The 72,089-nt window shown below is 41.3% G+C and overlaps 2 long non-coding RNA genes across 2 annotated transcripts; both read right to left on the bottom strand.

The window, feature by feature from the left end:
* Nucleotides 1-33,227: 33,227 nt before the first annotated feature.
* LOC132762084 (uncharacterized) lies at nt 33,228-41,694 on the bottom strand. The gene is made up of 3 exons (XR_009630084.2): nt 41,578-41,694; nt 34,582-34,654; nt 33,228-33,514 (listed from the first exon to the last, which is right to left on the bottom strand). It is a non-coding gene; the product is annotated as an uncharacterized lncRNA (long non-coding RNA).
* A 7,712-nt stretch (nt 41,695-49,406) lies between these two features.
* LOC132762085 (uncharacterized) lies at nt 49,407-59,365 on the bottom strand. Its single transcript, XR_009630085.2, has 3 exons — nt 59,229-59,365; nt 58,299-58,450; nt 49,407-49,546 (listed from the first exon to the last, which is right to left on the bottom strand). It is a non-coding gene; the product is annotated as an uncharacterized lncRNA (long non-coding RNA).
* Between the last annotated feature and the right edge of the window lie 12,724 nt (nt 59,366-72,089).

The following is a 72,089-nucleotide window of genomic DNA, read 5'->3' as shown; positions in this document are numbered from 1 at the left end:
ACTGGTCTAGAGTCTATATGTATGCAAATATTTCTTAGCAATTAAATGTATTTTATGGCGTGTGTTAAGAGTTCAGTAGGGATAGGAATTGAGTGATAAGCATCCCCTTATGACAGATAAATCAATCAGTGGCTACTAGTCATGATGCCCATGCATTATCTCCCAAGTCAAAGACAGTATATCTCTTGACACCATTTCCTGAGGAAGTACGCCAATGTACTGACATTTTGTTTGTAAGCTTCCCATTGAGGCATCTGGTCTGGAAAGACTGTTGGTCTGATCCAGGCCACATGTAATATGTGTGGCAGTTCCATTCCTAGATCCGGGCCACGTCTGTTGGGATATCCAAGAAGATGGCTTTCTATTGACCTAGATAACCTAAGGCACCAGATCCTGTATGATCTTGGAAGCTAAGCAGACTCAATCCTGGTTAGTACCTGGATAGGAGACAACTACTGAATAAGAAGTGTTGTGGGATATATTTCAGAGGAAGGAACTTGCAAAATTATTTCTGATTACCCCTTGCCTTTGAGTCAACAGATGACTAGAAAGTACAGGCACACACAATGTTTTCTATTACATTTTGAGAAAGCTAGAACATAGAATCATAGAATCATAGAATCAAAGAGTTGGAAGAGACCTCATGGGCCATCCAGTCCAACCCCCTGCCAAGAAGCAGGAATATTGCATTCAAATCACTCCTGACAAATGGTCATCCAGCCTCTGCTTAAAAGCTTCCAAAGAAGGAGCCTCCACCACACTCCGGGGCAGAGAGTTCCACTGCTGAACGGCTCTCACAGTCAGGAAGTTCTTCCTAATGTTCAGATGGAATCTCCTCTCTTGTAGTTTGAAGCCATTGTTCCGCGTCCTAGTCTCCAAGGAAGCAGAAAACAAGCTTGCTCCCTCCTCCCTGTGGCTTCCTCTCACATATTTATACATGGCTATCATATCTCCTCTCAGCCTTCTCTTCTTCAGGCTAAACATGCCCAGTTCCCTAAGCCACTCCACAGTTAGCCTGTGGAGTTGCAGAACAATAAAGCATGCATCCTTTATGTCTCTGATTAGTTTGAATGACTGTTTCTGAGAACTCTAAGGCCCCATTTACACTGCCATATAATCCTGTTTCTGAATTAACTGAATTGAACTGGATTATATGGTAGTGTGGACTCATATCATCCAGTTCAAAATAGTTAATCTGCATCCTCAAACAGGATTATATGGAAGTGTAGATCAGCCTAAGTGCTTCTTGTGTATACAGTACTGTATATAGTACTGTAAGGCTTCTAAACATATTTTAATCTTCATAGTTTTTATATTCAGAATGGTATGCCAGTTGTTTCTTTTTACCTTGGTGAAGTGAAAACTGCAAGCAGATACACATTTTTGAATACTGCCAGGGAAGGTGAAGCGATTTAGAAAGGGGCCAGCCTTCAGGGAAATATTAATCCAGCTTCTCCTCTGAAGTTTCTCCCCCTCTTAAGCTTCAGCACTTCAGAACCCCTTCATTTGGGGTATTCCAACTGAAGGCAAGTTTAAGAAAATTAGATGTAGCTATGATAACAGAGCAATGAAAGATCTTGATCAATGTTCCTGAAGTGAGGCCAAAGGCGAATCCATGTGTGACAGAGGTTTCCAGATGCCAATTCCAAGCTCCAGACTATTGCTTTTTGCTCTGATCATGAGAACATTTATTTGGATGTATGTTCAAAACAATGAAGATTAAAGAATTGAGGATTAAGGTATACACTGGATCCCCTTTATACACCCTATAAAGGCACTTGGATGTAGCAAAATGCTACAAAATGCTGCTGATCTTTGAATTACTCAGAAATCTCATAACTATTTTGGAAGTGAACCAGTTTGAAGTGTGCATGACTTGTATTATTTTATTCTAGTTATTAATCAGGTGCTTTTTTTTTGTAAAGTAACAGAATGATTGATTCAAGCTCTCAGGTGTCTTTGTTTCTTTGTTCATGCAACAGATGGAGGCTTGTACAATTAAACACACATGCATTGAATAACAGCAACATTAATGTCTGGTGTAAGTTACGTTATAAAGAATAGGAAAGTTATCTCTACTCTCTTATCTCTTCTTCTGGCAGCAACTCAAGGCTGGATCTCACTTTACAGTTTGTATTTGGGAATGGAAACAGAGCCCTGACTACAAAACAAACTGAATATAAACATTTTTACCTATCGCTTCGAAGCTGGGGCTAACAGTGGGAGCTCACGCAACTCCCCTGATTCGAACCTGCAATCTAAAGCAGCTCAGTGCTTTAACACACTCCACCACCGGGGGCTCCCTTTTAAACACTATAGTTTTGCTGATGTTACTATATGGCATTCAACTGCTTATTTGGCACACTTTTCTGGGATCCCTGTGGATAAAGGACAATTTATAAAAGTTATAAATGAATATGTCTATGTGCACATATATGTTAAATACTTTGGCCTAAATCCTATAAGTACCAACTACACGAAACGTCAGGAGAAATGCCTCTAGAACATGGCCCTATAGCCCGAAAAAAACCCACAAGAACCTAGCAATATGTGGTATGTAATGATGGCCCCAATATGGGGAAATTAAGCATAAGGCTGATAGGCTGCACAACCCCCTTATATTATCTAAAATAATTTTTGGGATGCTTGTTGGCATTCCACTTGTGTTGCTCTGTAAGTGGAGAAGATCCTGGATTGGTGAATGCGCTTTTCAATTCAGAGTAAGATGTCAAACATCCAGCACAGCTCTAAACAGCCAATTATACACAGCAGAGGAGTTTAAAATGTCCTTTTATGAACAACAACAAAATGATGTGGCACAGCCCCTCTCATTTCACTCCTCTTATATGCATTGTATTACATAAAATGCTGTCCCTTTTTTTGGGAGGCAAACAAAAGAAAAAATGAGTCAAACCACCAAGAGAATTCCCTAGCTGAGAAAAATTGCAGCTAAACATTCCAGTGGCATTTTCCACAAGGATCTGCAGGGGAGGCTAAAGAAACACGACTGGCCAAGGAGGTGCGGGTGGCCTGGAAGATTTCCAGAAACTCCCAATTCTCATCCCCTCTGCCGCTTGTCACTTTGTTCCCCGCCCCCTCCTATACTCTGCACCATATGTTAAAAAGACTAACTTAGCTCCCACCCCAGTTCTGGAAAGACACCGGCTCAAAACTGCAGCAGAAAAGTGTGCAGATGGATTTCAATGCTCACAGGTCAACTGGCTCCTGAAAGTCCTTTCAAAAACAGATCTCGTGTGTTTAATGCAGAGATAAACTTGTCCTGGTCCATAAGCATCTGGGCCATCTTACTTCATCCCTGAGAGGGCCTGATGATGAGAGGGGTGTGCCCCACTGTATTTATCTGAGATCAACCAAACACTAGTCCTTCAAAAAAGGAGTAAGAGAAATGGTAAATGAAGTCATACACAGAAACCAACTGTTAGAGGTAAAGTGATGGTTGAAGGGAGTAGTGAGTGAAATCTTTCCCCAAAACTTCCACTTCTTCCAGAACTGAAACAATCTCCACCAAGGCCAAGAGTCCATCACTATTTTGAAATTAAGATTTGGATTTTTACTGCAACAATCTACAGAGCCATGGCATGTTTTGCCAACATTTATTTATTGGCTTGCTTGCCTGCCTGTTTATTTGTTTACTTATTTACTTACATATATCTTTCTCCTTTCATTCTACATAGGACCAATTTCTCTCTCTCTCTCTCTCTCTCTCTCTCTCTCTCTCTCTAATGCACACATAGGTACACATATGTCCCTTTATCCTTCAATCTGGCTATGACACACATATAGGCACACACTTGTGTTCATGCTCCCAAGGGATCTAATACTTTGCAAGGAAATGTTCTTGGCCCTGACATTTTTTTTTCCTCTTTCCTTTTGGAGGAAATAAAGTGCAAAAATAAGCTGCCTATGAGTCACTGGAAGCAGAATGCAGGCAGTTCTTTCAAAGAGAGAGAGAGAGTCCTATTAGAGGGGCCCCATTGGCTAAAGGCTATGGCACAGGCACTCTGAAGTGAGGGTTTAATGAAGTAGCCTGTGAGAGAATGGAGGGGATGGTCCTCGCTGTACAGATGGCTCTTTGTCACCACTGACACCTGCCATCTGCTTGTTTGTCTAAATGATGTTGGAGGGGGCATCGCAAACTCCCAATCTGCTACACTGCCTCCACCAGGCTCCGGTGACCCCCTGACCCCTGTGTCAGACAGGTCCAGAGAGTTTGTTCTTTCAGTTCAATGGCTTCTTCCTTCCCTCATGTTTACAGCCTCTTCCCAGCCTCTGAGATTCACAGCAGCGGCTCGGCCAGGAAGAACGGCAGCAGCTGCCTTTGGTCGAACCCGGCTGGGTTTCCTGGCCTCCCAGTTCCCAGCTCTCCGCCCCCCACATGACACAGGCACACATACACAACACCTCAGCCCAGGCTGTAGGTATAAATCTCATCTTCATACATATGAAAAGCTGGAGAACAGAGAGAAAGAGGGAGAGAACTCAAAATGCACAAAAGAGGTACCAAAGCATACATGACAAAGGAGGAATTTGCACCTTGAGTTCCGCATATTTTTCCCAATATTAAAAAAGGGAGAGAAAAGCATGGAAGGAAAATCCTGTTGTTTTTTAAATTCACTTGAAAGGGAGTGTGAGAAACTTTTGTTCCATGGCATAAAAGGAACTTGGGGAAAATGCGAACATCAGAGAAGCACTTAATGCTCCTACAATATCATTAAAGCAATCGTATTTGATGATTAAAACAACTCCTTTTAAGGGATTATATTATTTAACTAGATGTTTAACAAATAAAATACATTTAAACACAAATAAGGTGCAGCATATGATAGCGTTATATGTCATAGATTTTATTTGGTTTTCAACAAAATCCAGAAGATGTTTTCCAAAACAAAAATAACCCAAAGCCCAAAGGGTTCAAGAATTATTAATCATATTAACAGTCATAATCTGTGTTGTCATTTTCTGTGGCTGTGACAGAATTTAGAATGGCAAAGAATGATTATAAGACAGTTATAATCAAGAACTATATTTGCCTTTTATCCTTCTCCATCCCAACCCATTTTCGTTTCCTATCATGACATTTTGAACAATAAACCTGAGAATGAAGAGTGCCTTATTATTGATCTTGGAGCCCTTTTTTCAGCTAAAAAAGGGGAAAACATTTCAGACAACACCAAAGAAAAATAATTATGCCCACACATCTGAAACTAGAAAAAAAATACCACCTTGGCTGAGTTTAGTCAGCAGCTTAGAGCACTCTCTGTTCCTATTCAGAAAGAAATTCCACTGGTAAATACTAGGCCTGTCGGTTTTAGTTCGTTAATTCGTTTTTTCGTAATTTATTCGTTATTTTTAGCATATCCGACGCGATTTCAAAACATATTTTCAAACCCGGAAGGGTTTAAAAATATCGAAACAGCAGCCCCATTTTTTTTACGAGCTTCAGCTCGTCTCGTTAATGGGATGGAGGCTGCTGTGCTGCTGGTGCCTGGGAGCCAATCCGGCGCTCCCAAGCACCCCAGCAGTAAATGGGGCGGGCGGGGCGAAGGGGCGGCGCGAGCAGCAGCCGGAGCCAATCGGATGGCGCGCGCGCTCCTGCGCCCTCCTCCTCCTCCTCCCCCCCCCCTCCCGGCACTTCCTGCAACACAGCTGGGAGGAGGAGGAGGAGGAGGAGCGCGCAGGAGCGCGCGCGCCATCCGATCGGCTTCGGCTGCTGCGCCCTCCTCCTCCTCCCAGCTGTGTTGCAGGAAGTGCCGGGAGGGGGGGAGGAGGAGGAGGAGGGCGCAGCAGCCGGAGCCGATCGGATGGCGCGCGCGCTCCTGCGCCCTCCTCCTCCTCCTCCCCCCCCTCCCGGCACTTCCTGCAACACAGCTGGGAGGAGGAGGAGGAGGAGGAGCGCGCAGGAGCGCGCGCGCCATCCGATCGGCTCCGGCTGCTGCGCCCTCCTCCTCCTCCCAGCTGTGTTGCAGGAAGTGCCGGGAGGGGGGGGGAGGAGGAGGAGGAGGGCGCAGCAGCCGGAGCCGATCGGATGGCGCGCGCGCTCCTGCGCCCTCCTCCTCCTCCTCCCCCTCCCGGCACTTCTTAGGTGATGTACGAGCACTCTTTGGCAGAGGAGGCTGAAGACCTTGGGCGGAATTCAAGAGAGAGAAAAAGTATGTCTGAGACTAGATTAAGCAGTTACATACAAAACAAAAGCGTGTAGGTCTCTGGACTACATTTCCCACCGCGCCCTGCGGCCTCTCTGCATGGCTATTGGTTGCAGTCCTGCTATCATGTGACTCGCGGGACTCTGGCAAAGCACGTGTGAAGGCGGCCTGCAGGAGCTTCCGGGGCAGGATGCTGCAAAGGATAGCGGTGAGGGGCCAAAACATGTGGAAATGGGGTTGGAAAAATGGGGAGGAGGGGGATTAGCACCCTGCAGAGTCTGGAGGAGCATCTACACTGTAGAGTTGATGCAATTTGATACTGCTTTAACTCCTGTTTCAATGGTATGGAGCTGTGGTTATTAGGCCTGTTTGATCAAGAAAAAATTTGTTTCTAAAATGTTTTGTAAATATTTACGAAATTTCGTAAATAACAAAACATTTTTTTTGGAAAGTTTTGTAAATATTTTAAATATCGAAACAAAAAAACACCCCAATTACAAATCGATTTTAGAAACAAATTTTTTCTTGATCAAACAGGCCTAGTAAATACATTTAGAATTCAATCTAGGTAGCAATCATAAACTTTGACTTTCCTGGAGATGAGCTCCATGGAATTCAATGGGAGTCCCTTTTGAGTAGACAAATATAGGCTTGCGCTTTAAAAATGCGAAGCAGAGATGCTGATGCAGGGAGGAAATTCTGCCTCTTTGCCAACTAGGTAGCACATTTAAGACCACAGGAAATTATATCACATCACTTCCAGTTACAATTTTGGGTGTTTGGGCGAGGACTGTATATCAGAGGAAGGGATTAGCAAAATCATCTCTGAGTATTCCTTGTCCAAGAAAATGTGATTGTCATAATTCAACAGGCAACTTTAGGTCACATGAAAGCACACACATATTGTTGCAGGATATGTTTTGTAGCAGTTTCGAGATGCTTGGGGTTTGGTGATCAAATATATCAGACCCAAATTTATTTTAATTTGGGGAATCTGAAAGCTTTGGGGGCTTCAAAGACTGCCCTTTAAGGCCCCAAGTGTTGTATGCAGTCCGCACACCACACTTTGCCTACTTAAAGGACCTCTTCACGTGAACCCTTTTTTTTTTCACTGTCCGACAGTATTTTCAGTCTTCAGCCATGGAGTCCAATGGCTCCCATCACACCCCGGTTAACTACTTCTGGGGCGATTCCATGGCTGAAATGCTGGTGCCACCGAAAAAATGGTGATGGCGGACAATGGCAGGCTCCCTGACTTTACATATGGAAAGATGAGTTGAGCAGCCAAAAACAGGTCCCTAATGTAATAATATCTGCTTCAACTGCAGGTGTAAAACTGGACACTGCGTAATGCCTATGAAAAATCTCTGGAGTACTTTTGTTAACTTATTTTAAATGCCCACAGGACTGATTAGAAGGCTTCAATGAAGAAATGAGTACTTTGTAGCACTTCTGATAAAAGTATCTGAAACAAAACCACAAAACATATTGAAACATTTAGAATACTCTACTTCAGTGGGTTGTTGTAGGTTTTTTGGGCTATATGGCCATGTTCTAGAGGCATTCTCTCCTGACGTTTTGCCTGCATCTATGGCAAGCATCCTCAGAGGTAGTGAGGTACACCTCACTACCTCTGAGGATGCTTGCCACAGATGCAGGCGAAACGTCAGGAGAGAATGCCTATAGAACATGGCCATATAGCCCGAAAAAACATACAACTCAGTGATTCCGGCCGTGAAAGCACTTCAACAATACTCTACTCTATCTATATATTTGATAGATAATTGCTTAAGCCTAATTGTTTCTCCTGAATATATTCATTGAAACAATTGTTTTTTTATGTATTTTGACATACTATCCAGCCACATATTCAATGGTTGTACTCTGGTGATAGTAACAGCCAACCACCAGTTGTGTTATCTTCCCCTATAGTCCACTGTTTCAGTATAAACATTTCTTGAAATAGCCACTCAGAACCTAGAAGATGCATGACAACTATCACATCCATGCAAAGTCTGCTTTATCTCAAACATGCCTTTTCATTGTGACTCTGTTATAAGATTTCTACCATATGTAACATTGGCATTCCCTTCACAAGCTATTAATTGATTTGGATTCTAGTCGTGTGGTAAGGAACACACATATGTCCCTAACGGAAACCATCTGCTTCCATTGGGAAGACACATGCATCCTTCTGGTTGGGTCTGCCTTACACAATCCCTCAGCTCACCCCCTACCTTGAAGTTCTTAAACACAAATGTTCAGGGTGGACCCCCCGGGGTTCTCCATAGTGTCAACATTCTTTCTTCAATGCTCAAAGAAGCAGGGGTTGTCCACATGCAGATGTCAACATGGACCTACAGGAGAGGTTCTGCATGAAACAGAGAAGTATCTGATTTTCATATGGATCAGGTTAATAATTGTTCTCATCTTGGGATACTATGGGTGCTTCCAGACATATATTATGTGGGCTTAAGCCCCCACACTCCAGGAAAACAAATGGGTTTTCCCATGGGTTGTCCCCACTGCAGCATGGTAACTACCACACTGGAATGGGGACAACCCAACCCTCCTGAAAACCTTTAAAATAAAAGAAAAACTTGCCAAGCTGCCATTATGCCTCTCTGGGGGCTCCTGCCATGTACCAGTGTTGTGCTAGGAAGCAGGAGGGCAGGAGAGATCCCCCCCCCCCCGCCGCTGCCTCCTATCACAACATTGGTACACACCAGGCATAATGGCGGCCTGGTAAGTTTTTATTTTATTTTAAAGGTTTTAATTGGGGATTTGGGGAGGGGTGGTTTCCCTCTTTGCTTCTCTGGACCCACGGCCCCCAAAGAAGCAAATTGGGCTATGTGGGCTGACCCCTCGGTAGTCCGAGGACTACCCGGGGGTCAGGCTCCACGGGGCACATACTCCATTAGACCTGGGTTTTTCAGGAAGGCCTGGAGTGGTTTAACAATTTATGATAAAGCAGGGTTTTCCTTATACTCAAGTCAATAATTTTTCCCAGTTTTTTGTGATAAAATTAGGTACCTCGGCTTATACTCAAGTATAAATGGTATATGGTTGTTAATAGGGTTGTTTTGAATGACCTAGAGATTCCTAGAGATATTTTCTCTGAAGGAAAAAAAATATTTGCCTTCTCCATCACTTTTGCAGGGATCCTTTTGATCGCCTAAATCCAGCCTAATTCCTTCAACATTTTTTGGCAATCCATCCTTTTTCTAGCCCATGCTTCTCAAACTAGAGTCCACAGACACCTCACTTGCAAGTCTTTCTACCTACAATTCAAAATCGTTATTTGTATCAATTTGGAAATACCTTTTTAATGTGATGAAAGTGCCAAAGAACCCCCCCCCCCCTCGATGGACTGTCACCTTGTCGTGGTGAGGGGGCTTGCGTGTTCCGATGAACCTGTAGGCACAACAACTGGAGCCGTGCACTCCCAGGAGTGGCTGCGGGGGAGGTCCCAGACCAAGCACAGTCCGAAGACCCAAAGACCTCAACGGCGGAGCAGGCGGAGGATAACATGGCACATGTTACAACGGCGGCGAAGGCGGAAGAAGGCTGCAACAGACTGAGAAGCCACGGTCATTGTGTTAAACTACATCACCAATGGAACCTCACTCTGTGAAGACTGTGTGTTGATCAGTTGTGCACTGACCTCCACACATTAAAAAAACCCACGCACAGGCGTCTTCCAAAGAAAATAAAAACCAACCAACCAAAGTCCCATGGCGATCAGCGAGTGGCGACGGGGGCAGGACTGTGAAATCTGGAAGCCCCTAGTCACAGACTGGCACATGGGCGGTGGGTACGGATTCAGTCGTTCTACCTCAAGGTCCGAGGCAGTTGAGTAGTTCGGCAGCTGTATCCGCGACTGAGCAGCCCTATTGAGGACCCACTCTGCTCACCCCACATGGGGAGGGGGTTAGAAAAGGTGCCCTAAACATAGTCTGCCTCTCTCATCCCTGACTGGACTGCCGAGTCCAGTGGGGTCACCACCCTGCGGCCAAAAAAGAACTTCGGTACATGGAATGTACGAACACTGATGGACAACAGTGACAGCAAACGTCCTGAACGAAGAACTGCCATCATTGCAAGGGAGCTGGGACGCTTTAACATCGACATAGCAGCCCTTCAAGAGACCCGGAGAGCAGGAGAGGGACAGCTGAAGGAAGAAAAAGGAGGCTACACCTTCTTCTGGAAGGGACTGCCTGAAGAAGACCAAAGACTGCACGGAGTTGGCTTTGCTATCAGGAATGATCTGGTGAAACATCTGACCGAAGCACCCACTGGCATCAACGAACGACTCTCAACCCTCCGAATTGATCTTGCCAAAAACCAACAGGCAACCATCATAAGTGCCTATGCACCAACACTAGATGTTGATGAAGACATCAAGGAGAAATTCTACTGTCAGCTGGACACCGTCCTATCAGGGATACCTAAGGAGGACAAAATCATCCTCCTGGGGGACTTCAATGCAAGAGTCGGGCGAGACTTCGACCTGTGGCCAGGGACCATCGGAAAAGACGGGGTTGGAAACAGCAACTCAAACGGCATCCTGCTTCTCACCAAATGTGCGGAACACAACCTTGTCATCACCAACACGCTCTTCCTCCAGAAAAAACAAGTTCAAGACATCATGGAAGCACCCGGTCAAAGCATTGGCACCTCTTAGACTATGTAATCACACGTGCCAGAGACCGCCGTGAGGTGCTCCTCACAAGAGCCATGACAGGTGCTGACGACTGCTGGACTGACCACAGGCTAATCCGATCAACGATGGCTCTCAAGATTGCCCCCAAGCGCAGGCTCCAAGGAAGAAAGACAAGGCGCAAAATGAACACCCAAGCCCTTCAGGAGCCCTCCAGACGAGCCCATTTCCAAACAGCACTCAAGAACCATCTACCCACAGAACACCCCGAAAATGTTGAGGAACATTGGAACAAACTGAAGACCTCCATCATCCAAGCCTGCGAAGAAACTATTGGATACCAAGCCAAGAAACATCAAGACTGGTTTGATGAAAATGACATCGAGATCCAACAGCTAATTGACAAGAAAAGGAAAGCCTTCCAAGCATGGCAGAGAGACATCAACTGTGTTGCTAAGAAAAAGATCTATGCCAGTGCAAAAGTTGAGGTCCAAAGAAGGACAAGAGAACTCAAGAACATCTGGTGGACAAAGAAGGCTGAAGAAATCCAACACCTGGCAGATACTCATGATGCTCAGGGATTCTTCAAAGCCACAAAGGTCATCTATGGACCAAGAAACCATGGCATACAGCCTCTACGCTCATCAGATGGAACCAAACTCCTTAAGGACCAAAACTCAATTGCACTACGTTGGAAAGAACACTACCAAAGCCTCCTGAACCGCAGCTCCAATGTGGCCGAAGAGGTCCTCTCACAAATCCCGCAACAACAAACCAGGGATGAGCTTGCAGCACTGCCTAGTCAGGAAGAAGTCAGCAATGCCATCAGCCAACAAAAGAATAACAAAGCCAGCGGACCGGATGGGATCCCTGCTGAAATCTTTAAAGAGGGAGGACCCGAGCTGACACACCAACTCCACCAGCTCATAGAAAAAGTGTGGGTGACCGAGAAAATCCCAGCAGACTTCAAGGACGCCACCATCATCACCCTCTTCAAAAAAGGGGAAAGAACAGACTGTGGAAACTATCGAGGTATCTCCCTTTTAGGTATCTTCTGCTGGGAAAATACTCGCAAGAATCCTTGCAAACCGCCTTCTGGCCCTCTCAGAAGACACCCTCCCAGAATCCCAGAACGGCTTCCGCCCCTCCAGAGGAACCGTGGACATGATCTTCACTGCATGACAGCTCCAAGAAAAATGCAGAGAACAAAATCAACCTCTGTACATGGCATTCATCGACCTTGCAAAGGCATTCGACACAGTGAACCGCAGGGCTCTCTGGACCATCCTCCAAAAAATCGGGTGCCCAAGCAAATTTGTGAACATCCTGCGGCTCCTCCATGATGACATGATGGCAACAGTCTTGGACAGCAATGGTTCCCAAAGTGACCCATTTAAGGTGGAATCAGGTGTCAAACAGGGATGTGTTATTGCCCCAACTTTATTCTCCATCTTCATTGCTATGATACTTCACCTTGTTGATGGTGAAATCATCTATCGGACAGATGGCAAGCTATTCAACCTCAGCAGACTGAAAGCCAAAACCAAGGTCACAACAATATCTGTTATAGAACTCCAGTATGCTGATGACAACGTCGTCTGTGCGCATTCAGAAGAAGATCTACAAGCCACTCTCAACACCTTTGCAGATGCATACGAATAGCTCGGCCTGTCACTGAACATTGAGAAAACCAAGGTGCTTTTCCAGCAGTCACCAGCCATCTCCTCTCCAATGCCAGTGATACAGCTTAATGGTGTAACATTAGAAAATGTTGATCATTTCCGCTACCTTGGCAGCCACCTCTCCACCAAAGTCAACATCGACGCCGAAATACAACACCGCCTGAGCTCTGCAAGCGCAGCATTTTTCCGAATGAAGCAGAGAGTGTTTGAGGACCAGGACATCCGTAGGGATACCAAGGTGCTTGTTTATAAAGCTATTGTCCTCCCAACCCTGCTCTATGCCTGTGAGACGTGGACTGTCTACAGATGTCACATGCAACTCCTGGAACGATTCCATCAGCGCTGCCTCCAGAAAATCCTGCAAATCTCTTGGGAAGACAAGCGGACAAATGTCAGCATGCTGGAAGAAGCAAAGACCATCAGCATTGAAGCGATGGCCCTCCGCCACCAACTCCGCTGGACCGGCCATGTTGTCCGGATGCCCGACCACCGTCTCCCAAAGCAGCTGCTCTACTCCAAACTCAAGAACGGAAAACGGAATGTTGGAGGACAGGAAAAGAGATTTAAAGATGGGCTCAAAGCCAACCTTAAAAACTCTGTCATAGACAGTGAGAACTGGTAAGCCCTGGCCCTTGACCGCTCCAGCTGGAGGTCAGCTGTGACCAGCAGTGCTGCAGAATTTGAGGAGGCATGAGTGGAGGGTGAAAAAGAGAAATGTACCAAGAGGAAGGCGCGTCAAGCCAACCCCGGCCGAGACCGCCTTCCACCTGGAAACCAATGCCCCCACTGCGGAAGAAGATGCAGAGCAAGAATAGGGCTCCACAGTCACATACGGACCCACAAGAATATTGGAAGACAATCATCCTCAGAAAGCGAGGGATTGCCTAAGTAAGTAAGCCAAAGAACCACAATGAACACTGTTTAGACACTGATCTTGTAAAGTAGATTACAGCAACTATTTAAAGCTAAACACAAGCATTTGAAAGGGTGTTCTCTGCCTTTTTGTCCCCTCAGGGAACCAAATTTTCTAGCTTTGCTATAGTAAAGATAGCTGCACAGTTGGGGTCTTTTTATTATGATGATTTGACTTACTGCATGTGGATTTTAAAGGTCTCATGCACCACACAACACCAACATCAAATATAAGGCATTGTAACATGTGGAAATGTTTTGAAATTGTTACCAGTCCTTTCCCAGATGTGCTTCTTCCAAGCTGCAGGCTGCAAATTGCAGGTTGCTCACTCACCAAGAATCTTTAAGTAAGCCATTTCATTTGCAAAGCAATTCACTGCTACCCACAATATGAATCCAAACTTATTTAATCTCTTTTATTGTACAGTTACTCTGAGTAAAGACACAAAGAAGACTATAACTACATGGCTGCAGTAATTTTCAAATAACGTGACAGGATAAAACAGAAAAATTCTGCAATTTCAATAATGTTCTGCAATCACCCATTCATTACACTTTTAAACTGCCCAATAACCACAGTTCTCTGGGTGGCATGCATTATATTAATTTTAAGCTATGTATAAAAAGTGAAACGTTGAACCATGACTGGAGACAACCAAGATAAAACAGGAGAAATGTATAAAACCATACACATTACAGTATATAATATCTTAAGGAAGCCCAACAACAAAAATGAAGAGTGTAAAAGCATAAAAACAACTCTCAAAACATCTGGAAGAATAAAGAGGTCTTGGGGGCCATGGTGGTGCAATGGGTTAAACCGCTGAGTTGCTGAACTTGCTGACCTACAGGTTGGCAGTTCAAATCCGTGGGAGGGGTGAGATCCTGCTATTAGCCCCAACTCCTGCCAACCTAGCCGTTCGAAAACATGCAAACGTGAATAGATCAATAGGTATGCCCTCGGTGGGAATGCAAACAGGTGCTTCATGCATTCATGCCAGCTACATGACCATAAAGTGTATCTGGACGACGAAGGCTCCTCGGCTTGGAAATGGAGATGAGCATCTTCCCCAGAGCTGGAGATGAGCACTGCCTCCAGAAGCCAGAGATAAAAGGGAAACCCTTTGGCTTTGACTGTGTATTTCTGTTTCATTGTATCGAGGCATTGAATGTTTGCCTGTGTTGGTATTTGCACTGTAATCTGCTCTGAGTCCCCTCGGGGAGACAGGGCGAAATATAAATAAACTATTGTTACATTATTATTTGAAACACAACAAGATGAATCCACAGCAGACACTCTGCTGACTGTTGTATTGGATCACACGTCAGACACTTCAAAAGTGTCTAGGACTGTGTGATGTATTGGCGAATAATGCGTGCAGATCCCAGTAGGGTGGCCTTTTGCAGTTGGCAGATGGTAATCTTGTCAGTGCCGATTGTGTTTAAGTGCAGGCCAAGGTTTTTAGGCACTGCACCCAGTGTGCCAATCACCACTGGGAACACCTTGACTGGTTTGTGCCAGAGTCTTTGCAGTTCGATCTTTAAATCCTCATATCGTGTCAGCTTTTCCAGTTGTTTCTCTTCAATCCTGCTGTCACCTGGGATTGCAACATCGACAATCCATACTTTGTTTTTTAATACGATCGTGAGGTCAGGAGTATTGTGCTCCAAAACTCTGTCTGTCTGAATCCAGAAGTCCCAGAGTAGTTTGATATGTCCATTCTCTGTAACTTTTTCTGGCATGTGATCCCATCCATTCTTTGTCACAGGCAGATGGTATTTGTGGCACAAGTTCCAATTAATCATCTGAGCAACGGTGTTATGCCTCTGCTTGTAGTCTTTCTGTGCAATCTTCTTGCAGCAGCTGAGGATGTAATCTATTATTTCATCTGCTTCCTTGCAGAGTCTACATTTGGGATCCGTCATCGACTTTTCAATTCTGGCTTTGATTATTATCTGGTGCTGCCACATTGTAGGTGCCTAGCAAAGTCTTTGGAGAAGGCATTTCACAGAAATGGTGCCACTACTGAAAAGGTCCCTCCATTATAGCTGTCCACACCACCTCATTTGGCAGAGGCATGAGAAGAAGGACTCTGGACAATGACCTTGGAATCATATGAGATGCTCCTTCCCCCTCCTTGCCTCCAAACCATTTATAGTGGCTGTGATTTTATTCATTTGAAGGAGTAGGATAATATCCTTGTTTTTAGAGAGTGGATTGTTAGTCATCAGTTACCTGGTGTATTATTGAAACAGCAATTTTATCATAATGAGGATGACAACCATTCATCATTTTTGGCTGTCATGAGTATTTTCAGAAGGGTAGTTCACTTTCTCACTTGGTTAGCTTGCCAACACATTCTGACTATGTAAGCCTTTTTTGATACCTTTGAATTACTTTGCGCAAAAGGCAAGATATTAATAAAATAACAAAATTAAGCCAGTATCATCTATTTGCACAACCCTAATTAAGATATACTCTTGTGCAACATACTAAAAATCACATCTGCATCTGTGTATGGCAACAACAGGATTCCAATGTCAATGATATATGTAATCAAGAAGACAAGAAAAAAAAAGGAACTTGCCAAAGCTACTAAGGCTATGTAAGGATATCAAGCCTTGCACATGTTTGAATAGATTAAGAAGGACCAAGATCAGAGTCAAGGGGTGGAAGTCTCAGTGTGTATTGAATTGCAATGGTATGCAACACTTTTTGACTAGGTTATTTTTTTCCATGCCTTTGTGTTTAACAGAGTCACTTGTTCCATGAATGCTATGAGAGAGTGCTTAAATAACTGGTCTATGTATCCATAATGGGAATGTAGCCTTTTCCTATTCTAGCAACCAAAATAGATTCAGCTATGCTATTAACTGAGAGAATTGGTTTGTTTGTTATGCCTAGAAGATACCAATAAATGCAGAGGGCAAAACAACTGACACAAAGACCATGTGACAGATCGGGTTTTGAGGCACTCTATCAAAAGAAGATGAATACCTTTACCCTGTCTCTTATGAGGAAAGTCCATCAACAAACACCATCGCTGTGGGACAGAAAAGTATCCAAAGTTAAGCATGTAACTGTGCAAGTCAGTGCTTCCCTGCATTTCACAGAAGCAAACCAGGACAAGTGTTGCCAAGAAACATCACAAGAAGGGAGAGAAACCTCAGACTGGCCAGGTGCCGAAAGGTATTGTCAAGGATCAACAGACAAGCTTGGAGAGACTTCAGCAGTTTGCTGTTGCTTGAGTCTATAGAGAAGGGAAAGATGGAAAGTTACCTCCACAAAAAGAATTGAAATTTTGGACAGATGATATGTAAAAGCTGTGGCTTGGGGGATGGGAGGGAGCACAGTATTGAAGGACAGATGATATGTATAAACATAAAAATAACAGTAGATGCCAAAAGTTAAAGTATGGTAGACTGTATTGAGTAATATGTGTCTGCTGTAAAACAAACAATGTATAACAAATGTATTAAAATATAAAAATGCTTCTGGAAAAAAAGAGAAGGGAAATATTTTTCCTCTTCACTTCCCTACTGAATGAACTGCATGCAAATTATGCTTACCATTTGAACTCTTTTTGCAAAGACTAAGTCAAGAACAGAGAAGATGGGATGAGAAAAAAGAAACTGGGCCATTTTAAAGCAGCTGAAAAGTGGGAAGTAAGAGAACTAGCTGTCCTTGTTAAATCAGATTACAGAATATACCCCACTTGCACAGGCACTAAAAGCCAGCTTGAGGTTCGGGTGACCAGAAAATGTTCCCTCCTCAATGTAACCTCCAACTCACATCTAACCAGAAATCCTGATTGCAACCATAAAATCTGCTGCATTCCTCTCATGTATAAACCAGGCACAGGAAGGAGCCAAATATAGGGGGCAAATGCAAACAGGGCTGATGCTGGAGCAGCTGGAGTAAACAAAACAAATGCACAGCCCAGCCAGAAGGTAAACAAATACCTCCCCACCCACCATGTCCCCTAGCAATGAATGCATTTGTTGTTGTTCATTCGTTCAGTCGTTTCTGACTCTTCATGACCTCATGGACCAGCCCACACCAGAGCTCCCTGTCAGCTGTCGCCACCCTCAGCTTGATTTGGATTGAGCCAGGATCAGAATGTGGCTAACAGAAATCTATTGGCTCTGTGTGGACTCCTTTGCAGCTTGTAGCCAGTCTGTGTGGTGCCTGTGTAGGCATTCCAGAACAAACTGAATGCACATTCTGATCCAGATTAATTGCCTATGTCAAAGAGTCATAAGTCTCTGTTAGCAGAACATCTTTATTGGAAGGAGTAGAGAAAATTTTCTGCTTCTTCATCAGCAAGAGCAACCAGACTTCCATGTGCAGTAACACAGACCTAGCCACTGGCATTCCCACCTGGCAACCTGGTGAAGAATAAGAATAGCCCTAGTATGTCTGCTCCTTGACCTCCTTGGTCAACATCGATCCAAATGTATCCGCCAACGGAACCAAGGGTATTCCGATATGTATCAGAAACAGGATCCTGACCAGTATGTATATTTCCTCAAAAATAAATCTCATTGGAATCAGTGGAATGTGCATCCATACCCTGGACCAAGTGCTGTGTAGCATCTTTATTAATTACCTGGATGAAGATTTGGAGGGTGTGCTTATCAAGTTTGCAGATGACACCAAGTTTGGAGGGATAGCTTAGCGAATACTCCAGAAGACAGGTTCAGAATTCAAAACAACTTTAATAGATTAGAGAGCTGGACTAAAACTAACAAAATGAATGTCAACAAGGAGAAATGTAAAATACAACACTTAGGCAGAAAAAAATGAAATACCGGATCGGTGATGCCTAGCTCGAGAACAGTACATGTGAAAAAGATCTTGGGAGTCTTCATGGACAATAAGTTAAACATGAGCCAACAGTGTGATGCAACAGCTGGAAAAGCCAATGCGTTTTTGGGCTGCATCAAAATGAGAATAGTGTCTAGAGATCAAGGGAAGTCATGGTGCCTCTCTATTCTGCTTTGGTCAGGCCTCACCTGGTATGTTGACATTCATTTTGTTAGTTTTGGTCCAGATCTCTAATCTATTAAAATTGAAAAGAGATATTGGCAAGGTGGAAGGTATCCAGAGGAGGGAGACTAATATGATCAAAGGTCTGGAGACCATGCCCTATGAGGAGTGGCTTAAAGAATTGGGTATGTTGAGCCTGTAGAAGAGAAGGTTAAGAGAGACATGATAGCCATGCATTGATATTTCAAATGATGCCATAAGGAAAAGGGAGCAGGCTTGTTTTCTGCTGCCCTGGAGACTAGAGGCCCTTCCATACAGTTGTATAATCCGGAATGTCAAGAAAGAAAATACCACAATATGAACTGGGTTATCTGAGTCCACAATGCCATATATTCCAGTTCAAAGCAGATAATGTGGGATTTTATTCAGCTGTGTGGAAGGGGCCTAGGACTCAGAGCAATGGGTTCAAATGACAGAAAATGAGATTCTCTTGAACCTTAGGAAAAACTTCCTGGCCTTAAGCTGTTCAGCAGTGGAACTCTCTGCCTCAAAGCTCCTTTTGGAGCTTTTAAACTGAAGCTGAATGGCTATCTGTCAGGGGTAATTTGATTATGCTTTTCCTGAATGGAAGGGGATTGGACTAGATGGCCCATGCGATATCTTCCAACTCTATGATTTTATGATTTTATGTTTAAAAAGTTGCATCCCACATCACCCTGAAATCAAACATTCCATATAGCATGAAGACTGTCTGCCCGACATGATAGTCCAATTAGGCTGCAAGGCTGCATTTCCCTGCTATTATCAAAGCCACAGACACAAAAGTCTTACCAAGCTGTCAAAGACGTCACTGATTTACAGCCCTACAGCCTGTGCAGGCCAACCTCATGATTCACAGGGCAGCCTGAACATTAACGAGGACTGCTGGTTTGTGGGTATGATCTGGATAATCCCTCACTTCCAGTTTCCATTTTATTTGAATGTATTCTCATATAACACTTGGCTCCAGCTCTGAGATTTTTTTAATAGCTCAACAGAAGTGGAGATATATATATATCTCACATGGGATATGCATATATATGTGGTAAAGGTTTTAATAGTATTCTAAAAAGGATTACTGACATTTATATGCATAACAAAATTATCTGCTCGTTGGCTAGCAATGTGAAACATGTATAGAATGTACACTCTGGTTGTATCACTGGAAAGCGGCCCAAAGATCTAGCTGTATGAATGAGACCTCCCCACTGAACAATATCTATGAAAGAGGGCCCTGATTCACAAAAAGCACTGGGGATTGAAAACATGTACTACTGATAATAAGCAACAACAAAACCTTTGTGGAAAATAAATGAATTGAAATCCTGTGCAAAACTGGAAAGTGGCAAAAAATGTGTGAAGCAATATCACTTTTCATTGTTTTCAACACCAAATCAGAAGTGTTTTTTTTAGCTGGCCCATTTCCTTTTTGTCAAAAAGAAATATTAACACTAACTGATTTGTTTGTTTGATGGTTGAAAGGTTGGCTTGATTCTATTTTATTCTTTTATTGTATGGGCTCAGTTATCACATTTCTAATTCTTTACATTTATTTATTTATTTATTTATTATTTACAGTATTTATATTCCACCCTTCTCACCCTGCAGGGGACTCAGGGAGGATTACAATGTACACATATATGGCAAACATTCAATGCCGATTTGACATACAACGTATACAGACATACACTGAGGCTATTTAACTTTTTCTGGCCACCAGGGGAGCTATGGCTTTCATCGTCCATCTGCGACACTGATGAAGTACTTCCGCATTCCCCACCAATCTGCTTTATCAAAGACTCTTGGATAATGTAAAACTGTTTAAGTAGTTTTCAAGAAAGCACTACCCAGTTTAACTGTGTACTGTTCAAATTATAAAGGTAGAGGTAAAGGTTTTCCCCTGACATTAAGTCCAGTTGTGTCCGACTCCAGGTGTTGGTACTCATCTCCATTTCTAAGCCGAAGAGCCTCCGTTGTCCGTAGACACCTCCAAGGTTATGTAGCCGGCATGACTGCATGAAGAGCCGCTACCTTCCCGCCGGAGTGATACCTATTGATCTACTCACATTTGTATGGAGCCCCACTGAGCTGCTGAAATTGCTGATCGAAAGGTCGCAAGTTCGAATCTGGGGAGCGGCGTGACCTCCCACTGTTAGCCCCAGCTTCTGCCAACCTTGTAGTTCCAAAACATGCAAATGTGAGTAGATCAATAAGTGTCGCTCAAATTATACAGTAAATAAAATAATAATAACAACAACAACAACTTTATTCTTATACCCCGCCACCATCTCCCTGAAGGGACTTGGGGCAGCTTACATATGGGGAAGAATGTCTATAAGACATAAAAGCAAAACAATCCATTAGAACAAAAGCACAAGTAAATAAAAACATAGTAAAATATAACAATCCAGATAAAAACACAATTAAATAAAAATGCAAGAATATAAAACAGCAGCATTGGAACTCCATCAAAACAATGCTCAGCAAAAACCAATAACCAGAAATACTAAAATCAATGTGAACAGGTATAAAAAGTCTAGGCATGGGATAGTGCAAAGCAGTGTACTATAGAGCTGGGGAGTTGGATGAAGTACAGAGACCAGAGTACCATCTGGCGAACTAGGAACTGGGCATATATAACTAGAGACTAGTCATTCTCAAACACTTGCTGACACATTCAGGTTTTAAAACCCCTGCGAAAGGAGGACAGTGTGGGAGCTTGCCTAATCTCCCTGGGGAGGGTGTTCCAAAGTCAGGGAGCCATCACCGAGAAGGCCCTCTCCCTCATCCCCACCATGCACTATGTAACACAATTTTTGTGCCTGAGTTATAAATGTCATTTTCGAATTGGTTCTGTCATAAAAACATGAGAAAAGTTTATTAAATTGAAAAAACTTTGCTTTCATGGGACATCTTGCAGTACATTTTGCTATAGTTTTTCAATAAATATCTCATAGAATCTTAACCAATTCAACATAGTTTGTGGCTGTCACAAAAATGAAATTTCTGGAGTATAACAACTACTTTCACAAATAAACAGGAAAGAACACTTTCAAAACAGGAACAGATTTTTTCCCAAATTTTGTTTCATAGTGTTATTTCCTCTATATTTGCTAGTGTAACACAAGAAGTAAGATATTGTAAACATATGTGGTAAATATTTATTTGCTTGTCACATACCAAATTTAAATATCATCAGACCTCACATCCTCTGGTATTGTTTCTCAAGATGGCCTGGTCCTTTTGGGGAGATGCTGCAGGACCCCTGCTTGACACTGTAGGTGTTTGTCAGTAGTGTTCCTCAGACTTCTGCTCTGTCCCTTTGCTATTTGTTCCCACATTCTATAAAATGCTGGGAGAAATTTCCAGAGCATAGGATTTCAGTATTATATGCTGATGAAGCCCAACTCTTTACATCTTCTTTTTAAATAAACTAAATATTGAAGATAACACCACACATTATAATCTACATGCACACCAACATAATTGTATTTGTCCATACAGAGTATTTGACTAGCATGTTCATCAACATAAATCTGCCACATTGCCAACTAATAGTCTGTTTTGCAATCATGTGTTTTCTTAACACCAATGTACAGAATACCCAGAAGCACCTGGTGTTTAATTACAATTATCACAAGTTAAAGCTATGATTAGCTGATGCTGGGGTTTTTTTCCCCTCCAAGGCTTTGCTTTGCAATTTTCAGTGGGTTCAAGGGCACAATTGCTGTAAAAATTAGGTGGCTGGAGTGACAAGTAGGAAGGTACAATTCGACTGAGTAAGCTAGTAGAAAACAATATCAGTAGTCAAAGATTATATACATACCAGTAGTCTTTGCTTATATAAAAAACTTCCAATTTTCCCCATCAAACCTTCCTCAAATCTCTATCAGTAAATTGGTTTTAAATAAACGTCTTTTTTTTCCTATATGATTTGCTTCAGTGTGATAGCTGACCCTGAAATATGCCCAATATTTTAGTAGAAAATATAATGGCATTAATAAAAAATACCTTGGCTTTTCCATGAAATGCCAAGAAAAGAGGATTTGCTAGGTTACCTCGCCATAATTAGGGTGTGCATTATATTTGTGTAATATGTCAACTTTAGTGCTAAACCAAAGCAAAAGGGGAAGTTGATTCAGGAGCACCTGGAGGGATGCCACCTCAAATTTAGTTGCCATGGCTCAATGCTATGCAATCCTAGGATTTGTAGTTGGGTGAGCCACTAGCATTCTTTGGTAGAAAAAGCTCAAGACCTTGTAAAACTACATGATTTCGTACCATTGAGCCAGGGCAATAAAAGTAGATTCATTCTACAGCACAGATGCACACCAAGGTTTTCTTTTCTGTTGCTGGAACATCTGGTAAAAAGGTAAAGGTTGTCCCCTGACATTAAGTCCAGTCATGTCTGACTCTGGGTGTGGTGCTCATCTCCATTTTATAAGCCAAAGAGCCGGCGTTGTCCGTAGACACCTCTAAGGTCATGTGGCCAGTATGACTGCATGGAGCACAGCTACCTTCCTGCCAGAGTGGTACCTATTGATCTAATCACATTTGCATGTTTTCGAATTGCTAGGTTGGCAGAAGCTAGGGCTGACAGTGGAAGCTTATGCCGCTCCCTGGAATCAACCTGTGACCTTTCGGTCAACAAGCTCAGCAGCTCAGCGCTTTAACCCACTGTGTCACTGGGAGCTCCTGGTGACACAGTGGGAACATCTGGTATTCTAATATTTTTGTTTTAAAAGAAGGAATTCTAAGTATGCAGCAACTATAATGTGCACCTTTTTGGCCAAATTACAAAGAGTGATTTTTTGCTGCTGCACATTACATTTGCCAGTAAATACTTTTTGGTTATGGGGTTTTAAAAATCGAGGTGTGCATTAGATTTGACGTTAAGTTTGACATTAAGTTAAGTACTATGGCTTGACTAGTTACAGCCAGATAGTTACAAGAACATCTTAAGAGTAAGCATATTACCCCAATATAAAAGTCACTCCATCAGTTGCCAATTAGTTTCTGGACAAAATACAAAATGTTGGTTTTGACCTTTAAAGTAATACATAGTTTGGGTCTAGGCTACCTACAGGATCACTTTCTACTGTACAATTCACCCCTTTAGACACTTAGGCTCTCTGAGGAGTAGCTACTCCAACCAGCCAGAAGCCAACTGGCAACCATCGCACAGAGGACCTTTCCATCAGCCACCCCAAGACTGTGGAATGACCTGCCAGATGAGCTTCAACAGCTAAATCAGCTATCATAATTTAAAAGGCAACTGAAGACCTATATTTGCTAGCAGACCTATCCAGTCATTTTTAAACTATGAATTTTAAAGACATGCCCTATGTTTACAGTATTTTAATCTTTGTTCTATGTTCTTTAATATACATATTTGATATGTTTTAATATATGTATTTTACTTACTGTTTTGATGATGATGTAATTTTTATCTATGATGTGCCCCACTTTGAGCCATGAAGAGAGGCAGGTAAGAAATAATATGTATTATTATTATTACTATTATTACTATTATCATCATCCTTATTAAAGCCCTTGTAAAACTATAACTCCCACGATTCCATAGCATTGAGTCATGGCAGTTAAAGTGATGTCAAGCTGCAGTAATTCTATTGTGTAGATGAACCCAAAAGTAAGGGCAGCTGTGTATTCCATAGACAACATGGGGATTTGAGCTTTTAGCCAAGATGTGGAACAATCAAATGTTTCACATCATAATCAAGTTTAGTGGAACAGAGAATAAAAATGGGATGAAGAGGACATGATGTACGAAAAGGCAAAAGAGCACCTATAAGAAGGCATAAGGGGAAGGAAGGGGTGAAGCCATGGTACTGAACTTAATCTTCACAGCTTTATAATTTTACATGTCATATTGCTACTTTCTGAGGGGAAAAGCAATTAAGTCACATAATCTTTTTGCTTCCCCGAAGGGAAAGTGAGACTTCCATTAGGAGAGATAAGAGATTCACACGTCCATCAAAAGGGAATCCTCAAGGGCACGGCGTTTGTATACAATATTAAACTTCATATAACGATAAGGGGTCTCAGATATCAAGATTGAATTTTCAATTTAATTATGTTGAAAGACAGGGGGAAATTCTATTTAAAATGGTCACTGTACACCTCAGACTTCACTCTTTTTCATACACACACAGAGCACAAAACCTTACAGTGGCAGCAACCCCTCCTAATCAGCTTTATTATGGAAGCATTTAAGTCACAATGTATTCCATTCTAATATTTAGATTTGAAAATATGTCATTATTTTTTGTGTGTGCGTGGTATATTTAAAAGCTAGGTATTTTATAACGGCATCTTTGATTTAATTTTTGACAGTCATGAAATTGCCCCATGATATTTAACCTCTGATTGTAACCAGCAATTTAGCACATTCACTCCCCTGTGATTAGTAGTTTGCAAGTCAGAGAGGAACTACAGGAAAATATTCCTTTGTATATGAAGCTTAGGTCCAAAAACATATGACTTCTATATATATATAAAATGTTTACACCAGATGAAGTAGCCCTGCCAATTGTGAATGCCTGACGTCCTTGGTCAAGCACTGACCCACTTCTTTTCTAGAGACACAAAGTGACCTTGGTGCTTCATCCTTATCTTCAAAAGGGAAACCCTGGGTGGAGACTTAATCACAGGTCATTGTCTGTTATGCATCCATTAAAAAGATGAACAATTATGGCACTTGAAGGAAACCTATCATCAAGTGAGAGGAAAAGACTATTTTTCCACAGCATTTGAATCCAGCCTTTTATGACTAAATGACTACTCAAGGCTTAAAACTCTAATCATTACCACTGGCTTTCTAAAATGTCATCTTTCCCTATCCATATATAGAACAGAAAGCACAATCCCCTTGAAAGGGTGATCACCTCTATGCAAATGATGTGTTTATATTGCAGCTTAATGCTCCTTGTCCTTAGGTAAAAACAATGAACAAGAATCAGTATCTTTTCAAAGTTTAGTGTGTGATGAATTTGGAAAACTTATTTCTCTGGGTCAACTGGCCAGGGGATTTCAAGAAAGTCAATGTGAAGAGTGTCACAAACTCTTCAAACTATTGTCCAGAAATGAATGCAAAGAATCAGGTTGAAAAGCTTCTAAGACTGAGCTGTAGCCCTTCCTTCCCCAATTTATTTTATACTAGTGTTCAGCATAAAATAAATTGGGGAAGGAAGGGCCACAGCTCAGTCTTAGAAGCTTTCCAACCTGATTTATTTTAGACAAGTGTTCAGCCACTGGTTCAAGAGTGGGAAAGGCGCACAGCAGGGTTGTACACTCTCACCCAAGCTATTCAACTTGAATGCAGAACCCATCATGTGATGTGTGGGGCTTGACGAATGCAAGGCTGGGGTTAAAACTGCTGCAAGAAACATTAACAACCTTAGATATGCAGATGATACCACTTTGATGGTCGAAAGTAAGGAGGAGCAGAGGAGCCTTCTAACCAAGGAAAGTGCAAAAGCTAGGTTGCAGTTAAACATCAAAAAAAACAAAGATTCCGGCAACTGGACAGATTGATAACTGGCAAATAGAGGGAGAAAACATGGAGGCAGTGAGAGACTTTGTATTTTAGGTACAAAGATTACTGCAAATGCCAGGAAATCAGGAGACTTTTACTTCTTGGGAGGAGAGCAATGACCAATCTCGATAAAATAGTAAAGAGTAGAGACATAACAATGGCAACAAAAATCCACGTGGTTAAAGCAATGGTATACCCCATAGTAACGTATGGATGTGAGAGCTGGACCTTAGGGAAGGCTGAGCGAAGGAAGATAGATGCTTTTGAACTGTGATGTTGGAGGAAAGTTCTGAGAGTGCCTTGGACTGCAAGAAGATCAAACAAAGAAGCCAAGACTGCTCACTGGAGGGAAGGACATTAGAGGAAAAGATGAAGTACTTTGGCCACATAATGAGAAGACAGGAAAGCTTAGAGGAGACAATTATGTTGGGGAAAATGGAAGGAAAAAGGAAGAGGGGCCAACCAAGGGCAAGATGGATGGATGTTATCCTTGAAGTGATTGGCTTGACCTTGAAGGAACTGAGGGTGGTGATGGCCGACAAGGAGCTCTGGTGTGGGCTGGTCCATGAGGTCACAAAGAGTCAGAAGCAACTGAACGAATAAACAACAAGTGTTCAGCCCCAAATAATATCACACACCATTAAATGTGCCATAAATCAGTTGGCCTATACTAAAGAGACAAATCTGGAGACTAGGAATAAAACTATTTGTTTTACATGAATGTAATAAACAGCATCAGCAATATGTATCTACTACTTATGTATTTTGATCATCTAGGCACCAGATCATGTCTAATTTGGAAGCTAAACAAGATCAGCCCTGGTTAGTATTAGATGCGACACTGCCAATGAAAGCCAGGTGCTGTGAGCTATATTTCAAAGGAAGGAACTGGGAAAAACACTTCTGAGTATTCCTTGCCTGAGGAAACCCTGTGAAATTCATAGAGTCACAACACAGCACACACCAGAGGTGTGTGCAGTACCCGTTTCTCCTGTTTCATCAGTTCTTTCATACCTTTAGAAACGAAAGAAAGCGGGAATGGGTACAGTTTCATTGCCTGCTTTTCAGGCCATGTGGCACTTCTCATGTAGCCATGAATTGCCAAGTGCTATTTCCCTCTGAGCCCTACCTGTTGGGCCAATCGGAGAAGAAGAACATCATCCCCCTCGCTTGCTGCCTCCTTGCCTCGCCTGCAGCTGCTCGTCTCCTCTGCAAAACTGAGGGGGAAAGCATTACAGGAGGAGTGGTAGCTCTGCCTTTAATTTATTTATTTATTTATTTATTTATTTACTTATTTAGAAGTTTTATATACTGGTCCTCTTTTGTAATATACAAAACAACACAATGCATCATCATTATACATTAAAATATAAGTACAATAAAAACATCATCATCACATTACACAAGCCAAGTCATCAATACAGTCACAGTTCATCGCCATCTTTCCATGTGGACAAGAGTTATTGACTCAATCTTCAGATGCCATATTCCAAAGCCAGGTTTTTATTAGTTTTCTAAAGGTCGGGAGGGAGGGAGCAGATCTAATCTCTGGTGGGGGGGAATTCCAAAGCTGAGGAGCCACCTCCGAGAAGGCCCTGTCCCTCGTTCCCACCAAACGTGATTGCGAAGGTGGTGGGACCGAGAGAGCAGGGCCCCTCCGGAAGATCTTAGTAACCTTGATGGTTCATAGGGGAGAATCCGTTCAGACAGGTAAACTGGGCCGGAGTCGTTTAGGGCTTTATAGGTCAAAACCAGCACTTTGAATTGTGCTCGGAAGCGAATCGGCAGCCAGTGGAGCTGGCATAACAGAGGGGTCGTATGGTCTCTGTACCCCGCTCCTGTTAGCAATCTGGCTGCCGCTCGTTGGAATAATTGAAGCTTCCGGGCAGTCTTCAGAGGCAACCCGACGTAGAGAGCGTTGCAGTAGTCTAAACGGGATGTAACCAGAGCGTGGACCACCGTGGCCAAGTCAGACTTCCCAAGGTACAGGCGCAGCTGGCGCACAAGTTTTAATTGTGCAAAAGTTCCCCTGACCACCGCCGAGACCTGCGGTTCCAGGACCAGCGATGAGTCCAGGATCACTCCCAATCTGTGAACCTGCGCCTTCAGGGGGAATGTGACCCCGTCAAGCACAAGCTGTAACCCTATGCCCTGTTCGGCCTTTCAACTGACCAGGAGTACCTCTGTCTTGTCTGGATTTAGTTTCAATCTGTTGTTCCTCATCCAGTCCGTTACAACGGCCAAGCACCAGTTCAGGACCTGAACAGCCTCCTTAGTAGCAGGTGGAAAGGAGTAACAGAGTTGGACATCATCTGTGTACAGATGACACCGAACCCAGAAACTCTGGATGATCTCTCCCAATGGCTTCATGTATATGTTAAACAACATAGGGGACAGTACAGAGCCCTGCGGGACCCCACAGAACAATGGCTGCGGGGTCGAGCAGGAGTCCCCTAGAAACACCTTCTGGGAACACCCCTCAAGGAAGGACTGGAGCCACTGCAAAGCAGTACCCCCAAGGCCCATTCCCGCGAGACGTCCCAGGAGGATACCGTGGTTGACGGTATCGAAGGCCGAAGAGAGGTCCAGCAGAACCAATAGGGACACACTCCCCCTGTCCAGTTCCCGGCGAAGATCATCCACTAAGGCGACCAAGGCTGTCTCGGTACCATGTCCCGGCCTAAAGCCAGACTGTGCCGGATTCAGTTCTCTTCTGCAGATTGAGGAGCAAGCACCACAGCAATAGTGGTATCCTAAGACCTGTCTTTAAATCCAGTTTTTTCTGCAAATCAAGGGGAAATCACCACAGAAATAGTGGTATGTTAAGCTCTGGAAACCACTTCATCACACTAGAGAAAAAATCCACTTGTAGTTTAGTGAGGCTATTAAAGGCTCCTCCTTAAACTACAAACCCCAGAAATATGCAGGAGGCAGAAACCAGATTTTAAGTGGATTTTTTTCTCTAATGTGATGAGGCCCAAAGAAACGCAAATCAAATTGTCTCTTGATTTATGACAATCTTATTAATATCATGGAGCCCCCAGTGGTGCAGTGGGTCAAAGTGCTGAGCTGCTGAGCTTGTTGACCAAAAGGTCACAGGTTCGATTCCAGGGGGCAGCGTGAGCTTCCGCTGTCAGCCCCAGCTTCTGCCAACCTAGCAGTTTGAAAACATGCAAATATGAGTAGATCAATAGGTACCACTCCGGCAGGAAGGTAACGACGCTCCATGCAGGCATGCCAGTCGCGTGACCTTGGAGGTGTCTATGGACAACACTGGCTCTTCGGCTTAGAAATGGAGATGAGCACCACACCCCAGAATCGGACACGACTGGACTTAATGTCAGGGGAAAACCTTTACCTTTACCTATGAATTATAAGCAATGGGTAGTTAGAAGTGGCTATGTCAGTTCTTTCTTCTGATATGTAGCCTACAACACCTACTATTCACTGGTGTTTTTAATTTCCAGGTTCATCTCGTGGCTTTAGGGCATTTAGCTCCCTATCAATCATCTCCACACATTGACACCATATTGAACATGGAACTTTTACTCCTCTTTCCAGCTAATAATGGAAGAGCCAGTTGTGGGAAACCTATCACCCAATAGAAGTGAAGAGAACTTCCTTAAAATATGAAGAAGAAAAGTGAATTCATAGATGGATATGAGGGACATTTCAGGTAACCTCCCCAGTAACTCATTTAATAGCTTAGTAAATTGTAGTATTGTGGCATCAAATGCCTGGGTAACCTGTATTTTGTGATGATTTCTTTCTTAATGAGGTCACCTAAATGAATTTTCTTCATGTATCTGAGTAATGTTTAGTGGCTGACTACTGCTAAATTATTAACTATTGACCCTGCATTTTTTTCATGCATACTGGAGTAAGAAGGCCATAAAATTTGGGTACAATGTTCTGTATGCACATTTAAGAAAGAGGGGAGTGAATACTCTGAACTGTCACTTTAATGTTCATTCTGCTAGACTCCTCCTTATAATTATTAAATAGACACCCAATAGACTTTCACTCATTCATAGACTTTATTGAATATTTTTAGGACAGTTTTACACTCACTCTCAGTCTCATTTGCTTCACTTAGGACCTCATCACATGAACACAGGGAAAAGCGGAGGGAACCATCTCTTTCATTCCCAACCATCAAGGTCTTGTGCCTTTCTGTCTTCAGGGATGGGAGCCACCGCTCGTCCTTTCCCCGCCTTTCCCTGCTTCTGTCTAGCTTTTCTCCATCTTCTGTCATTGGGAGTTGGGTAGCACCCGACTCCTGAAAACGCAGTCTTCCCAGAATTTCCCTGTGCTGCCACAATGAAACATTTAGTATATACACGTGCATTACAGCAGTGGTGGCTGAAGGGTTCCATGGTGCTGGAGTGGAGAAAATATTCTAAATTTTAGTCCAAACTTTAAAGGGGCTCCCCGAGTTCTGAATAACCAGTACTTTGTGGAGCTACATTAAAGTTCAAGCTAAAATCTACAGGCAATTTACCATCCCATTAACATACATCCCATTAGTTGCCACAGTAGCACTATACAAATAAGTTTCTACTTTTGTATGTGCATTGATCAATTAACTTCAAACATTTTCTAGCACCATATCTTCTAAGCACAGCAAGTAAGCAAAAAAAAAAAAACAACCTTGGTACATTCTGTACAAAATAAATTGCATTTGCTTTTGAAAATTATTCCCCCTCATTCGCTCACTCCCTTCCTTCAGCCTCATAGTTCTACTCGATCAGCCACTAGAGCTAAAAAGGAAACCAAAAGCAATCTAAATGTGCTTTGTTGTCTTTTCCATCTTGCACTTTCTTTGCATTAGAGTGAGGATTCCTCTTCCATTTATGGAAAAAGCAAACGAAAAGCATGTTTTTTAAAAAAACTCCTGGATGAGCAAGGGAAAGGCTTCAAGGGGAGCTGGACCTATTTCTAAGTGCTCTTCTGAGACCTGGAAGGGTGGGCTCAGGAAGATATGGGTGGGAATTGTGGCAGTAAGGAAACCCTCGTTCATAGCTTGTTCCAAGAGGAAATGGGCACAGATTCCAAGGAAATTGTTTTGTGTTTCTAACTAATCACAAGGGCAGGGCAGTACACCAAGTCCAGCATTTTCCCATGATTAGAAACCAACTTGGCTGAATATAAAAGGAAAGGAAAGGAAAGAGTTAAGCAATTTTCAGGATCCACCATTTCTCATTATTCATTGTTACTAATTTTTTTTCTTTTTTCTTCCCTTTCACAAGAAGATATGGATAACTTGTTTCTTTGCTGGACAATTTCAATTAATTTTATGTCTCAGTTCCTTTTTTATTTATTTGCATTATTCTTCTAATTAAGCAGAGATCTCAGTGAAACTGATTGTGTTCACAAAAGAAAGGTTATTCACTGGAAGGGGAGGAATAAGAGGCATAGTAAATATATGGACCATGGTTGTATCTGAGAAGAAAGATGTCTGTCTCAAAACAACAACAACAACAACAACAACAACAACTTTATTTCTTACTCGCCCCTCCCCGCAACTCGAGGCAGGTTACAACACAATTAAAAAACATGAACACTGCAAAAATTCAACAGCTATACATATTTCTATAAAACTGCATTTCTATAAAATACATATTATAGTACACAAAAGAGACATTAAACAAAGGACATGAGTTTAATATTCATAGTTTAAAAACTATCTGGGAAGGCATGGGATATACTATGCCATGTGGAGTTTGTGATACTGGAGACCTAAATAATCATAGAATCAAAAAATGACTGAGTTGGAATAGACCACAATGCTCATCCAGTTTCTCTCCTCCCAATACTGGAATACACAATCAAAACACTCCCAACAGATGGCCATCCAGTCTCTGCTTAAAAACCTCCAGAGAGGAAGACTTTATCCAAGACAGCATATTCCACTTGGAATAGCTCATACGACATCATCACATTGGAGTTGAAATGGCCCGTTTTGCCTTTTTAGGACAGGGCCTGCCGAAGACCGTCAGATGATGCTGGCTTGGCCCTGCCCCTATTCCTCCTGAAGTGGAGGGGAAGTGTCACAAGATGCTTCCTCTGTCACCACAGGGAGGAAAACGTATTTTGTGTAGTTCCAATGGAGCTACCCACATTTTTGTTGCCCATTCCTCCATCTGATGGGGGAAAAGGCAATGTGGCAATGCACATTGCTGCCCTTTCACCCACATGGTGCATTCCACTTCATTTCCAAATGTTCCAGCAGTCATTTGGTTGGAATGGGCATAGTCCTCCTCTTGTCCTGCTCTCTATGCCCAAGCGGGGTGAAGCCCCTCCACTTCTTGCAAGCAAGCAAAGTTTATTGATTAGTCCACTGACCGTATCAACATTAAAAGCAGAAACAGAAACGTACACAAATAGACAATAATCACTATCCTAAGACTCCCATAATAGTGAACTAACATACATTCAAACTTGATTAAGTTAAAAGGTAATTAAAATATCATCATTAAAATGCCAAGTTAAAATTTCAAACCACAAAAATTAAAAATGAAGGTTAAAACAAAGGTTAAAACAGACAATCCCAAGCCAGTTCAAATATCTGCGTCACCCCTACAGTTTACCCCAATCGCCTCCAGATACGCTGTTCTCAGCTACGTTGCCTTTCACCCACATAATGGAGACAGGGCACCAACGTGCCTTGTCCCATCTCCCCCCCCCCCCCATGTGATGGGGGAAGGAGGAGAGCATGCACGGGACACCACGAGATGCCCTGCATGCCTGCCCAATTTGCTAGGGGTGATTTTGAATTCTGATCCTGTCCTCTGGAGTATTTAGCTATCCCTCCTTCTTTGTAGTAATTTGCAACTTTCATAAGAATACCTTCTACTCCATTACCTGAGTCATTTATAAAAATGTTGATTAGAATTGAGCCCCCAACAGAACTTGGTGGCAAAGTTCCCTCAATACTGAAGAAGGGCCACTGGTGAGCACCTTTGGGTTTAACTGGCAACCAATTACAAAACCATTGAACAACAGCACTGTCTAACCCAAACATTCCTAGCTTGTTTGCAAGAATATCATAAGGAATGCTACCTGAAATCATGTATTTCACAATAATAATAATAATAAGAAGAAGAAGAAGAAGAAGAAGAAGAAGAGTCATTATTTTTAACCCATCCTCTCTCCCCATGGGGACTCGGGGTGTCCTCCAAAGTAAAAATAGCAATAATAACATAATAAACAATTAAATAAACCATTAAAAGTAAACAGATTAGTTCATTCTTCTTACCAGAGTCTTAGTGGTCAACCAAGGAAGACCACCAGCCAGCTGAGGCTACCCTTGTTCAGATATAGGCTCCCCTGGAACATCTGAGCTATCCATGGAGCCCATTTGGCACTTCTTCCTAGGCCACTGTATCCAGAAATGCTTTGCCACATTAAAAATCGCTAATTCCATAGATTGCTCATGGCTTGCTATCCCTTTCATTCAGAATGGACAAATGGTGGTCCTCCAGCATTCCACTGTTATACTAACTTGGAACTCTGTCAAAAAAAAGAGATATAAGATTAGTTTGGCATGACTTGTGTTTGAAAATCCATGATAACTCTTAGTGATCACAGCATGCCTTTCTAAATCTTAGACTCTCTGTTTCAGGATCTGCAGTAGAATCTTTCCTAGTATTAACGTAAGGCTGACATAACAGTAATTGTTTGAGTCCTCTTTTTTTCATTTTTGAAGAAGTCATCCCAACAAAGTTCTTGCATGCATAACTGTTGGATATGGATAACACAGCTGGCATTTGCCTAATAGCGCATAAGCATACTCAAACATTGGGAGCAGAAATGGTCAGGAATTGTGACTTCTTCAAGTTCAGAATGGGGAATGAGAGTAGTACTGTACCTTAGCTCTTACCAAAAGAGGATCTATCCCCTTCTCTGAAAAGAAGGGCAAAAGGGAAGAGCTTAGTCCACCCTGGAGAAACTAAAAGAATCACTGTCCCCGTCTCTTTCTGCCATGTTGCGACTTCTGGCTTTTTTGAATGCCTGGGTGAGAAAATGGTGGCAGCCAGGGCAGCTCGCCGCCTGAGGTGGCATTGATGCTTTCTTCTCTCCATAGATGAACTCTCAGTTTATCCATAATTTTGACACCAAAACCTGCCCTCAACTTATACATAAGGTCGACTGATACATGAGTATACAGTAGAGTCTTACTTATCCAAACTTCGCTCATCCAACGTTCTGTATTATCCAACACAGTCTACTTTCCTGCCTGGAATAATGTCCAGGGTGGGAGAAAGAAAGAACATTTGTCTGTTTTGGTGCTAAATTCATAAATACATGAATATATTATAATGTTATTGTGTATTGAACTGCTTGTTCTGTCGATTTGTTGTAAAACATGATGTTTTGGTGCTTAATTTGGAAAACCATAATGTAATTTGACATTTAATTGGCTTTTCCTTAGTCCCTCCTTATTATCCAACATTTTTGCTTATCCAACATTCTGCCGGCCTGTTTATGTTGGATAAGCGAGACTTTACTGTATATGGTAGTTGTGAGTATTATACCAGTTGTAATTTATTTCTTTAAAGTTTTGTATATCACCTCACCTTATAGGGACGATTGAGCTGTAATCTCACTTCTTAACTCTGTTGCTTTGTGGAATACCAAGAATAATGTGCACTGTAATGATCAGACATTACTGATGAGTATAGATGGTTTCCTCAGTCTACAGATATCTGCTCCCATAAAATTCCTGTCTGTCTTAACAAGGATTTTGCAGGAGTGGTACTAGAAGGCTTTTGTCTTTTAAACAGGAAAAGAAAAAGAAAAACATAACAGTAGGGGCGAATCTGGAGGCAAGCACCGGGTGGCAAGGCAAAGAAATTTATCAAGGAAATATTTTGTCAAAAGCAACATGTTCAAAGCTAGCTGAAAATAGATGTCAAACACAAAGGAAAAGGGATGGGTGGGTAAACGTTTGGTGTGCAGGAAGAATGAGAGAAAAAGAGAAAGATCAAACAAATAACAACATTCCCAGGGACTCAAAAGTTCCTTCAAGATTTTATATTATTATTAATGTCTATTTCCTATCAGAGCAAGACAAGAGGGCCAATTTGCTGCCATTTGGGCCTGAGTGGTATGTCACAAGAGACACTTCAGCCTCTCCAAAAGCCCATCCTGCCTCGCTTCAAAGCCAAAAGGACAGCCGGCCCAAACATTAATTTGCTTCTTAATTGCTGTCCTCTTCTTGCCATGAAAAATGATTCAGTCACATAGTTAATTCTTGTTTCACCCTCCCTTCCACAACCAAACCCAGCCCACTGAGATTGGATACATGATGAAAAGGCTGGAAGCTGTTTCTATTTAACTTTCAGGAGATGGTTAAACTTGTTAGCAGCTTTAATTAAAGATCCTTGCCTTGCAATAAGGCAACTCTAGCTCTCCTTGAGTGAGACAGAAATTCTTTGGGATTTCTCCTTGTCATTAGACTTTTTGGCCCTTTGTTATTGTTTGTGGTGTCCTAAGTTTTCCTCCCAACCCTCCTTTTATTTTAAACACATGCCTTCTTATGCTCATAATATGCCAAATGTTCATCTTCGCCGAAGCATCTTTCAGTCTCATTTGGTCTGGACTTTGAAAAAATATCAATAATGACAATAATGTGCTTTGGATTAAAAATTAAAGAGCCCAGGAAACAATAGCAGTTGAATTGTAGCTGCAATTAATGGGGCAATTAATGCCACAGAGCTATAGCATTGCAGTTTCATCTTTCAAGATGAGAGACAATAGGGTGGGGATGGGGAAAATGCTGAAAAGGCAGGATGTTGCTTTGAGGAGGCTTAGCAAAGAATGTGGAGTGGACCAAGGCAGAGGCAATATCATCAAGATTTAAGTGAGTGAGAGGAGCATTGCCATTGTTATAATGTACCCACCAACATTTCATAAATGAAAATCAGGACACATGTAGCCATGCAACATTAAAATGTGGTGAAGATGATACAACCAATACATGAGGGCAGGGCCGTAGCCAGAAAAAAAATTGGGGAGGGTTGACAATTTCGGCGGGGGGGGGGGGGGTTGAAAATTTCGGAGAGGGTTTTTGAAAATTTTGGGGAGGGTTGCAAATTTGGGGGGGGGGTGAAACTTGTCTCCTAGCTCACGCTGAAGCAAAGAGCATAGCAGGGGGCAGAGCAACCTTCAATAGCCTGCAGCTCCACCCCTGTCAACCACCTCCACCAAGTCTGGCCTCCTTAATGAGAGCATTCAACACACACACACACACACAACTTGGTTGCTTCACTACATCGGCTATTGCTGCAAGTAATGACAGTGTGAATAAATTGTCAATATTTGCTTGAGATAGTGCTTACAGTTCTGGAGGGACTCTTAATTTTTTGCATCTCATAGACTTAGCATGGGGATTTGGTTAACCAGTTAAAATTCATGAGTAAACCAGGTTTTTTTAAAAAAATCTGAAACATTTCGGGGGGGTGAACCCCTAAAACCACACCCTCGCTACAGGCCTGCATGAGGGATAACATACAAGATAGGAGAGGCTGTAACAGTTTGTTTTTGCTTGAAACAATTGAAAATTTTGCACTTTGAACTTGGTTTGCAGCAACTGAAGTATGATGGGAATAAAGAAAAAAGTGGGAGGAAGAGAAAGAAACCAGGATATTTTAAAAGGAGGAAACATGGGATGGTAGAGAAGTAACTGAATCTGTCCCTGACAAATCAGGACAGTTAGATGTGTTGTCAAAATTGCAGAACCCCAAAACCCACGGCAAAGGAGAAACCCAGTTCAGCTACCTCCACAGATGACCTCCATTCCAGATCTGCAAGCACACATACAGACATACCAGGGGGAACATAGGGCAAATCCGATCATCCCTACAGGCAATGGGCATAATTAATAAAATAATGAATTAATCTCTAGGCAGACCAAGAGGTCAGGGAGTTACCCAACACCCTGCCTTTTGTCCTTCCTGGGAATCCATCTAGGTATGCCATCATCCATTGCCGCTCATTCTCTGACTCAGACCCATTGTTCCTTCTGGGCCAGTAGGATTATCACTCATCAACCCAAACTCTACCTACATTCCTTTCTCCCATGTATCAACTGAAAGGGGAACCAAGAAAGAGCCACAGATTTCAAACAACAATGATAGTTTATTAAAGGTCTCACTAGACAAGGAATCCAATCAGATGCAGCAATGGATAGCATGCCTCCACCAATCATCATAGATTGTAGCCTAGGCCACCCTATACAAACCAGCCCTCAGAGCAGCAGAAGTCCATTGTTTGAATAGCTGCCAAACCTCTATACATTTCTTTGCATATATCTATTGCCTCTATGTCTTGAGAGTTCGGACATCCACTTGGACGAGTGAATAAAGTCTCTGTTCTTTGCCTTTAATGCGTTTGTGTCTGATTCAATCCTTCAGAGTCTAGGCATGCCAGGACCTCAAACCCAAAACTGCAGAAGCTGAAATTACATATCAGATGGCATACTATGAAACATGGGACAGAGACATATGGAGAGTACTGTGTTGAATTAAACTTTGTATTTAAGCTGAGGTGAGCACCTGAAGCCCTAAAGATGAGATAAAATGTTCAGTTTAACATCTTTAAAGTACTTGACAATCCAATCTCAGCTGTCCCGAAGCAATGTATATAAGATTAAAGCAGTTAAAATATTAAAAATAAAAATAAAAACATTAATTTTTTTTTAAAAAAAAACCAAAACAATTTCTTAAAGAATAATTTAGAAACAATAGATAATTAAAAAAAAAAAACCTCCAGCAGACATTCCCGATTCTAAGGACTAAAAGCTATGTGAAACAACATAGTTTTACTTGCTCACTGGAAACTCAAGAGGGAAGGAGGGAGCCAGCCTGGGTCCTGTCATGTGTGCCCAGCAACCTCGACTCATTCATGGGGTGGTGAAATATGCAGCAGGACATTAACTGGCTATTCTGGCTGATGGTACAACAAAATCTGGAAGACACCTACTGTTCCCCACTTGATTTAATCAACAAAAACAACAATTCATTACCCGGCTCTCCTTGTGGCTACATGCAAGAACCGCTAACATGCAATCAAGCTAGTATTGGAGCATTCTGTCTCCTCTCTGTGCTTATGCTCTGCAACTTTGCAGCTGTACTCTTTGGTAAATTGCTAACATTTGTGTAGGGCTCAACCAAAAACTGTTTCTAGCTCTGCCAGCAATCATTGGGTTCTGCCCCTCAAATCTCACTTCTACTAGGAGCATGGGTACAAAACTTTGAAAAAAAATCACTCTTTGGAAATATTTATTGGTTGGAGGCAAGTGGCATATTTGGATTCTGAGTCATTGAGTTCTGCCCCAGTTCACACAATCTGTGGGCCCTTCCATGCAGGGACCAAAATGTGAGCCCTGTCCGACTTTTACCTGAGGTGTCCAAACAATGCCTCAAATAAAAGAGGAATAACTTGAGACAAAGCAGGCAAACTCTACTTTGCCCCAAATTATTTAGATACCCTATTAGACCCAGGCCATCCTGAAAGGTTCGGGTCTAATGGGGTGTGGACCCTGTGTGGACAGACTACTGGGTATGCTTCTGCAATCCCAATAGTCTGTTCCCACATCCCAAGTTACTTCTTCAGACTCCATGAGCCCAGAGAAGTGAAGAGGACAACCACTCCTTTCTCAAAGCCCCCCTAGAATCCTTAAAATAAAATAAAAACTTACCAGGTTGCCATGAGGCTGCTCCAGCATCCCTCCTGGCATGTAAAAATGATGCACCAGGAGGTGGGGGAGGGCAAAATGCTCCTCCCCCTCCCCTCTCTTGGCATGTGATTACTACATGCCAGGAGAGCTACCAAAGCAGCTTGAAGGCAAACTGATAAGTTTTTTTAAAAAAAATAAGGATTTTGGGGGGAGAGGTAGTGACCATGCTGGAATGGGGACAACCTTTGGGAAATCCCTCTTCTTTTGGGGACTTAAACCCACTCCAAAGTGGGTTTAAGTTTAGTCTGAAAGCACCCCATTTGACTTTAACTAAGGAGGCTCTGGGCTTGGCCTTCAATGCCTGCCTAGATCTTGTTAAAATCATCCACTAGGAACCCTTATTGTTTGAAGATGGCACAATTAATGTATATTAAAGCAACAGGCTACAATATGCCATCTCAGCAGTACTGCAGCAAAGAAATCTCAATACCTCCTGATTCCAAACTTAAACGTTTCTGCATTTCATCCCAAAAATACTGGCAGCAGGGCCCCTTGAGCTCTAAAGATGATAAACACAGAAAGCGTCAACAGTGAATAAAGCACGTTTTGAATAATAGACATACCCTGTCGATCTAAGATGACTGTCTTCCTTTATTTTCTCTCCCTCTTCCTCAGAAAATCTATTTTCTAACAATCTTGCAAATGTGAAGCATCTTATGGTTTGCCTGAGCACACAGGGGCAGCCATTCGACTTCTTAAGCAATATCTCACATTCCCAGGACCTTCATGTTTCTTTTTTTTAAAAAAACCCCATTTTATTACTTGAAAGAAAATAAAAATAGATTCAATTCCCATGAGCTATAAAGTTAAGAAAAGGTTACAGCCTACTGTTTCAGTCTCCTTTAGGGATGGAAGAGGGGTCTGCAACAATTTGACCTTCCAGGAAATTGAAGTATCTATTTTGCCAACTCTTTTATTGCCCCAGAGAGTCATTGCTGATGAGATTAAGCCCAGAATAAGTAAGTAGAGAAGAATTATGAGTTTTCTTTCATAAAGCAAGATGTAGATGATGAAAGCATTACAATTGCTCTTAGAGCTGGCCGTACCATGCTCACCAGATATATTCTGATATACTTACTTACTTACTTTACTTACTTTAAGCAAGTAAGGAGGCCAGTTGGATTTAATAAGGTAGTTTCAGTAGTCGGTTATACAGGAACTCTCTCAGAATAGAGAGTCTGGGCCAACAGTATCCAAATAGGGAGGAATACTATGCTTTAGAAATGAGTTCAGACTCTCATTAAAAACACTGAAAAAAATGAAGGTGTGTAAGGACCTTAGAAATTTTTGTTCATATAGAACAATATCTCAGAACCGATTCATATACCCTTGACACATGACCTGGAATCAGGCATTCAGAGGTGGTACATATATGATTTTACCTCAACTAATACTTGAGTTGATTTTTCTCTTGTTTTTAATGCACATATGTAGTTTTAATTCTCTAGATTTGTCAATTATATTTTAAAAGAATTTGTTTATGTTTTAGGTGTTTTTGTATGTATTTTAATCTACATTTGTTTCCACCTTTGAAAGCCAAGATGCAAATGAATAAATAATAGTGAATCATAATAATGTTTCAATTTGCTATCAACTATCAAAAAATATGTAGGGAGCAATCTTCCATTTTCCCTGCAGGGTTCAGGGACTTGTAACTCCAAAATGTAATGTGATGAAATTCCATTTTAAGAAGGATAATCAACTGTAACAGAAGCAAGTCTTGGATGTAGATTAATGAGAGTTTAAATACCCACAAATAAGAGTTCTTGTGTTCATACCATGAACAGATACCCATAAATGGACTGAAATGGACTGTCTGTATGAACCACAATGCCAACTGGTCTTTTGCAGATGCATTATTTTTCTACACTTATTTTACTATTACTATATTTCAAAATATAAGCACACTGCTTCTTTTTGTGCACTGTATTGCTTTGTATGAAAAGTTAATCCTGGAAGAAGCTGCTGATTTAGTTGTGTCCAGTTCTCCCTCTCTCTCTGCAAAGGTTTGACCATCAAGAACAAAGGTTGGTCAAACCAATTGTTAGATGCTAAAGATAGCATCCAGAGAATAGCCTTAGGAAGCATGTTGACTCAGAAACTACCTCTGAGTCACACTGTTTCCTCTGTTTTCCCTTAGCTCCCAAAGGGTAGTAATTTACTGCTGGCTGTATATGTAGCAATAATTACACTTTTAGCATATTAGATCAGCAACTTTAGCTATGTGTGCAGTGCAATTATGAAAATAAGCAGGTCCTGTCAGGTACAGGGTGCTCACATAAAGTTTAAGGGTAGCTAGAAGCTAGAAGCAAAGCACTATGTTTGTACTATACCTACCAAATGTTATCAGTGAAACAGTGATCCATTAACTGGTGCTTGTCCATGGACTAGTGTGTCAGAATAGTGTTAGTAGCCCACAGAATGTCTCAGCCCCTTTTACTCTCAGTGTGATAAAAGCTAAAAAATACACGAGTCTGTTGCTTTAAGTAGAATAAAAGTATAGTTCTATTCACTGGAGACCAAAAACACAAAGCAAAACAGAAGAATTGTTCTCACCAATATACACAAACAATATCTCTGGTAAGCCTTCTTTACATGACGACATGCAAACGCTACTTAGTTATCAGCAGAATGTCCTTATCTTGCCATAAACAAGCAGTTTCCTTAGCACTCCAAATAGATTCAGTCTTCAGCTTCAGGATGCTGCATAACTGCTCCCAGCAACAGCCAAAGGTTTCTTCAGCTCAAACGAATCAAATGCACAGCTCAAATCTTGCAAACCTAGTTCCTTGTTATATGCTGGAGCAGATAACACACTGTAATGGACTCATACCTTTGTAGGCCAAAGCCGAAGCCTAAAAGTCAGTAAGCCGGCCTCCATGTTAGTGAGGGAAATACCAGGAGAGTCAGATCAGCAGAGGGGAGGAGTTTAGCTATCCCAGGATTGGCTAGGACAGATGGGAGGAGCTGGAGCTGTGAGTGTAAAAAAGGCAGGCAGCTTCTGACATAGAGGGAGATTGGATTTTGATCTGAAGGGAGAGGGTGGCTTTTCGAATGAGCTGAAGATTTCCTGAGGGAGAGTGTTTTAAGGCAGGTGTGGCTATAGAGTGGCCTGGAGGGTCAATAGCCGCCTGTGAACTGGTGTGGGTGAAAACACACTGGTTGTTTGTACACTCTAAAGGACAGGGTATTCTAGGAAAGCTAGATACACTGAGGGGACAGATAGGTTTAGTCTGTCAGAGGGAAATTGCTCATGTTGACGAACAGATACTCAGTTAGGAAGTCCAGTAAGCTTGGTAGGACTCAGAAACCGGTTGAGAAGATTGTGCTGTGCTAACCATATACGCTTGTGTAACTCTAAGAAGAATTCAGTTGTTTGTTCCAATATATATAAATAAACTTTGTTCTAGTTCAACTTTCCATAAAGTCATCCCATTGATTCATTTCATTAGGTCTGTTCCAGTAATCTCTAACATCTTTCAACCTCAGACACTTTATAGGGAGTTAAAGGAAGGGCTGGGAAACAACAAGCTTTATCTCAGGCATAACATCAAGTTAAATTCTCAAATCTATTTGAGTGGTGCCAATAATTCGTCAATACACATCGAGCTTTGTGACAGGTGTCCAGTTGGAGCCTTAGAAAATAAAATACTCTACTCTGATCCTTCAAATTGGTGCCAACAGCTGAATGGTCTTTAGTCCAGTTTACATTGGTGACCAGCTGTGAGCAATATAACAGCCGAAGGAACGTGTGGGTGTGTGTGCCAGGGAATATATTAGTTAAGAATTATTCCCTTGGGCTCTGGCTATCGTTACACACACCCAATTAACTTGTGGCAACTGTAACAGAAAAGGTTCTGATCCTCCCTATTACTTAGAAAAAGCCTGTTGTAGACCCCTAGTTGTAACATGGTGAGGGCCCATATTATGACTTCCTGGTGAATTTCCATGCATAGAAGAAACAATTGCATCTGACGTTCACAAATATGAAGCCAGTCCCTGAATAACAATAATAATAATAATAATAATAATAATAATAATAATAATAATAATAATTGTTGCTCCTCCACAACATATAACTGAGGAAGCCCTGTTCTAAATGACCGACTTGCTCATGTCTACCTGAACAACAAGTTCAGATTAATTGCAGAATGCAGTTCGGCACCCCAACTGCCATGGCTCAATGACATGGATCATGAAAAGTGTAGTATGGTGAGGCACCAGCACTCTTTGGCAAAGAAGCTTAAAGACCTTGTAGAACTACAACTTCCATTACCCCATAGCATTGAGTCATAACAGTTAAAGAGGTGTCACACTGCATTAATTCTACAAGGTAGGTGCATACCTTGTTGCCCCGTTTGATGCTGCTTCCTCTACTTCTTTCACTTTACTCCTCGTGTCCAAAGTGTAAAACCTTTTGAGTGAGAGACCTGACTTGACTCGGCACAGCCCAATAGTGATTCTGCAATAAAATACACAAACACGCATATCTTCTATTTACATCTGCACATATCAGATTTCCTCTGTAAATTTGTTATTGTTACCACACAATGGGAAATGTTAGGGAAGAAAATCTAGATTGTAAGAGGTTTGGAGTGAAACATAATTGGAAACTGTTCTTTACTATTCTTTGGACCCAGAGTTATATCCAGTCTCTGCAGAGAATGTGCAGAACCACACATCCATGCTGGATTTGTTGTGAAATGCTTTCTCTCATCTCATTGACATGGTGTTTTGTGCTTCGCCCTTCTTGGCTTATTGCTACTGAAATAGGAAGTAACCAGCAGTAGCATATGCACACATAACATTATCAGTCCTGTCTGATTCTGGTGTGAAGGTTTTTCTCTGTAGATGTGATTCTATTCTTATTCGGGATTTTGGGAGAGTTTGAATCTCTCCTTCAGACAGTTTCATTCGTTTATGGTTTTATATTGGGTTTAGTTCTTGCTTATTTTCACCTCTTGTTCATAGATCCAACTATGAACATTAAAGTTATCTGTATCTTTACATGAATCTCTGGGAATGGATGGCTCCTATATATAGAAGTGAATTGTTCTACAAAGGCAGTCATCTATTTTATCATTTTGAATGGTTTAAGAATAACTATTGAACAGGAGATATGGTATATTTCTAGCTAACTAGCCACAGTATACCAGAACACCAGACAAATATCACAGAACAGTTCCTGCCATACATTGTGTTCTCCTTACATTATAGCAATTATTTCTGAATCTATACATATAAATTGTCTTATGCAGATTGCACAGCTATCTGTGACCTTTCTTTTTTTTTCTTTCTTTTTCTTCTATGCCTTTTTTCAGCCAAATCTTCTCCATAGCAGCCTGTCCAAAATATCTGAAGCACATTTTGGAAAAGGGGTGGGCCAAAAAGAAGGCGTTCTTTGTGGTTATTCTAAGGCCTGCCTCATTTTGCTCCATCTAATGTTTTCTACACATATGTAAAATATTTATTTTTAAAAGATGTTTTTAGCCTGCAAAAGACAGGGGTAAGAAAAGTGGTGCCCTACAGGTGTTACAGCTTACAAGCCCTCTCATCCTGGACCACCCCCTTTGCTAGCACCTCGGCAGATGGCCATCCAGCCTCTCCAGAGAAGGAGACATCACAAATTACTCCTACCAATTCTTTTAACCCTTGGATGTTCATCCAGTCCTAGCAACTTAGATTCATTTAGACTCTATTCCGATGTTTGTTCATTTTTTGGTGCTGGTCATCATGCCTTTTTACCTGTCTGATCTTGAAAGCTAAACAGGATCAACCCAGGTCAGTACCTCTGAGTATCCCTTGCCTAAGAAAATCCTGCAAAATTGATGGGGTTGCCATAAATCAACAGGCAACATGATTCATATACATATATCGAAGGAGCACTAATGCCCAGAAAAATGGAGACAGGGCACATACTTCATCATATTCAGTCTAATTTGAAGTCATAAATAGACAGAAGATGTTTATTCTACCCCCACCTTGCCCTGATGCAATATGAACTACTCAAAGTATTTCTTCCTGAAAGAGAAAATATGTTTTATAAGAAGCAGGGCACTGAGCATACTCATATTAATTCCCCCTTTCTGGATTCATTTTAAACAATATTTAAAGGGATCAGCATTCCTCCAATTTAGAGAAGGGAAACTTGACCAATGCAGAGCATGATTAAAAAAAAATACAGCTACAGTATGGGGTGCCATAAATATATTGGTTGTCATTTATGCAGATCTGCCAGTTGCAAACCCTTATTGTAGTTCTGGGGTTTTGCAACTTGCAGGTTAATACATTTTTTTTATTGTGTGCCTATGTTATCTACTGACTTATGGCTACCCAAAGAATTTCATATCACTCTGTAAATTAGGAACAAACTAGACATGAAGATTAGCAAATTTGCAATTAAGTTTATCTTTTAAAGCAGTAAAAGCCCTTGTGGATTGCAGTGAGGTATGGGATCAGGGAAGTTGTTGTTAGTCCTTCCCCTCCATTGGAAAAATTGCATTTTCCCAATTTAAGGCATGGCTACACTGATCATTTAATGGAGTTTCAAAACAGTATTGAAAAAAGTGTTTTTACTGTGCAGATAATTTTATAAGAAAGGCTGGAACCACTTTTAAGCCTGGGTGGTAATTAATTACACAAACCACGAAGCGGTGGTGCATATGAAGAACTTTCTTTCATGTGCTTGGTTGAAGTTTGTTGTCTGGCCACTGCAGTTTGAAGCTAACTAACTGCATTAAATGGTCAGTGCAGATGGGGCCTAAGTCATATTTACTTGTAAATGGGAGATATTGCTGTGGGGTAAGTTCAACTGTTGAGCCTGAACTAGAGCAGACACCATTCACACTACAATACATAATTATAGGGCCACTTTAACTGCCGTAGTCCCATCCCATGGCATCCTGGCAACTGTAGTTTGGTGAGACACTAAAGCACTCTGGCTGAAAGTTTTAAATACACCTCCCAAAACTTTTAAATATCCCTCCCAGAACTGAACCATGACAATAGAAATGAAATAGGAGTGCTTTAGCTATGAATTTTAAATATGTTGCACTCCACCTATTCTTACCTAAATATTGAATTCATATGTGTTCAGTGAGGCTACTCTGGTTGGGACAAACCATTGGATTTAGCCCTATTGGTTGCACTCTGTTTGGTTGTTAATCCTTCTGACATCCACTATTGTTCATATTCACTTTCTCCTAACATTAAAAAGCAGTTGAAATCACACATACTGGATACCTTCTCAGACTTAACTCCCTGAGCTGGAAGAGACTACAAGAGCCAGTTCTCCTGCCATGCAGGACCACATAATCAAAACACACAATCAAATCAATATCATGTATAGCCTACAGAGAAAAACAAATGCTGGATATACAGGGCTTTCTCAGACCTGCAAACATACAACCCAACTCTGATTGCCAGAAGTAGATGACTCTTTGCCAACAATACATGGCAATGAGCTGCAGAAAACTGCATTGATCGGAGTAGGAGTCCCCAAATAGCCCTCCAAGGTCATTTCCCCAGCCTCCGCCCTAAACTTTAGACTTAGGGTCAGTCACTCTAAATCTGAAACAACTTGAAGGCACACAACAACAACAAAATCCTAATTAACTTGACTATCCCATCAGCCAAAAGCAGGCCCACACTTCCCGCTGAAATACTGGTAATTTTGTGTTGGTTAAAATTGTTCCAAATTTTAAATATTTTATTGTTCTTCATGTTATTTTGCACTACAAATAAGGTATGTGCAGTGTGCATAGGAATTTATTAATTTTTTTTAAAAAAGTATAGTTCACCCCCCCCTCCCCCAAGCATTCTGAGGGACCGTGAACTGGTCCTCGTCTTGTAATTTTTGAGGACCCCTGGATTGGAGGAATGCCTGTGTTGAGGTTTTATGAAGGATGACCCCCTGGGGGTACTATGGGACAGTGGGCATCCTTCCAGAAATATTTCCTGCTGTCCCATAAAACTGACCAGGAAACGAGCATAGCTTCATGAATCACACAAATTAATTGTCAAGCAATCACAGAAGATTAATGTCTGAGGCTGTGTTTATTTTGTTTTAAATTAAAACCTGCAGGTTTGGGTTTTAAAAAAACAAAACCTTTTCCTCCCTTTCTTTTCTACTTTCCCAACCCAGTAATCACAACCCAGTGAAATCATCTGGCGAGAGAAGGGAGGCTGAGAACAGGGCTTGAAAGTAACTGAGGTCTCTTTCGCACTACACAATTAGAGCACTTTGATCACCCTTTAACTATCTTGGCTGCACCCTACAGAATCCTGGAGTTTATAATTTGCCTACATGAGCTAAATAAAATGTACTCATCTTGAACCCATTGTAAGTGGTCCACATAATACTACCTCCAATTGGAACTCAGCATGGACTTAGTAGTCCTCGTAATGAACTTTGAAAAGCAGATGAGTTAGCTGGTAGAGAAAAGCACTTTCCACATTAGCCTCTCTGTCTGCCTATCACTGTTCTTTCCTCCTATCACCTTTCTTACTTCTCAGAAACACCCTTTTTTCTGAGCACATAAGTTCTCCATTTTGTTCTACTTTTTGTTCTTCTCCTGTGCACATGGGAGAGACAAGATGTCATCTGTGAGTTAGTTAGTTACATAGCTGTGCCCTGTTAACTTTCCCATTTAGTAATATAGATCTTTGAATAAAGTTTAACTCTGCTCTTGAATTGCTTAAGCCCAAGTGTTCTATTGCTAGTACTAGAAGCTTCTGATCTGCTGAAATCCTGGAAATATTACTTCCATTTTAAATGCTTTTTCCTTTTTTGGAAATCACCCTTCCAGCCATTACTCTGCACAATTTCATATCTCCTATATTTGATGATATTCTGTTTGAAGGCCTGTCCAAGAAAAATGTAAATCTGTAAACAGCAAAATTAAACTCATTCCTACTGCCATTTATACTATACAAGAGGGGGCAGCAAGGTGTAGCTGCCACAGAGGAGAGTTGGTCTGTAGACTGCACCTTTCACTCTGAAGGAGCCAAAGTCTCATGCCCACCTTTTCACCTCCTCCTTGCCGGCCGCTGGTGGGAGGGGGCAGTGAGGTGCAGCTGCCATCAAGGAGAGTTGGTCTGTAGGCTGAACCTTCCACTCAAGTTAAACATGGGCCAACAATGTGATTTTGGCCTGTATAAATAGGAGTATAGTGTCTAGATCCAGGGAAGTTATGCTACCTCTCTATCCTGCCTTGCTCAGAACACACCTGGAATACTTGTCCAATTCTGGGCACCATAATTGAAGGGAGATGTTGACAAGCTGAAATGTGGAGGGCGACTAAAATGATCAAGGGTCTTGAGAACAAGCCCTATGAGGAGCAGCTTCAAGAGTTGGGCATGTTTAGCCTTCAGAAGAGAAGACTAAGAGGAGACATGATGGCCATGGGAAAATATGTGAGGGGAAGTCATAGGGAGCAGGCTTGTTTTCTGCTGCCCTGGAGATTAGGACGCGGAACAATGACTTCAAACTACAGGAAAGGAGATTCCATCTGAACACGAGGAAGAACTTCCTGACTGTGAGCTGTTCAGCAGTGGAACTCTCTGCCCCGGAGTGTGGTGGAGGCTCTTTCTTTTAAACAGAGGCTGGAAGGCCATCTGTCGGGGGTGCTTTGAGGGCAATTTACTGCTTCTTGGCAGGGGGTTGGTTTGGATGCCCCATGAGGTCTCTTCCAACTCTTTGGCTCTATGACTAGAGTCCTGCTCTTTCATTTTCACAGCAGTGGACTCAATGGTATAATGGTAGATAATTTGCTGCATCCATGATGCCCGTAATGCCCAGCAAGAGCAACAAGCAGAAGGAAATCATTCCTCTGGCATTCCATTGGCAATGACAATAACTTCATTGCCAGTGTTCTTCAGAAAGGATTTGGCAGTGTGCTTTCCATGTCAATCCACTGCTATATAAACAATCAAGAGTATTTAGCCATTTTATTCATTCAGATGAATCAGTGCTCATTTCACCTTGAGCAAGAGAGAACAATTGCTTTTATCTGCATTAGAAATCTGGAATTGAAAACTGGAAGAGTTCTTCCCACCCAAACTTGTTTCTTTGTTTTAATTACAGTATGTAATTCCTTTATGGAAAAAAAAATCTTTCAACTTTTCTAGGAGTACCTCTGATCATTTACCAAGTGCCGTGGATGAGTTCAGACACCTATCTTGGCTTAATGTATCCCAGTAGGAATTAGCCTTGTTTTTTCCCTTCATAGTGGAAGCAAACAAGCAAGAATGTTTTAAAATATCTGTGCATTGAAAATCCATGAAGGAATCCAGTAGAACTTTGAAAATGAGAAAAATTTCTAGCACAAGCTTTTCTAGACTGAAGCCAATTGTGTCAGATATTTTTATCACTAGTCTTCTGCTGAAAATTGAGCATAAAAGAGGTTCATGATTTTCATAAAATTTACATATGCTATTTTGCACATGAGTGCAGATTTAACAAAACTTAAAGAAAAATGCAATGCCTTGCTGTTTAGTTATTTATAAAGTATAGCCATTCTAGCTCATCCTCATATAACTGAGACTCATTCAGAAGCATGTCTTGTTCTTAATGTAATAAGATTATATTTCATTTGATAGAACTATATGACACATAGTCTGGTTTTGCCACATTTTTTTACTTTTATAAAAACTTACCTTGGCATTTCTCCACAAGGGATCAACATTTTCAGTTGTTTTACATCACAATATTGAACTTCAATTCAAATTGCAATTGAATAATCAATTCCTGGATAGTCTTGGATACGGCTGCACCATCTTTCTCCTAAGGACCAATTATTCCACTGCAGAAATAAAATGAAGTCACAAATCTGGAAAGTATAATTAGTTTCACATACATGTGCTAACTTACTGAGAAAAGGGGCTACCTTAGAAACAGAAATGTGGCAGCTTCCAGCATTCCTCACATTTGTCTATCCTGGTGGAGTGCTGAGATTTACCATTGACCCTGGAGGACCACATGATTCCCACTCTGGTTTACATGACACAGGCACAGAGCACATGAATCCATGGACTGTTGTTGTTGTTGTTGTTTTATAGAAGCGTTAATCCCACCGCTTGTCAACAGAAATGTAAAGAAGCAGCGCTAATCTCACTAGAATGCCACCAAAAATTATGTGAGGAAGTATTAATCTTCTTTAATGCTACCAATATTCTGTGAGGAACCTTCCTTTAAATATCCATTAAGCTGCCACCAATATGTTTAGAGACGCTGGATTATGTCTCTGTTTATCTTTAGTTGTGTTGTGAGGTGAGTTTGGTAGTGTGGAATTCACCAAGCATAAAAGCAATGAAGGAAGCAGGTTTGAAATACAAAGAGAACAAGATTTATTGTTAACAGAACGTAATTGTTGCAGTTTTGAGAATTTGAACTTGGCACAAGGCTTGATGTTACAAAATGGCTGGTTTGAGATACATGCTTCTGATGATACAATTCTACAAACTTCTTCTTTAGTGAAGTGCTTATACTACTTCAGAGTTCCCTATTGTGAATATCCACACGGTTTGCCCTATACTCGGAACAAACCACTGATCACCAGTCTTTCCTTACTGGCAATCCTGAAAACCCCCTCTGTTAGATTCCTTTAACCTAAGCAATCTAACAAGGTAACACCTTCAGCTCTCTTGCTGAAGAATTATTCACAAATTCTAGGAACTACTGAATTCTCACAGCTTCACAACAGAGCCCTAACTGGCTATCCTCTTCCCCGGGTCTCTTCCACCGGACTGAAGCTTAACTGCCACTTTCAAACCTTTTCCTCCTTAAGCTCCGCCCACCTCCTCTGAGGCTTTGTCTTGTCACCATGGCAACCTATCCCTCACAGCTAGGCCATGGCAATAAATGTAATACATAAATACAGTTTAAATACAGTATAATAAACACTCTATAATAAACATTTCTCTACACCTTCCCCCCCAGAAAAATATTTTTGCACATTTCTTAATCCTAGAATAGCAAAAATAATCCTACATAACATTTAACAATAAATATACATATATCAATTCTGAAAGGGAAACGCATCATAGTTAGGTACATTTCAACTATACATATATACAAACCTTTAACCTATGGAATCCTTGATAAGGCGTCCGCAACTACATTTTGTTTACCTGAAACATGTTTTATGTCAAATATGAAATCTTGTAAACCCAAACTCCATCTTAACAGTTTGTTATTGGTACCTTTTACATTATCTAGCCATCGTAAGGGAGCATGGTCTGTTTGCAAAGTAAATTTCCTACCCCACAAATATGGTTTCAGTTTCTTGACTGACCAGTTAATGGCATAGCATTCTTTCTCAATTGTTGACATACTATACTCATTAGAATGCCATTTTTTACTTAAGAACAATAGGGGTCTGTCTTCTCCTTCTACATCCAATTGGCTTAGGACAGCTCCAAGCCCAGTATCTGAAGCATCACACGTCAAAATAAAGGGCTTGTCAAAATCTGGTGCCATTAGGACAGAATCTGAAGTAATGGATTTCTTCAACTGATCCATGGCAGTCTGACAATTTGGAGTCCAAATTACCTGGTTCGGGTTCTTCTTTTTAGTAAGATCCGAAAGAGGGGCTGCCAGATTACTAAAGGATGGGATAAATTTTCGATAGTAACCCGCCAATCCAAGGAATGCCCTAACCTGTTTTTTCGTTTTGGGCACTGGCCACTGGTGTATAACTGCCACTTTAGTAGGATCAGGTCGAATATGACCTCCTCCCACTAAATGTCCTAAATATTTGGTAACCTTATATCCTATCCTACACTTGGAAGCTTTAACGGTTAACCCTGCTTCCCTCAACCTGTTTAGCACCAGATCTAAATGATTAAGGTGATCTCTCCATGAATTACTAAAAATCCCTATATCATCAATATAGGCTACACAGAAAGACCCCAGTCCACTCAAAACACTGTCCACTAATCTTTGAAATGTGGCCGGGCTATTTTTTAGGCCAAAAGGAAGGACATAGAATTCAAATAATCGATTTTGGGTCCGGAAAGCGGTCTTGTGACGGTCTTGTGGTGCCATGGGCACTTGCCAAAACCCCTTGGTCAAATCAATGCTACTAATAAAGTTGGCCTTCCCCATCCTTTCCAGTAGATCGTCTAAACGTGGCATAGGATAGGTGTCCGTCTGGGTCACTTTATTTAACCTCCTATAGTCTACACAAAACCTAATTGTTTTGTCAGGCTTCTGCACTAAAACTATAGGTGAAGCCCAAGAGCTAACCGATGGAGCAATAATCCCTAGGTCCAACATTTCCCTAATTTCTTTTTCAATACATTCATTAATTCTCCCCGTAACCCTGTAGGGTGGAGATACAATAGGAGTAGCATCACCGGTGTTTATTCGATGCTGGACTCCTTGGACCTTTCCTGGCAAGTCCGAAAATATGTCCCTATATTTATTTAAAACCTCTACAACCTCTCTTTTCTGAGGTAGGGACAATTCTACATTCATATCTACCCGATCTACATTCCTGAACTGTTCACGATCACCCTCCCAAAAAGAAAAGGGACCGGATTCCTCTTCTGAAACAACAAAACATACATTTGCAGATCTTACAACATAAGGCTTCAACATATTTACATGGACTCTTTTTTCTACATTGGATTGTTCATCAAAAATATCATAGTTTATGTGATTGTGTCTTCTGATGACCTTCCATGGTCCAGACCAATCCAATTGAAGCTTGTTGGCCTTGTTGGGAGATAAAAATAAAACTTCATCTCCGATGTCGAAGACCTTTGGCTTAGCAGTAGAGTCATAATAGTCTTTCTGTTTCTGCTGAGCCGCAAGCAAATGTTCTTGAGCTATGTCTCTAGCCAGCTGCATTGTTGCTTGAAGATCTCTTAAATACTCCGTCACTGGAACAGGATCCTTCGCCGGACTTTCTTCCCAATATTCTCTCAACAGATCTAACGGACCACGAGCTTTCCTTCCATACAGCAATTCAAATGGACTGTAGCCGGTGCTGTCATGAGGGACGGTCCTGTAGGCGAACAGCAGTTGTTGTAACTTGACGTCCCAGTCATAAGGCCTTTCCTGACTGTAAGACTTTATCATTTTGACTAAAGTCTTGTTCATATTCTCAACCAGTCCATTTGTTTGCGGATGATATGCTGTGGAAGTCAGGTGTCTAATTCCACATAACTCCAGCAACTTCGACAGAAGCTTGGAAGTAAACTGGGTTCCCAAGTCCGAGACCAGTTCTCTGGGATATCCAGTTCTTCCCCAAATGGACAGCAGGGCATTTGCAATTGTAGTTGTTTCGATGTTAGTCAGAGCTACAGCCTCTGGATATCTTGTGGCGTAGTCAATCATGGTTAAAATGTAACGGTAACCACGTCTGCTTGGTTTACAGAGAGGACCTACAATGTCAATGCCTACTCTGTAAAATGGTTCCCCAATTATTGGCATAGGGATCAATGGAGCTTTAACTTTATCCCTTCCAGTGCTCAATCTCTGGCAGATGTCACAGGATTGGCAAAACTCTTTGATCCTCTGGAACATGCCAGGCCAATAAAAGTTTTTAGTGATCCTTTTCGTGGTTTTTCTTATGCCCAAATGTCCACCTTGAGGGTTTTCGTGTGCCACCCTCATCAGCTGTTCTCTAAAACCTTGAGGCACTACAATTTGACTACATGTCACTGATCTTTCTGTCGAGTTTACACTTTTGGATTCCCTATATAGGACACCATTCTTCAGTATAAACTCGGAGGGCTGTTCTTCTGGCAATACTGTGGGGTTTTGAGCTAAAGCAAATAGAGGCTTCAGAGATCCATCGGCTCTCTGTTCCTGCCGAATCTCCTCAACTCCTCCCGTCTTCTTAACAAGCTCAGCCACTGTAGCGCTGGTTTCTGGACTCTCGTCCCCATCTTGTTGTATGGCAAAACACAGGGCTTTCTGTTCAGGGCTTTCATTGTTACATTCTTTCTCCCCACATGCCATCTTACAGAATTTAATCTCCTCAGCCAAATCATTTCCAATTAAACATTGATATGGTATGTCAGGACTGACTGCAAAATCCCACATACCCTTCCATCCTTTATATTCTATTGGCAAGGTCACCACGGGTGTCGGGATCGCGGGACCTAAACCTTTTAATTTTATTTCAGAGGTTGGCTGTTGAAATTTCTGAGGTATTATTTCAGGGTGCGCGATGCATACTTCGGAACCTGTATCTCTGAGTCCTTTCCTGTCTTTGTGATCAATAGAAATGGTTTCTAAGTAGTCCTTAGATGGGCTGCCTGACAGGATGAACAGACATTGTTTCTCTTGAGGCTCTGAGCTTGAACTCTCCTTTGAAACAGTATCTGTTTCTGCCCTTGGTGTTTCTTTCATTTTATTCACAAAGAGGGTTGTTTTCTCTTTCCTTAACAAGGGACATTGATATTTTAAATGATTCCATTCTCCACATTGATAGCACCGTCGTTTTACCTCAGGAGCAGTTGGTCTTATTACACTCTGCCTCCTATAGGGGGTGTCTTCTAAGTCAGCACCCTTTTCTTGCTGTGGGCGCTTTTGTTGTGAATAAAATGGCTGCCTGTTTGTTCTTTTGTCCCCTGGCAGATCTTCCCTTTTAAATCCTTCTTTCAAGGTTGTTATTTGATCTGCCATACCCGCTGCCTCTACAATCGTGGATGGCTTGCGATCTTGAATCACCCAAGGAATTTCATAAGGAACTAATTGGAAAAATTGTTCCAATTTCAAAAGTTCCCTCAGCTGTTGATAATCTTCTACCTCAGACGTCTTTATCCAACTATCGAACAGTTGAGACAATCTAGAGGCCACCTGAGCAAAACTTTGTGTTTTATCTTTCTTCAACGTCCTGAACTTAAATCTATAATATTCAGGAGTCAATCTATATTCCTGTTGAACCTGTTTCTTAAACAGATCATAGTCTCTACAAGACTCCTCCGGCATCTGTCCATAAATCTGCAAAAGTTTCCCACTTATCTGTGGCCTAAGGTATGTCATCCATTTTTCCTTAGCCACTCCAAAATCACGACAACATCTTTCAAAAGATATTAGGAATTTCTCTGGACAATCCTCCTTGGTATATTTTGGGAATTTCTTCATCAAATCTGGGGTATCCCCTCCAGATCTCCCTTCCTGAACATCACTGGATGTTTGAGATAAAGCTAATCTTTGCTTTTCTAGCTCAAACTCCATTCTCTTCAATTCTAACTCGCGTTCCACTTCTCTCTCTCTTTGTCTTTCTTCAAATTCTCTTTCCCTTTGTTTTTCTTCAAATTCTCTTTGTTTCGCCTCTCTCTCCATCTCCAACTCTCTTTGTTTTTCTTCAAATTCTCTTTGTTTCGCCTCTCTCTCCATCTCCAATCGTTTCATCTCTAATTTGTACTTAAGAGCCATTTCTGTCATAGGCACTGGCTCTGTCTCTGCCTCAGAGCTTGAACTTTCTTCTTGGTCTCCCTCTCTTTCCTCAGCCAGCTTTCTCTGCCGCCTGGTAGCCATTTTTCAGCAACTTTTACCTCACAACTTATTTTAAAATTAAACTTAAGGCACTCGATTAGTTGTTACACGAATCCCGTCGTCTGCCACCAAAAATGTAAAGAAGCGTTAATCCCACCGCTTGTCAACAGAAATGTAAAGAAGCAGCGCTAATCTCACTAGAATGCCACCAAAAATTATGTGAGGAAGTATTAATCTTCTTTAATGCTACCAATATTCTGTGAGGAACCTTCCTTTAAATATCCATTAAGCTGCCACCAATATGTTTAGAGACGCTGGATTATGTCTCTGTTTATCTTTAGTTGTGTTGTGAGGTGAGTTTGGTAGTGTGGAATTCACCAAGCATAAAAGCAATGAAGGAAGCAGGTTTGAAATACAAAGAGAACAAGATTTATTGTTAACAGAACGTAATTGTTGCAGTTTTGAGAATTTGAACTTGGCACAAGGCTTGATGTTACAAAATGGCTGGTTTGAGATACATGCTTCTGATGATACAATTCTACAAACTTCTTCTTTAGTGAAGTGCTTATACTACTTCAGAGTTCCCTATTGTGAATATCCACACGGTTTGCCCTATACTCGGAACAAACCACTGATCACCAGTCTTTCCTTACTGGCAATCCTGAAAACCCCCTCTGTTAGATTCCTTTAACCTAAGCAATCTAACAAGGTAACACCTTCAGCTCTCTTGCTGAAGAATTATTCACAAATTCTAGGAACTACTGAATTCTCACAGCTTCACAACAGAGCCCTAACTGGCTATCCTCTTCCCCGGGTCTCTTCCACCGGACTGAAGCTTAACTGCCACTTTCAAACCTTTTCCTCCTTAAGCTCCGCCCACCTCCTCTGAGGCTTTGTCTTGTCACCATGGCAACCTATCCCTCACAGCTAGGCCATGGCAATAAATGTAATACATAAATACAGTTTAAATACAGTATAATAAACACTCTATAATAAACATTTCTCTACATCTTCAATTCATTTTTTACTTATGGCAGTCCTAAGGCAAACCTATCATGGAGTTTTCTTCACAAGATTTGTTCAAAGCAGTCTTACCACTGCTTCCTCTGAGGCTAAGCACATGATTTTCCTAAAGTTACCAACATCTTTCTGTGGCTGAATGAGGATTTAATTCTGTTCTCCCAGAATCCTACAGCATGCCTACCCTGGCCACTTAATGTTGAAGGGCCCAAATCAGCTTCATAGTAGCCAAATGCTTCGCAGAGCTGGTCCAGGACAATGCAAGACAAGAGCACCTTTACACAGCCTTGATTCATGTTTACTAAAAGTCAGGGGATACTTTTTATCCTGGGCCAAAATTCAGAGTATCTTCCAACTTTGAGCCCATTTCTGAAGGGGTACTGACTGGAACTGTTTACACTGCCATCCTGTGTCTCCCAGGTATGGGCAGCCTGCAGACATGGCATGGCACTTATACCTTCCCATTTTCCATGTCATTGTGGTTTTCAACTGTGATATGAATCCCACCAGTCAAATGTTGCCTACTGTGATGTTGTTTGGGGTGATGGAGTGGTTTCGGAAGAGAGGAGGGAGAGAAGGGAATTATTCCTCCTCTCTATTCTCCCTCATTACCCTGGTCAACATCACTCCAGGCAGCAATCAAACAAAAGGGATCATGCCGAAACCTCTGTGATACAGAGAATGGATGGGAATAGAAATGGTGGCCATCAGGCATTATCGAACTAGGTTGGCATTGCTAGATTGTAGTCACTTCCTTCTGCTTCAGCAGCAGCTGAGGAACTGCATGTGTAGCACATCCCAGAACTAATCTAGTATAGCCACACTAGATGGGACCCATGATATTGAATCAGTGTAGATCCACTCGAGTCTTCCACTCAAACCATTGTACCATGCAGGCTCTTCTCTGCTGTACTTCACTTAAATCAAGGGGATTAAGAAGAACTTGACCTTAGCTGATTTCTTCATAAACTTTATAAAAATGTTTTGAAAACTTTTAACAACATTTCTCACTGTATAAATGTTTTTGGCAACACTGTAGCCAAAAACATTTGTATCTCTCCCTGGTATTTGTTTCCTTTTATATTTGGTCCAGCACATCTCCAAGGAATTATGTGTTTTTTCACTGATGAGAATAAATGGCTGCTACGTGTTCTCTTGCTACTTCTCTTTCATCAACAGCTATCTAAAACAATAGAAATAGGTTTCCATTTATACATGTAAAGCTATAATGTGTTGATCTTATTCAAATATAAGTGAAAATGCTGGTTGGATGTTTACATTCAATTTTCTATGTTGACAGGTATCTCTTGCCAAATTTTGTAGGTTTTAGTGATGCTGATGAGAAGAATAGTTGATATATGAAAACTGGAAAAGAAAAGTGGGATGGGGATAATTTGAATGAATATGGAAACATAAGAAACTGATAAAAGCCAAGTCTCATCATGATCGTGAACAGTTTTATCGTGAACATTGCTTTCCCTCCCCAGAGGAAAAATTGTTCGTGCACAAAAAAGAATTTGGTCCAAAGCAATACTGTGGATTTGAAATGGAGATGACTTTTAACCCTCTGAAGAGACGACAGAATGTCTTTCTTTTTATAACTTGTTCCCAGAGTTCACTACTTCCTGATCTGAGATTGGATGAGAACCACAAAATAAATACTGAATGCCTGAGAAAGGGATTGTATGTACAGTATCTTCCACCAGGCTAACAGCATAATAACTTGCATTGGCATCTAGTAGGCCATGTATTAAGGTCCTTCCAGTATTGTAATAGCAAAAGAAGTTGTTTCCATTATAACTTTTTAGCAACGGGATATTCAGTAATCTGCAGTCATTAGCTATGGGGTTCTGGATCTTTCTTACTGATTTTATTGCATGTGATGAAGTCCAAAGTCACATCAACTAAAAAGCTCTATATATGCCCAGCAACATTTCACAACAGAAAATTAGAATCCACAGCAAAGCAAAATCAAACTGCAGTCAAGATGGTAAAAGCTGTTGATGAGGAATAACACACAAGATATTGGAACAGTTTGGTTTTAAAGATGATTAAAGGAAAGGGCCATATTCTTTTCCCACCTTCTTTCTGTTTTCTACTAATTGTAGCCCCATTTCTCAAGGTTAGCTCTGCATCTCGTGGTGCCAGAACGCAACCTGTTGGAGTGCCTTCCAGGTCACCCAATCTTCTGTGTGCCCAGGAGGGATTTTCTCTAGTGAGAAGGAATGACTCACTAGAAAAGACAATGATTCTTGGTAAGGTAAAAGCAGCAAGAAGACAGAAAGATCAGACTGAAGACTGATAGATTCAATCAAGGAACTCATGACCCTAAGTCTGCAAGGCCTGACAGGGCTTTTAGCAAAAGCATGATTTGGAGGTTTCTCGTTCATGGAGTCACCGTGAGTCAAAGACAACTTGATGGCAGTTAACAGCAACAATTTTTCACTGTATAGTTTTACTATTCTTGTAAAGCAACTTTGACTGCCCATGCCCAAAAAGAAAAAGTATGGAAAAATTAACTAAATGAAGATGGTGTTTATGAGCTCGAATAAATTAGAATAGAGCCATTGAACCATTTAAATTTTCACAAGTTGAATATAAATAGACTAACACTTCTAATTAAATTTAAATGCTACGTACGTGTACACACACACACACACAATGAAATTTAAATACATTCAGTTCTACACAATGTAGTCATATGTAGGTAAGTACAGCAATTAGAATGATATCTGCACTGCTAAAACATTATATTAAAATTAAAATTAATTACATTTATTAATTCAGTTAAATGTTTTAAATTACACATAATTGCATACAATCAAATATATATTTTACATGTAGCATCTGTGTATAAGGATCAAAGCAAAATGCCCTGTGTATTAATTCTTTCTCAGCAGTGTATCGCCATGATAAAGATGCAGGATATTTGTCACAGTGGGAAATGTAACCTTTAGGTGACATTTTATTTTAGGTAATCGTTGTTGATGCCTTTTCTCTGACCTACTTACCAAAGCTTTGTAGAGCAATAGGAAGCCAACAATCCCATACCAGAAGGCACAAGGCATGTCCATGGTCCATCCTGTGTCCTAAAAATACAGCCCAATTCCTGCTGTGGTTATTTTCAGAGCAGACGACAAACAACTTCCTTAAGATGAAAAGGCTCAATTGCCGGCACCCAGAGCAAAAACAGGATCTTGGCATATGGAGATTAATCAGACAATTTAGGCAGCTTGGGGCTCATGTACACAGAGACGTAAACACATACAACACCAAAAATAAACAACCCAGATGGGGTAAAATACAACTGAGCATTCCACTTTGATTTCCTGTGGTCTCTATGGTTTTTGTTGATAGTGTTAGAAGTAAGAACATATTCTAATGGTATGGATTTTATCATATGAGCCTGCTGTTCTGCCACAATAGCACTAGTTTAATTATGGAATAACATGTGTTGTGTATCAATCTTTATCACACTTATGGTCAATAATAAGGGATCATGAGACTTGTAGACCAAAACATCTTGAGGACCCAGTTTCCCCTAGTCATGCATTCCCAGGTGTGGCGTTTTTAAACAACCATGTGGTTACCAAAGTGTTGACACAGCCTGAGTGCTGCAACATGTTTATCTTGAATCTTGAATGGATTGGGGCAAAGATGTGTAGAAATGATTTCTAATGTTTCAGAGACCAGTTATTTCATGCCTGCATCTGATGTGTTTGAAAGCCTATCATTCCATTCTTGTGTGTTCTTCTTTTTAATAAGGTGGCATCTAACCAGCCTGCCTCCAAGCTAGACCTGTCACATGCTACAACCCATCTGCTATCGGAGCCAGCTCTGTCAATTATGGATAATCAGCCCTACCTTACCCTTTTTCTCCACCCCTCTAGGTAGACTTATGCCAAAAACAATCAAGGAGCTAGATGTGGTCAGGTGATCACTGCTATTTTGCTGCCTGCTTTTTTATAACTGTGGATTTAAGCAGGGCGAGACAGAGACATCTTTGTGACTTAGGCCTAGGGTTGTCAAAGTGAAAACTGGAGGTGGCTCCTGTACCTTAAGAGATGTGCAGAGGAGGGAATTTAAGCAGGTGTTGCTTGTTATCTGGTTATGTGACAAGAAAAACCTGAAGAAATTGTCTTCTCTGTAAAGCCATTAAAATTACAGAAGCTTTCTCCAGTTTCAAGTGTAGCCAGTGCCTCCTGCATAATTTTAAGAATATCCTCAGTGGTATTCTTTAGGGCTACTATGTCTACAAGACTTTTATATTAGGCAAACGGATTCAAGTTCTTCTAGGATCTTGCAATTTCAAGGAATTTTCATTTTGGTTGCTGTGAGTTTTCCAGGCTGTATGGCCATGTTCCAGAAGCATTCCTTCCTGAGGTTTTCCCCACATCTATGGCAGGCATCCTCAGAGGTGTGGGGTCTGTTGCAAACTAGGCAAGTGATGTTTATATATCTGTGGAATGTCCAAGGTGAGAGAGAAAAAACCTGTCTGTTTGAATGCAGTGTGAATGCTGCAATTGGCCACTTGATTAGCATTGCGTGGCCTTGCACCTTCAAAGACTGGCTGATTCCTCTCTGGGGGAATCCTTTGCTGGGAGGCAGGCATGTAGCTGGGGGGGGGGCTCGAGGGGCTTCAGCTCCCCCCCCCCCCGAAATTCTCATGGTGGTTCGCAAAAAGGCCTTACTGGTGCATTATTTAAATTGTTATGTTTATTCATATCATGATCTGATCACCATATTCAATATATCCCATATGCATGGGGGTATTGGGGTAATGATACAAAAGGTTTGCTAGGCTAGACCCTCTTTCACTCAGACTCAGCCCCCCCCCCCGAAACTCAGCCCCCCCGACCCCCCCTGAAAAAAATTCAGCCCCCCCCCCCCCCCCCCCCAAAATGAAATCCTGGCTACGGGCCTGCTGGGAGGTGTTAGCTGGCCAAATGAAACAAATTTCACAGTTCCAGCAGTGGTTAACAAAAAAAAGTCAAATGCTAGAGTAAAGTGTTATATAAACCACTCAAGAATAATGATGGAGAATAATGGGAGCAGACTCTCTCCCTCTGACTTCACTTCACTGCTAGCATCTGGCATAGGAGCAGGACAGGCCCACTGCAAAGGGTAGGTGATGGGAACATGACTGTATTGGCATCCACAGCAGGGGTGAGTTAAGTGTGGGGAGGAGGTGTTGCGATGATGTGTGACAGGTGATGGTCCTACTGCAGAATTGGTTTGCCTTCCTTGTGATGAAATCCGGAGCAAAAGCACAGGTACACACAGACAGTTGCAAAGTTATATATGGGTATCAGACAACCCCAATTAACCCAGGGTGTTTTTCTGTTTTGGTAATGGAAGTGGTTCACAAGAGTTTGCTTATTATTTCATTGCCTGTCTTTACTTCCTACTTTCAGCCAAGACAGGAAGTAGAAGCAACAATATCCCACAAGAGAAGCTATTCCCAGGGCACTCTACTGCTGACCCAAGTGAGAATCAGGAAGTTCTGCAGCTTCTGTTCCCCCTGTGATTTCAGACTCAGGGGCTTTCTTATTCAAGTACCCTTTCCTTGACAACCATCATGACATTTCTAAAGTATACTGACAGAGAGAAATATACATTATACAAAATCCCTGCACTCTGTAGCAAAATTGTACACATCAGCCAGCCAGCAATCTCCATTCATGTACAGTAGAGTCTCGCTTATCCAACCTTCACTCATCCAACATTCTGTATTATCCAACGCAGTCTGCCTCCTACCCAGATCCATAGCTGTTTTAATACACTGCTATGTTTTTGGTGCTAAATTTGTAAATACAGTAATTAACTACAGAATATTACCATGTATTGAACTGCTTTTTCTGTCTACTTGTTGTAAAACATTATGTTTTGGTGCTTAATTTGTAAAATCATAAAATAATTTGACATTTAATAGGCTTTTCATTAATCCCTTATTATCCAACATTTTCGCTTATCCAACATTCTGCCGGCCCATTTATGTTGGATAAATGAGGCTCCATTGTATTTACTACTAACAATGATATTATATATTCAAACCTCACCTTCTTGTCAACTTTTTAAAAAATCTTTAAAAGGGAATCCCAGAATCTCTTGAGTTTAGTCATGCTGGTGAGTTGACTTTCAAACACCAAGGACCACAGGTTGAGAACCACTTTTCTAAGCTACTTCTGTCTGCCTTTCTGCCATCTATCCCCCAGGGGAGCAATGGGTCAAACCCTTGTGCTGGCAGGACTGCTGACCAATAGGTCAGTGGTTCAAATCCAGAAAGAGCATGTTGAAGTCCCTTTGTCAGCCCCAGCTCCCTATGCGGGGACATGAGAGAAGCCTCCCACAAGGTAAAACATCAAACACTCGGGCATCTCCTGGGCAACATCCTTGCAGACAGCCAATTATCTCACACCAGAAGTGACCTGTAATTTCTCAAGTTGCTCCTGACACAAAAAATATCTATCTCTACAAATATATTTATTTGATAATGGAAGAAAAGGGATAGAACAAGAGTGGGGAATTCCTTTAATATGAAGAAAAAAAATCACTTTCAGATAATTTAATGAAGCTAAAGGTAGAAGGACTAACTAAACAATTAGAGGATATTTTAGCCTAAATATATTGCTAATTATGTCCATAAATGTCTCTTAGGGGGGGATAGTTCAACTTTTGAGAATGGGAGAGAAATCTGTGAAGAAGTTGGGAAACCACCAAGCAATGGTGTTGTGTAGATGGACCTGTAACTATGAATGGGTTGGAGATCCAAGAGAGCTGGCCACTACTTCTATAAGTTCAATTGAGACAAAATGTCAGCTCTAGTTGATGGTAAGAATTACATTCAGACATTGTACCAAAACCTGTCAGAATCCCTTAACAGGCAATGCCAATCCTGTCTGACGATACTCAGATTTGTAATATAAAAATAACATTTCCAATCTCTGAAAAGACTGAATCAATTGACTTAAATTTGTCTCACTTAACTTTCATTGATTTCAATATCTGTCATTTAAATATGCCTAAGTATGGATCTAGCTCATTGGTTGACTCTGAGTGATGCTGTTATAGGGGAAGTGGGCAAAATTCTCTCTCAACCGTCTGTCTACTAAACTTGAAAGGAAGTGAAGAGAAACATGTGAAATGTTACATCCCCATAAAGGAATGCATTCTACTCCCTTCCATTCAGACAGCAATAAGCATGACTGCATAATGGATATTTTGTAAATTGCTGGGTACAATTACTTGCTAAAATATGATATTAAATCTGGTCTTGGGAGATTATTGGCAAGGGAAGCAGAAGCCACAGACAGGTAGTATAGAAATAATTAAAAACAGAAATGATATTGTAGATTGGATTCATGAGCTTTTAGGGTAAACCAAAATATATGACCTGAATCTGCTATACAAAATCACTTGGTGAGAGTAATCGTTTAACAATATTTCTGAATATTTTACTTTATTAAATTGGGGGAAAGTCATGTCATTGTCATTTATCTTTAGCCCAGACTCATTTTTGTGTCTTTGTGTGTTTCTGTTTCCGTGGATAATATTTTTCTTTCTAGAGGAAAGTAGAGGGTGGATGTGCAAAAGTGTTTCCTCTAGGTCCTAGTGCACTTCCTATGTTAACCCCGGTCAACCTTGTCTAAAAAAAGGTGCCCGTTACTCAAGATGTTATTTGAAAGCAAAGAAGAACAAATCTTACATTTCGGTTTTACCACTGCTTTTCAATCCTTCCTCCTCATCTCCTGACCTTTATATTTCTGTGAAATAGACATTAAAATAAATGTGTAGTTCGATTTTAAGAATGCTTACTCAAAAGCAAATCCCATCCCCATTGGCTTTAATTAGCACTGCTCCCAAATAAATCGTGTTTTACAGCCAGACACTGCAATCCAAAAGTGTTTCTTTGTTTTAAAAAAGCACATCTTTTAAGGTAGAAGACTTAAACTGTTCTTTAATCCTTTCCCACATGCCATCTGTCCATAGTACAGTAATTGCCCTGCAAATGCTGGGGCTTTTTTTCACCTGTAAAGTAAAAGATAGGTAAATACATTGGCCTGAATTATGTCGGAGACCTACAAATGTGTAATTTATGATGGTTTGTATATACATCTTCTCTTGGATCAGGGCAGAAGAGACAGTAATAGCTGGTGACTTCCATTTCATGTTTTAGGTTAGCCATGCTCAAGAGAATTTCAAGAAAAGAATGCACAGATTGCATTTAACTCTGACAAAACTATCAAAAATATATAAAGACTTGAACAACAGCTCTATGATCCTATGATTCTGTGACTTGTTGGAAATGTGAAACTCACCAAGGCATCTATAACCATATGCGATGGATGTGTAGTAATCATTGGAACATTACATGATATGGAGTCTGCTACAAGAAATGTTTCAAACTAAAGTCAAACTTAACACAACTTGTTCTTCCTGGGATTATTTATTTATTTATTTATTTATTCAGAGCATTTCTATCCTGTCCTCGCCTCCAAAGAGGGACCCTGGACAGCTACCAGCAGGCACCATTCGGTGCCAAACAATATACAACATAAAATACATTTAACCTACATTAAAAACAGCTATAAATACAGGGTTAGTCAAAATGCAATTGAATGGCTTATTGGCCTATGCATTTTGACTAACCCTGTACATTAAATCAATACGTCATTTCAGGTAATCCTCCAAATCAATCCATAACCATTAGTTCAAACAGTCCATTAAAACCACTTTCAATCCATTGCCATCAACTAAAAAACAGTCAGTTAAAACCATCTATCCTGCGAACACTTGATCCCATAACCAGGGTTTGAGCTTTTTCCAGAAGGTCATGAGGGAGGGGGCAAATCTAATCTTGTTAGGGAGGGCATTCCACAGCCAAGGGGCCACCATTGAGAAGGCCCTGTCTCTCATTCCCACCAAACATGATTGTGATTGTGCCAGGACCGAGCGCTAGTCTCTCCAGATGATCTTAAGGTCCTTGGGAGTTCATAGAGAGAGATACATTCGGACAGCTAAGCTGGACCAGAGCCATTTAGGGTTTTATAGGTCAATGCCAGCACTTTGAATTGTGCTCGGAAGCTAACAGGCAGCCAGTGGAGTTGGCGTAACAGGGGCGTTGTACGCTCCCTATACTCCACCCCTGTGAGCAGCCTGGCTGCTGAGCACTGGACTAGCTGGAGCTTCCAAACAGTCTTCAGAGGCAACCCCACGTAGAATGCATTGCAGTAGTCTCTATGGGGTGTAACCAGAGTGTGGACCAACATGGCCAAGTCCAACCTCCCAAGATACGGGCACAGCTGGCACACAAATTTTAACTGTGCGAAAGCACCCCTGGCCACCACTGAAACCTGGGGTTCCAGGCTCAGCTATGAGTCCAGGATCACTCCCAAACTGCGAATCTGTGTCTTCATTATAAAATGAGCAGACCAAAAAAATGAATACTAAAATGTTACACTACATGACTCTAGCAAGAGGAATACTCTTTGTTCAAAAGTGAAAAAATACATACTATCCAGAGAATACTGGATTATAAAAATGCTAGAAGTAGCAGAAATTGAGAAACTATTGTGTTTGATAAAAGAAATTAATATAATTTTTTTACCCTTTTTAAAATAAATTTTGATGTTACTTATATCAAAAAGAAAGAGAATGTGAAGTTACATGTTAGTAAAATGTTAGTGACAACGCTGGATAGAATAGTAACAGCAGCATTTCCTAAATTTTCTGTAATTGATTTTGCTGTTTACAGTGCCATTCTATCAAAGAGGTTCTGGCTGGTTAGGATTTGGTACCAGCCTATTTTCAAGTGACAGAAAAGATCTTCTGCTGTCAGAACCTTATTTCACCAGCTAAAAAGAGATCAACTGGCAGAGGGATCTTTTACCAGAACTGCTCTTCTGGTTAAGAATTACTGGAAATGTCAAACTATATACTATTTGTGCCAGATTCAACTAGCCAAAATGCCAACACAAAGTTAGGCCAAGCTGAGGGCTGTCTTTGGTAATTTCCAGTGTTCTTTTCTCTTACAATTATCACATGTATTATTCTTCTACTATCTGACATCTTTTATATATATGTGTGTGTGTGTGTGTGTGTGTATTATTTTAGGACATACATATACACAAACACAACAGTTACAATTCCCACCACCACCACCACGAGGATTATTTTCTTTCACATATTAATCCTTTTGGAGACAAGTCTTCTAGATTTACATACTGTATAACATTTGTATTCTATTTCTTATGACCTGGTCTCTAGATTTATTCATAATATAATTCTTGACCTGGTTCCATCTTTCTTCAACTTCTTGCATTCTATTTTCATTACATTTCTACTATCTGACATCGATCTAAAATCCTGTTTCTGCTGGAAAATTTTTTGCTTGGGATAGCGCTCTGGAAAAGAAATGTTTTTCCTTATTTAAAAAAAAGCCATGAAGAAGAAGAGTCGAGGTTGCAGATACAAAATATTATTATATAAGACAGGCTGGAACTTCTGCTTTTGGACATCTTTTGAAGTTCTGCAGTATGAACTACAGCAGCAGCTGCAGATACGTCTTGAAATCAGTGAATACAACAGATTGCTTCAAAAAGCTCAGCAGCTGTTCCTAAGTATACAGTAGCATGACTTGTGTAAACTAAGGAGGAAAAAATGACTCTATCATGCCTTGCATAAGGCAGATTTTCATCACTAAGATTGTGTAAGAGTTTCACAATAAAAGGAAGATCCTTCTTTTATCCATAGCATTAGTGAATGGGTAGGCATTTATATCATTGCATGTATTGATTCCTCAAGCATGTTTTCTTCCAATTAAGATCATGGATTCTTCAGAAACCCTGAAAAAGGAGTTATATGAAGTAACAGTGATGAATTAGACACAGAATGTTCCAGTAGAGGTATGTTACAGAATAATCACTCAGTCATACCCATGGTCCACCAACGGCCTAGATTTCTTTCTAGAAAATATGTTACATGTTTGTTCATAAAGCAGAAAACAAGATAATGTGGCTCAGGGAGTGCTGTTTTAAAGGGTCGCCTGAAAAGACAAGTATCATAGAATCTTAAGAGTTTGGAAGGGGCTGCAAGTGTTCCATGGATAAAAGTTTTACCAAGAGTAATGGGTCTTCATTTGTTGTAGGATAATTTATACTGTTACCAATATCATATCACTCTAATGTCACTCCATTTGATGTAAAGCTGTTAATACTTCCATCACTATTATAATAATTGGGCTTTGGTGGTCTCAGGCTCCTGTCTTGGACCCAGTAGTTTTCAACATCTTTATTAATGACTTAGTTGTTCATTCATTCAGTCATTTCCAACTCTTCGTCACCTCATGGACCAGCCCATTCCAGAGCTCCCTGTTGGCTGTCATCACCCCCAGCTCCTTCAAGGTCAATCCAGTCACTCCAAGGATGCCATCCATTCATCTTGCCCTTGGTCGGCCCCTCTTCCTTTTTCCTTCCATTTTCCCCAGCATAATTGTCTTCTCTAAGCTTTCCTTTTTTTCCTCATGAAGTGGCCAAAGTACTTCATCTTTGCCTCTACTATTCTTCCCTCCAATGATCAGTCAGGCTTTATTTCCTGAAGTATGGACTGGTTGGATCTTCTTGTGGTCCAAGGCACTCTCAGAACTTTCCTCCAACACCACAGTTCAAAAGCATTTATCTTCCTTCACTCAGCCTTTCCTATGGTCCAGCTCTCACATCCGTAGGTGACTATGGGGGAAACCATTGCTTTTACTATGCGGATCTTCATTGCCAGTGTGATGTATCTACTCTTCACTATCTTATCGAGATTGGTCATTGCTCTCCTCCCAAGGAGTAAGCGTCTCCTGATTTCCTGGCTGCAATCTGCATCTGCAGTAATCTTTGCACCTAGAAATACAAAGTCTGTCACGGCCTCCACATTTTCTCCCTATATTTCCCAGTTATCAATCATTCTTGTTGCCATAATCTTAGTTGTTTAGCTGCAGCCCAGCTTTTGCGCTTTCTTCTTTCACCTTGATTAGAAGGCTCCTCAGCTCCTCCTCACTTTCGGCCATCAAAGTGGTATCATCTGCATATCTAAGGTTGTTAATGTTTCTTCCAAGAGTTTTAACCCCAGCCTTGCATTCGTCAAGCCCCGCACATCGCATGATATGTTCTGCATACAAGTTGAATAGGTTGGGTGAGAGTATACAACCCTGCCGTACACCTTATTAGATGAAGGGTTAAAAGGCATGATCATCAAGTTTGCAAATGACACCAAATTGGAAAGAATAGCTTATACCCCAGAAGACAGGAGCAGAATTCAAGACGATCTTAACAGATTAGAGAGATGGGCCAAAATTAACAAAATGAAGTTCAACAGTGACAAATGCAAGATACTCCACTTAGGCAGAAAAAAAAATGAAATGCAAAGATACAGAATGGGGGAGACCTTGCTCGACAGCAGCACATGTCAAAAGGTTCTTGGAGTCCTCATGGACAACAAGTTAAACACGAGTAAATAATGTCATGCAGCAGCTTAAAAAGCCAACAGGATTTTGGCCTGTCTAGTTCCAGGGAAGTCATGCTATCCCTCTATTCTGCCTTGGTAAGACTACACCTGGAATACTGTGTCAAATTCTGGGCACTACAATTGGAGGGGGTTGTTGACAAGCTGGAATGTGTCCAGAGGAGGACGACTAAAATGATCAATGGTCTGAACAAGCCCTATTAGGAGCTGTGGACATGTTTAGCCTGCAGAAGAGAAGGCTGAGAAGAGACATGATGGCCATGTATAAATATGTGAGGGGAAGTCACAGGGAGGATGGAGCAAGCTTGTTTTCTGCCGCCCTGGAGACTAGGAAGCAGAGCAATGGCTTCAAACTAGAGGAAAGAAGATTCCACCTAATGTGATGAAGAACTTCCTGACTGTGAGAGCTGTCCAGGAGTGGAACTCTCTGCCCCAGGGTGTGGTGGAGGCTCCTTCTTTGGAGGCTTTTAAACAGAGGCTGGATGGCTGTCTGTCACCCCGGCAGATTTGAATGCAATATTCCTGCTTCTTGGCAGGGGGTTGGACTGCATGGCCCAAGAAGTCTCTTCCAACTGAAGGATTCTATGATTCTGCGGCTTTGTATTAGAATATTACAACAAGATATTCATAGATAGAGTTTACTCGCAAGATATCCTTGAGCGCCCTGTTCATATGGCTCTACCAGTAGAGTAGATTATTGGCTAGCATATAATTTGCTAGGTTTGAAGGTGACAGCGCTTATAAGCCCTTCAGTTTTATGAAAGCTGACTAAAGCCAGTGTCCTCTCAACAGAAGAGAATTCTGGATATACCTGAATGACTCCTTGAGCAGCATGAGGTGAAATCATAGCAGAAATGTGGGCACAACTGCCTGATGTTATTGATTCCAGTCAACAAACCAGGCAGTGTAATCTGTCTGCTTTTGTTCCGTTCACTTAGGGGTGTGTTCTCATTAGCCCCCCATGGATAGTCAACCTGTCAGCAGGTCTGCACTCCAACTGCCTGACCTCTGGCTTCAACTCATTCTTCCACAAATTAATTTCCCAAATTGACAAATTAAAGTGCACACTATGCCCAAGGTCACTAAATCACACTGGGTTCTGGTAAATGTCAAGCAGCATTGGGCAGAGGGAGAAAGGGAAAGAGATGAAAGTCGAGGTTGGTGAGAGTGAAGGGAGAAAAGTCTAAATACAATTGATTTATCCCGTAGGCACATAGACACAGAGAGCAGGGAGCAAGAGGCTGCCTTAAAAATCATGATAGACCCTTACAAAGTATTAATGCAAGAACAAAGTCTAAAACTTAAGTACTGGAAGATTTGGTTTTTCAGTGGCTTCCTTGTTTCAGTTTATCTATTGTGATCCATTCATGCCTATTTTAAAATCAATATCAGAGACCCTGGTCTCATAGAATCACAGAGTTGGAAGAGACCTCGTGGTCCGCTCAGTTCAACCCCCTGCCAAGAAGCAGGAAGTTGGACTAGATGGCCCACAAGGTCTCCATCTCCTATGAACTCAGTAAGCTCAAGGAAGTGGGCCTTCTCAATGGTCCTAGTAAATCCTAAGCTTGTAAAAGTTCTTTGGGTGGCTAAAAGCGCCAGAAACCCTCACTGGCTATGGTGCTTGACAATTCTGAATTCAAAAATACAACATTTCAAAATTGTCCAATATTACAGTAGCTAAACATATTTTTGGACCAGGGATGGTAATTGTGGAAGCTTTCAGGTGTTGTTAAACTACAGTACCTGGATATGTTTTCTAGGAGGCTATGCTTTATGGAAGTTGTAGTCCAGCATTTTATAGCCTATGTATTTCGCATTTGCTTTAGGCCTAAATTCCATGCTCTCTGATATTTCATAGACGAAAAAATAGCCAAGAAACACCAGAGTATGGTTAAGATGGCAAGTGTTCTTATTTTTTTGAAAACAGAAGGAACTGATGTAAGTATGAGAAGATGGAGAGACTAACTATAATGAATATCTAAGACACTAATACCCCGGACAGGAAAAGATTCGGAAGTCAACAAGAAGATTTTATTTTTATTCCCTTTTTTCATTTTTCATATTTTTTTCTTTTTTCTCTTTTTTAATTTCCTCTTTTTTAATTTTTATCCTAATTTTTCCCCCTTTTCCCCCCCTCTCCCCCCACCCCCTCTCCCACTATCCCCACCAGTAGGGAAACCCCTTTGACCCTTTTTTACCTTAGTTAGTTTCCCTTCCTATCCTCTTTCCTACCCTCTAAATTCTCTTATCCCCTTTTACTGTATTTTTCAAACCAAGTTCCCTTTTTTCTCTCCCCCCCCCACCTTTATTTTTTTCTAAACATTCAATAAAAATATTTTTTTTTTAAAGATGGCAAGGGTTTTTGAGGAAGAACACATGAACCAGGAGAGGGTGCATCAGTTTACTTTTGTGCCAGCCTATAGGGAAGCACATGATTCCACCCCTTTCTCTCCCCCTGCTGAGTTAAACGCAAACTAGTTTTGCACTTTGGACTCCATTTGCAATATCTGAAGAAGAAGAAAATTTGGAGAAGGAGAGACATTTTAAAACTTGGATGATAAAGGAGTGATCAGAACTGTCTCTGGCAAAACAAGATAATTGGAGGATATGAAATGCCATTGTTCCTTCCTAATAGAGCAGATCCACTGAAGCAGTGGTACTCATAGAAATGTTGATTTATTAAGATCCCATTGATTTATTGAATGCACTTTGATTTTGACGAACAACTTAATAGTCTATCTTATTTTTGTTGCTATTGTTTTAATCTATTAAGCAAAATAACAATTATTAAAGGCAAATAAGCTTTATCTCTTATGAGAGTATATTAAAAATGACACAGGAGAAATTCTGAGTATGATGCAGCGAGATCCAAGAATCCATAAAAAGAGAAGTTTCAGCATTTAATTGTAATGTGATGCTTTAGGGCAGGCATTCTGAACCTGTGGCCCTCCAGCTGTTTGGGCCTCCAACTCCCAGAAGCCCTAGCCAGTTTGTTTAATGGTCAGGAATTCTGAGAGTTGGGAGCCCAAACAACTGAACAGCTACAGTTTGAGGATGCCGGTTTTATGGGAAGCAATGACTTAGCACTGATAACCCTCTGCAATGTTCTCCGTTTGAAGACCTTTTTAGATGGGTGTAATAGTCTTTTCCCCCAATTGTGTGGTGTCCTCAAAATACTGAGGAATGTTGTAATGCTACATTATCATGTGCTATCTAGCAATACTAGAAATCCTAACCTGACACATCTGAAGAGCACCAGTTTGGAGAAGGCTAGTCTACACAATGGCAAAAGATGTTCTCAGAGATCACATATGAGTGATCGTGGCCCTCCAGGTATTCTTATATATTTTTTCCATAAGTTTTCA

This window comes from Anolis sagrei, chromosome 1 (genome assembly GCF_037176765.1).
Source record: "Anolis sagrei isolate rAnoSag1 chromosome 1, rAnoSag1.mat, whole genome shotgun sequence".
Classification (NCBI taxonomy): Eukaryota; Metazoa; Chordata; class Lepidosauria; order Squamata; family Dactyloidae; genus Anolis; species Anolis sagrei.
This window is presented reverse-complemented; position numbering and strand designations above follow the sequence as displayed.